The sequence below is a fragment of the Oryx dammah genome, unplaced genomic scaffold (assembly GCF_014754425.2).
Source record: "Oryx dammah isolate SB20612 unplaced genomic scaffold, SCBI_Odam_1.1 HiC_scaffold_16, whole genome shotgun sequence".
Lineage (NCBI taxonomy): Eukaryota > Metazoa > Chordata > Mammalia > Artiodactyla > Bovidae > Oryx > Oryx dammah.
In genome coordinates, this window is record NW_024070200.1 from 20,372,129 (window position 1) to 20,426,196 (window position 54,068).

The 54,068-nt window shown below is 37.7% G+C and overlaps 3 protein-coding genes across 3 annotated transcripts; 1 reads left to right on the plus strand and 2 right to left on the minus strand.

The window, feature by feature from the left end:
• Window positions 1–6,527: 6,527 nt before the first annotated feature.
• Window positions 6,528–16,151, minus strand: PNN (pinin, desmosome associated protein). The gene is made up of 9 exons (XM_040256724.1): window positions 15,557–16,151; window positions 14,824–14,895; window positions 14,377–14,445; window positions 13,517–13,589; window positions 13,311–13,405; window positions 13,066–13,141; window positions 11,910–12,065; window positions 11,695–11,833; window positions 6,528–10,953 (listed from the first exon to the last, which is right to left on the minus strand). Exons 1-9 carry the CDS (start codon window positions 15,667–15,669, stop codon window positions 9,587–9,589), a joined length of 2,160 nt encoding a protein of 719 aa, XP_040112658.1. The 5' UTR covers window positions 15,670–16,151; the 3' UTR covers window positions 6,528–9,586.
• A 2,741-nt stretch (window positions 16,152–18,892) lies between these two features.
• TRAPPC6B (trafficking protein particle complex subunit 6B) lies at window positions 18,893–30,120 on the plus strand. Its single transcript, XM_040256726.1, has 6 exons — window positions 18,893–19,517; window positions 24,379–24,446; window positions 25,375–25,492; window positions 26,448–26,531; window positions 28,195–28,288; window positions 28,987–30,120. The coding sequence occupies exons 1-6, from the start codon at window positions 19,437–19,439 to the stop codon at window positions 29,016–29,018; spliced, it is 477 nt and encodes a 158-aa protein (XP_040112660.1). The 5' UTR covers window positions 18,893–19,436; the 3' UTR covers window positions 29,019–30,120.
• Window positions 30,121–32,054: 1,934 nt separating this feature from the next.
• On the minus strand, window positions 32,055–50,433 carry GEMIN2 (gem nuclear organelle associated protein 2). Its single transcript, XM_040256725.1, has 10 exons — window positions 50,225–50,433; window positions 49,766–49,850; window positions 48,302–48,391; window positions 47,976–48,035; window positions 44,956–45,069; window positions 43,357–43,401; window positions 41,830–41,898; window positions 40,440–40,550; window positions 39,037–39,095; window positions 32,055–34,746 (listed from the first exon to the last, which is right to left on the minus strand). The coding sequence occupies exons 1-10, from the start codon at window positions 50,392–50,394 to the stop codon at window positions 34,707–34,709; spliced, it is 843 nt and encodes a 280-aa protein (XP_040112659.1). The 5' UTR covers window positions 50,395–50,433; the 3' UTR covers window positions 32,055–34,706.
• Window positions 50,434–54,068: the final 3,635 nt, after the last annotated feature.

Here is a 54,068-nt window from a genome sequence, read left to right on the forward strand (position 1 = left end):
GAAGGTCTGTATTTTGGGCAGATGACTATTCAGTGCACTGAATGATGGAGCATCCTACCAGATAATTAAATCTGGGAAATGATCAAAATTTTAAGTACAGTTTCTACTGAATACCATATACTGCTTTCATACCATGGTAAAGTAAAAAAATAATAAAATCAAAAAATCATTAAGTTGAACCTAATAAGTCAAGGACTGCCTATATAGACATATGTGGTGTGTGTTTTTGGTATGTGTCTTGGTATGTGGATTAGTTTTTGAAATTTGTGTCAATGGGATCACATAATATGTATTCCTCCCTGATTTCTTTCGCTCAGTATTGCAGTTGTAGGAGGTACCATGTTGATGATGTAGTTGTGGTTGATTTACTTGAATTGCTGAACAGCATTCCATCGTATGATTATGCCACAATTTATTCATCTCATTGTTGAGGGAATTTGGATTTTTACAGATTGGGCCATCTATAAACAAGGCTGCTAAAGATACTATGTACATATCTTGGTGAAGACTGCATACTTTCCTATTGGATTTACCAGTTCAGTTCAGTCACTCAGTCATGTCCAACTCTTTGCAACCCCATGGACTGCAGCTGCAGCAGACCAGGCTTCCCTGTCCATCACCATCTCCTGGAGCTTGCTCAAACTCCTGTCCATCGAGTTGATGATGCCATCCAACCATCTCATCTTCTGTAGTCCCCTTCTCCTCCTGCCTTCAATCTTTCCCAGCATCAGGGTCTTTTCCAATGAGTCAGTGGCCAAAGTATTGGAGGAGTTTCAGTGTCAGCATCAGTCCTTCCAAAGAATATTCAGGACTGATTTCCTTTAGGATTGACTGGTTTGATCTCCCTGCAGTCCAAGGGACTGTCTATGTCCAGTTCTAACAGTTGCTTCTTGACCTGCATACAGACTTCTCAGGAGGCAGGTCAGGTGGTCTGGTATTCCCATCTCTTTCAGAATTTTCCACAGTTTGTTGTGACCCACACAGTCAAAGGCTTTGGCATAGTCAATAAAGCAGAAGTAGATGTTATTCTGGAATTCTCTTGCTTTTTCTATGATCCAACAGATGTTAGAAATTTGATCTCTGGTTCCTCTGCCTTTCTAAATCCAGCTTGAACATCTGGAAGTTCATGGTTCACACACTGCTGAAGCCTGGCTTGGAGAATTTTGAGCATTACTTTGCTAGCATGTGAGATGAGTGCAATTGAGCAGTAGTTTGAACATTCTTTGGTATTGCCCTTCTTTGGGATTGGAATGAAAACTGACCTTTTCCAGTCCTGTGGCCACTGCTGAGTTTTCCAAATTTGCTGGCATATTGAGTGCAGCACTTTAATATCATCTTTTAGGATTTGAAGTAGCTCAACTGGAATTCCATCATCTCCACTAGCTTTGTTTGTAGTGATGCTTCCTAAGGCCTGCTTAACTTCGCATTCCAGGATGTCTGGCTCTATGTGAGTGATCACACCACTGTGGTTATCTGGCTCATGAAGATCTTTTTTGTATAGTTCTTCTGTGTAAACTCACCACCTCTTCTTAATCTCTTCTGCTTCTGTTAGGTCCATACCATTTCTGTCCTTTATTGCACCCATCTTTGCATGAAATGTTCCCTTGGTATCTCTAATTTTCTTGAAGAGATCTCTAGTCTTTCCCATTCTGTTGCTTTCCTCTATTTCTTTGCAGTGATCACTGAGGAAGGCTTTCTTCTCTCTCCTTGCTATTCTTTGGAACTCTGCATTCAGATGGGTATATCTTTCCTTTCCTCCTTTGCCTTTAGTTTCTCTTTTCTCAGCTATTTGTAAGGTCTCCTCATATAACCATTTTGCCTTTTTGCATTTTTTTCTTGGGATGGTCTTGATCACTGCCTACTGTACAGTGTCACGAACCTCTGTCCATAAATCTTCAGGCACTCTATCAGACCTAATCCCTGGAATCTATTTGTCACTTCCACTGTGTAATCATAAGGGATTTGATTTAGGTCATATCTAAATGGTCTAGTGGTTTTCCCTGCTTTCTTCAATTTGTTTGAATTTGGCAATAAGGAGTTCATGATCTGAGCCACAGTCAGCTCCCAGTCTTATTTTTATTGGATTTATACCTACTCAGTGATAAAATTGCTGGGATATAGGATCTGCAGAGAAATGTACTTCAGCAGATATTGCCAGTTTTCTAAAGTGGTTATATAACTTACTTTTTCACCAGCATTTCTATGAGAGTTCTCTTTACTCCATACCTTACCAGTACATGGTATTGTCACTCCTTTTTTTTAGCTATCGTGGTGACCATCTATTTCTGGACTTTATTTCATTGGTCTGTTTGACTATACTTGCACCAATATCACAGTCTTAATTATTTTAGTTTATAAAAAGTCTTGATATCTGGTAGATATCCAGATATCCTTCTTCAAGGATTAGGTTCTTTACATTTTCTATTTTCATATACATTTTAGGGACCCCTGTCAATCCTTACACACCCCACCTCTCCTTTCCCCACACACTTGTGGAACCTATACTAGAATAACATTGAATTGATAGATCAACTTGATGGAAATTAACATTTTTATAATAATCTTAATGATTGAATCTGGTACATTCTTTTACTTAATTCTTCTAAAATTTCTCTCAATAATCTTTTAGATTTCTGTGTTTTCAATTTTTTTTCCTGTCCAATCTTCCTACCATCTATTTTTTCTTCTTGCCTTATTGCACTAGAATTGTCCAGTCAGTAAAATGTTGAATAAAGGTGGAGATAGTGAATATTCTTTTTTGTTCTTAATCTCAAGGATAAAGTGCTGAATATTTTACCACTGTGTATCATTTTTAACCATTGCTGGATTTGACCTTCTTATAGTTCAAGGTTTTACATTTATATTTGTGAGTGAATTGCACTGTAATTTTCCCTTTTGTCTAATATCCGTGTGTCATACTGCTATCAGTGTTATACAGGCCTCACAAAATGAGCTAAGAAGTGTTTCCTCTTCTTCTCTGCAAGGGTTTGTGCAAAACTGATAGAATTCAGTGATGAAATAACTGGGGCCTGGAATTTTTTCCTTTGCTGTTTCCCTCTCCCCTCAGAGGCAAGGTCTGGATTACCTTCAGAGGAGCAAAAATAAGGCCATCATTTGACTTCAACAGAAACAATGAATACAGAAGGCAATAAAACAAGCTGTTCAAAATACAGAAAGAAAATACCTCCCAACCTAGACTTCCATGTGGAGCAAATATATCCTGCAAAAATGTAGATGAAATAAGAGAATTTTAGGATAAATAAAAACAGAGACTACATCACCAGAAGACCCACATTGAAAGATATACTAAAGAATGTTCTTTAGGCAGAAGGAAAATGATCCCAGATCAAAGCTTGAAGGTGTAGGAAGGTATAAAAAGCAATGGAAGGTGTAAATGAATATGAAAGTATGAATCTATAACAATGTGTTATGAGGCTTAAAACATATATAGACAAATTATATGAAAAAACTAGCAAAATGTTCTAAGGGTACTGCCTCATGTATAGATACATATTGTAAATTCAAGGACTCTACCACTTGAAAAAGTGCAAGTATTAGTCGCTCAGTTGTGTCCGACTCTGCAACCCACGGACTGTAGCCTGCCAGGCTCCTTTGTTCATGGTATTCTCTAGGCAAGAATATTTTGGGTAGCTACTCCATTCTCCAGGGGACCTTCCTGACCCAGGGATCGAACCCAGGTTTCCTGCACTGCAGACGGACTCCTTACCTTTGAGTCACCAGGGAAACCCTTAAGAAACTTTAAAAGAATGTATCAAGTTAATAGAGCAGGAAAATAAAATATTAGTAATTACTCATTCAGTTCAAAAGAAGTCAAGAAATATAAAAAAACAGAATAGGAAAGAAAAATAATCGATTATTAAAATGGTAAGATTTACACCTAAATATGTCAATAATTAAAGTTAGGCAGACTATTCCAAATGAAAGAGAAAGGCTATCATATTGGTTTTTAGAAATATCTTGCTTATAAAACAAATCTTTAATACAAGGATTACAGAAACCCTGAAAGTAAAATGTGGAAAAGAAATTATGCCAACACTATCCCAAAGAAAGCTGCAGTAGCTATCAGAGTAGATTTTAAGAAAAAAAAAACATTGTTAGAGATAAACACATTTGAAAATTCTAAAAGGGTCAATTCACAAAGATGGTGAAGCTATTTTAAAATTTATATGCACTAAAACAGCCTCAAAAATACATAAAATAAAAAGGAGAAAGACAAATCCATGAACTTACTGGCAAGTTATAACACACCTCTTGGTAACTAAGTCAATAAAGAAATAAGGATATAAAAGATTTAAGCAATAAAAAGAATCTAATTGACATAAACTGCAAATAGCTACAGAATCACCATTTTGTTCAAGGCCACGTAATAGTTTTCAACTAAACATATGCAAGGTCTAACCTAATAGTAATTCTCAACAAAATTTAATCCATTGAAATTACATAGAATAAGCTCTTTAATGACAGTAGAATTAAACTATTAATCAATAATAAAAAGATACTAGAAAATTCCCATACATTTGGATTTGTATGTGGTTTTGAAAAGTTTTAACGATGGATGCTTAAGTGCTTTTTACTTATTCCACTTGAGGTTCAAGACTATGGCCTTATTGTTTCCTCAGTTGTGGAAGATCCTCAGCCACTATTCATTGACCGTCTCTGATCTATTGCTAAATTTAGCTACTGAACTCTTGATTTCAAAGTGTTTCTCAGTTCTAGAATTTCCATTTAGCTCTTTTTTAAAACTAATTTTCCATTCTGTTAAATTCTCCATCCTCCCTTAGTTCCTTGTATCTATTAAGCAGTTAAAGTCCAGGATTGATTACACCATTATCAGGATTCCCTTTAACCCTGTCACCTTTGTGTCTGTTCTTTTGACCAGGTCTTTATCTCTTTTTACTCCTGGTTATATTTGATCATGTACAAAAAATTGCACAAAAACTTGAAACACTGGTGATGCCATCTTCATACAAACCAACTTTGCTCCTCTGAATCTCAGATAACAATCCAGTAAGGTTCATTCAGCCCCTTTGAAAACTGGTCAATTAATACTTCTGGTTCAACCTATTCCTAGAGTATATAGTAACTTGGGGTTCCAATTCAAAGCCTGGGGCGTGGGTGGCAAGAGCGCTCCCTTTTTTGGTGACTATTGAACTCAAGGTTTTGTCTGCTTGGCACCTGATTCTGTACATCTGTTTTCAGCTTCTTGGAAGTCTCTTCCAGAATAGGTCCTGGGGGAAAAGTAACCCCAAACACCAAGCACCTTTGTTTTTCTTCCTTTCTCAGATTTTGGCCCTATAATTCTTTAGTACCTTAGTGGTTCTCTGAAGGCTTTAGATGGTAATATCTATACTTCTCTCTAGAGAGAGACATACACATACATATGTCTATGTATCAATCACAGATTTTCTAGTTCTCAGTGGGGAGATAGGTAGCCCCAATGTAACTACCTTAACTGGAAATGATAAATTTCTTTTCCATCATGCTCTTACCCCATCACTCTCCTGAAAAATTTATTCAAATACTTTTAATCTTTGCTGTACAGCAAAATGACTGTTATATATTTTTTATATTCTTTTCTATCACAGGATATTGACTATAGTTTCACTGTGCTATATACATAGTAGGGCGTTTTATGAAACTGTCCTTCTGAAGTTCACTAGTGACCTGTTGCTAAATTCAAGGGTTCTTACTCTTCATTAACTTATTTGCATCACTTGGCACATTATACTACTTCCTGCTGCAAAGGCTTCCTTCCCTGACCTTCAAAAACGCCACTCCACTCTACTTCCCTATTTTTCTGGTTTCTCCTTAGCTCCCCGTTCTCTTAAAAGCTAAAATGCCCAGGAGTCTCATTACAACTCTTCTATTCTTACCCTTGGTGATCTTACCATGGATACACTCAGAACTCTCAAATTTGTATTTCCAGTGAAGCATCCCCTGAATCAACTTTCACTTCCAGTAAAATGTCTTGCTTCTTTTACTGCATATTGTCACTTGGATATGCAACAGGAAAGTTCCTGACCAACTCACCTTCACTATCCTCAAACCTGTTTATTCATCTGCTCTTTCCCATTTCAGTTAATAGCAATCCAGTTCAGGTAAAGCCTTTAATCACCCCTGACTTCTCACAACATACAGTCCACTGGAAAGGACCATCTTAAAAATATATCCAGAACCTGGCAACAACTTCTACTGCTACCACCCCCAAGTCACTACATTGTGCCTAATTAGAGTAGCTCCTTAACCATTTGTCACTGGCCTTGGTTCCATTTAGTCTTTACTTAGCACAGTAGCCAGAGTAATTCTATTAAATCCCATCATTTAACCTCTTTGTTCAAATGGCATGCCATAAATAAAAGCTAAAGAACTTAAGCCAGAAATGTCTCCTTGGGTCCAGCTACAATGGCTGGTACATTTGAAACAGTTCACTGTTTCAAAGAAGCATATTTTAATGTGATAGGAGAGGCAACATAAACTGGAAAGAAAAAGATCAAATCGCACAAACATTAATTACCCATCATAATTTATTCATGATATTGCCTATAATAAACAAGGTCATATCCAAGGTATCTGAATTACAGCAATGGGATTAAAAAAATCACTCATGGAGTTTAAATTCTAACAGGACATATACAATATATCAAAGTACAATATAACTACAAAATACTAAGTATTATGGAAAAAAATAAAGAAAAGAGGATAGTAAGGGTGTTATAAAGTTAAATAAGGTCCTGAAATGGCAATGGAAGTATGCTAGGTGAGACAGAGTAGTGTTTTAAGAGATTTTCAGCTACCTCAGGTTTGCCAAACTGCAATCCTCCCCATTGATTTCTTACAGAAGCCAAGTCCAAACACGTAGACAGGCAACAGGTTTGCTGGGCTAAGTGCTTTAATGGCAGTATCTCAAGGGAAACTGATTTCACTTTTATTCAAGGATTTTTAAAAAATGATCTAAAAAACTGTTAAGAAACGGAACCCCCAAATATGCTGCTGCTAAGTTGCTTCAGTCATGTCCGACTCTGTGCGACCCCATAGATGGCAGCCTACCAGGCTCCCCTGTCCCTGGGATTCTCCAGGCAAAAAACTGGAGTGGGTTGCCATTTCCTTCTCCAATGCATGAAAGTGAAGTCTCTCAGTCGTGTCGGACTCCTAGCAACCCCATGGACTGCAGGCTACCAGGTTCCTCTGTCCATGGGATTTTCCAGGCAAGAGTACTGGAGTGGGGTGCCATTGCCTTCTCTGCCCAAACATGCTAGTGGCTTGCTATTCTGAGGACACTGGCCTACATTACTATCCCATGTAATCATCTGTCAATCCAGTAGCCTATGAACTCACTCAATTGGTGCATTAGTGCTTGGCCCTAATGACTAGAGTATACATGTGTATAATTACCAGAGTTCTAGATGGTGCAAGGACAAGCCCTAGGCTGGATACAGCTTATCGAAGATGATACTATTTTCTAATTTCCGTGGCCATACCTAACCTTGGACTCTTAGAGCAAAGCGTTTTCTTAAGAGCCTCTTAGATGTCTCTAATTAAGAGATCCAAATTAGTTGCAGTCCTTGGTCAGTAAATGTACCCCTTTTAAGCGTCTACATTTTCCCATAAAAATAATTTCTAATAGGATTCCTGTATGTCTTTTTCCCCTAAGAAATTGTCACTACTTTTACTAACATTTCTTGTATCTTTGTAAGGAACCAATTACACAATTCTCTGAACATGAATTCCTTAAAATATTCACAAGGATAAAGCAAAACCCAATTTTAAAAATGAAACTTTCTAATTTATAAATGCATACCACTAAAAAGCTAACAAAGTTATTAGAATTTTCTTTATATACGTCATCAGTACAGCTTAACCAAAATAAAATTGTTCTGCATATTCCAAAGATCTTTTCCTTTTTTCTCCTCATGCATTATAATCCCAAAATAATCTTCTGTATAAGCACCATGACAACAGTTCAAATTTTCTGGATAAAAATGAGTGAACATTTAATTTGTATAAGATCTTAATACATGTAAGTATTTTAGATTCATCAAACAAGGATGCTTTAAGAAAAGAATCAGGTTGTCCTATGGTTATCCCTTTTAAGTGTTTACCAACCTTCTCCCCATAATGGCTCACAAGAAAATAAAGCTTATACAATTCCTAGGTAAAAGTGACTCCTGGTAGAAACAACTGGCCCAGGGATGCAGGTATCTAGCTTTGCAGCTTGAGATCTACACGTTAACTATTTAATAACTGCTCCAAGAAAGGATTTTTTAAAGAGATCTTTCTTTTACCACGTTAACTTTTATATAATGCAGTAAATGTGTTGACATTTTAACTCTTACCGTTTTCTTGTCAAGAGAAGGCATAATGAATATTCAAAATTAAGCCTAAAGCTACAGTCACAACATAAATTATGAACTCAAAAAAAGACCATCTGCAATTTAAGTGCTCTCTTGTATAAAGCATCAAAAAGTTAATACAAGTACTAGTCTTAAGCAGTCACACAATCTAAGCCACATTTATTTGCACATGTATAGTAATGGGCAACAGATACTCCAAATTCATACAAATTTATAAAACAAACAATCATTTGGTACCACTTGCGTGTTATCTTGCTTACAGATTCAAGTGTAGATGAAGTTCCTTCATTTTGTAAACTTTCACACAAATACTTAAACAAAAATTCTTGAAAACACATATTGGCATGTTTCAGATAGGGCCAACACAAAAGTTAGGACAAGACCACAAACTTAAAATCCAAGTTTAGAAAATTTTACCTCCTTCCCCTAGAAAGTGATTATTTTCTTTAACAGATGTATATGCTGTATCACAGAAGTAACCATGGGAGACGAAAGATGCTCCCATAATCATAAAGAAAATGCCAGCCATACTGTTTTATCTACCAAATATATGGTTTAAATATGAGAAAACAGGAAAGATGGGGAAATGCTTAGATTAAAATAACAAGGGAGATTAGAAAAATGTGCTAAGTGATTTTGAAGGAGAACAAACTGTTCCCATCAAAGCTGGAAAGATCTGACTTTGACAACTCAAAATAATTGTCTAAGGCAAATAAAAGTGATGACACCTTCAAAAACATTCTAATCACGTTTAGTATCTAGTGATAAAAGCTGAAATTGTTATCAAGAGGGTATTTATTATACAAGCGTCAACAAGGACATCCCAAAGCTAATGAAACAAATGCACATTTATTTCTACAAAAGCAATGTATGATACAGAAGGGAACAGACTTAAAGATTTACCTATTAAAATATACAGATTCTTACTGAAGAGTATAGGATATTTAAAAAAGATGACAAGGGATGTTAATCTTTTTTTATTATTATTGTTTTTACATATTTTGGAACCTCACATAATTTTGATAAATAACTCTTACAAAATTATGCAAAAGTACAAGAATGTCTGGTAAACAAACAGTCTGTATTTTCCAAAAAATTTTTTACAACATGCAATTCTTAAGGCAGCATTCTCCTTACAAGGAAAGGTAATCCTTTTAACTCATCAAGAAATCTTCTGCTGCAAAGAATAGGCTAAGAAAGCCTGGCTTCTTCCATTAACGCCTCTTGTCTTTCCTGTCTGATTTTCGGTCTCTTTCACTTCTTGAAGATCTTTTGCCTGATCGACTACTCTCTGATATAGACCTCTTTCTGTCAGACCGGGAATTCTTATCCTTTGATCCTTTTGCATCTCTACTACTACCTCCTTTTGAAGACTTGTGACTTCTCTCTAGTCCTGCAGCATCCCTTCGCTTCCGGTCCACGCTCCTCCTGTGCTTTCTATCTCTGTTATGCCCCCGGCCCCGACTCCGACTTCTACTCTCACTGCTGCTGGTCGTGCTGCTGCTACTGTCTCTACTGCTGCTGCCACTCGTGCTGGAGCTGCTGCTGGAACTACTGCGGCTACTGCTGCTGCCACTGCTGGAGCTGCTGCCACTGCTGCTACTGGTCGAGCTGCTACTAGAACTGCTACTGCTACTGCTTCGACTCCTACTCTTGCTTGTCTTATTTCTAGCTCGACCTCTACTTCTGCTCCTAGTTTTCGTTTTGTTCTTGCTCTCTGAATGTACCGTCAGGACTGGCTCTGTCACCTCAGTGAGTTTTACAGATTCTACAAGAAACTCCTTCCTCTCAGGTGGTAAATGCCCTTGCTCCTGAATAACCTGAGGTGGTGGCTGTGAAACAGCTAACGGCAAAATCTCAGGCTGAGAGAGGGGCTGGGGCTGGAGTACTTGTGGGGGCTGAGACTGGGATTGAGACTGGGGCTGGGGCTGAGGCAGGGACTGAGGTTGAGCCATAGGCTCAGGTTGGGGCTCAGATTCTTTTTCTTCTTTTTCCTCAGGCTCATTTTCCATTTCTAGAGTACTAACATTCTCTTTTGCAGGAGAAACAGATTTACATTCTTTATCTGGCTCAACTTCAAATTCCATTTCTGGCTCCAATTCTTTGCTAGTTTCATTTTCTGAAGGTTCTATGCTTTCAACTTGATTGATTTCCATTACCTCCTGCTCAGCAATTACATTTTTGACACTCTCAACCATCTCTAGCACATCCATAACTTCTTCAGGCTGACTATCCTGCTGCTTCTCACCTTCCCTTACCTCAGTTTCCTCCTCCATCTTTACTTCCATTTCCTGTTTTTGTTCCTCCTCCTCCTGTTCCTTCTCTGCATCACTATGAACTATACCAATTTCCTTTTCCTCGTCCTCTCCTGCTTCCTCTATTTCTACATCATTGTGCTGATTACCTGTCTCCTCCAACTCTTCCTCTCGCTGAGCCACCTTACCCTCTTCTTGTTCCGACTTCTGTTCTTCATTACGCACCACCACCTGATGCTCTTTTTCCTTCATTGATTGTCTTCTAGGCCTAGCCTCCATTTTATTTATTTGTTCTGCAAATTCGATGCGTCTACCTTCAAATAAAGCTAAAGAATAAAAATTTACAAGTGTAAAATTTACTAAGATTTAAAAAATTCAAAGTCACAATTTGACATCTGGTCACAAAATGTCATTGGAGTTTTATCTAAATGTCTTTTTTGTAAAGAGATAACAAGACTAATTATGTCAAGTAAGCAATTCCAAACTGATACAAGATGACAAAAGCACACTGGAAACCTAAACACTTTAAGAAATCAATAGCAGACAAAACTACACATTATCTAACTGACGGAAAAACAGGACAATCTTTTGCTATTTTACTGCAGTCTAAATGAAAAAGAACAAAACTTCTTTTAAACAGTTTCATGGTATCATGAATTAATTTTTCTGATCCCAGAGAGACAAGTGAGCTGATCACAATCTTAGTAGTATCTACCCTTCCATGTATATATTTCCTCTATAGACTATGTCAATCTTCACCTTTTTTTTTGATTCATCAGCATTTGAACCTGGCTACTAAGAGTATCAAGCAAAAAAGGAAGTCAGCTCACACAAATGCTTTAGAAACAAACGTGCATTAAGCACCACTTAATGTTAAGTTTCCTATATCTAACATCTGTCATGAAACAAATGATCCTGTACTCTAAACACATCAGCACCTTAAGAATATCGTTCTAAAACATTAACGAATTCCAACTGCTACATGAAAGAAATAAACATGTATGTACGTATGAGTCTGTTACCTTACCCATTAAGGAAATTTCAAGGGACCTCTTCTTTACACTTACCATTCATTTTCCTCTGAGACTCCTCTATTAATTTCTGGGTGGCAGGACACATTCTTCCAGGAATATAGAACAAATGGGGCTTTGTTTTAGTTCTGATGTATTTAATTATCTTGGCATTATGTTCATTCCATTCTTCTTGCTAAAGAAAAGATAAAAGGTCAGTGCTTTTGTCAACATGAAGGATTACCAATCTTAGAATTCCAAAATATACTCACCAGCTGCGCAAGCTCAACCTTCTGTTCCAAAAGCCGCAGTTCTGTCTGTTTAGCACGTCTCTCTTCAAACAGTTCTCTCCTCTCATTTTCAACCTGTTTTCTTTCTTCTTCTGCCTGCACTTCAAGTTTTTGTTCAATTTCCTGGCGTCTCTTTTGCTAAGGATAAACAATAACCTTAAAAAGCTTATTATGCACCCTGATGTGAAACACTGCAATTTTACTGATGTCTACAAACATGTGTCACATCTGTAATTCAGGACACCAGCTAATTCAAACTTGGGATCTGAAGCAGACTGCAGTTTCCTTTTCAGGAAATGGGGACTGAAGTCTTTTCATGTAAAAAATCTAAATTTTAAAGCTGCTAGCTGTAATATCAGTTACTATGCCATTCCAACACAATATATGAAATAACTTAACCTAAAAGTTCACCTGAAGGAGAAGAGTACTGTCTTTATAGGTTTTCATGTACTCTTTCCAAAGCAAAAAATTGGAGACAAGTGATATCCTAGAACAGACAACTAGTTCACTCTCTGAAATAAAACTTTATTAACTTCCTATAACTGAATTGCTATCTCCCTTCTCCTCTGAGAAGCAGTAACTTGGTGTTCAACTCCAAGGACACAATTTTGTAGCTCTAGTAAAATAAAAACTTTCGCAAATAGGACAAATAAACTCTGGAGAGCAGGTAATATAATTTATGCTTCTGCTTCTAGAGTACCCGAGTGTGTTTTAGAAATTATAATTACTTAATAAATTACAATGATTAACAAGTTTAACTTGCTGTTTGAAAGAAAGTACTGTAAGGCCTGAAGACATGGAGAGACTTGCCCAAGACCTGAAAATGAGATTGCTATAGAGCTGAAACCTGAATCCAGGTTCTCCTGAGTCAAATTAGGCTCACTGTACAACAAATAAAAATTCACTAAGTTACTTAACAGCACCTCAGAAAGAACCAGTTAATAACAACTTGAGAAAGTTTTAAGTTTTTCCTTAGTTTCATTTTAGGCTGGCAATTAAATCTTTTTCCCTCCTTAGGAAATATCAGTTCACTTTGTGAATCCTGCAATTAAATCTTAAGATTTTTTTAAACATTTAACACATAATCAACTACTTTGACAGGTTAATAAAGGAAGCAAAAGAAAAACTGCATAAATACCCTTTCAGTAGCAACAGTGGATTCTTGTTTAAATTTCTGAAGAGTGCCCATCAACAAGCCAAATATTCGCCGATTCCTAAAGAAAAGAAAAACAAAATCCAGTTTCAAGATGTTCTACTTCATTTAAACCTGCCATGTCCTAAAAGAAGCACAGTATAGACACTTGAACAATTCCTAAAATTTTCTTAAAATTGCATTATTTAACAAGAATTGTTTTCCTCCAGAAAGATACTTAAGATACATACCTTTGCTTTCCCTTTTCATCCATGTTTTGATCCTGGATAAGGTCTCTCCGTGTGCGCTCTTTGGAGGTAGCTACAACTGAAGACTGCAAAGCTGGCTGCAGGAGAAAAGAAATCTCAGTAATTAACATACGGGTAGCCCTCTACTAAATGTAGTAAGGTGAAAATACTATATTCACCCTCTATGAAGTTCTTTTAATTTCCATTACCTTCTTAACATCATCGTCCTCTGGGTCGCTTTCTTGGCGTGATTCTCGTCGAGTCCGACGCTCCCCTCCCAGCCTGACATAGGAAAGGGAATTTTAAAAGGCCAATTCAAACTTTGATCTCCTATAGCTCTCAACCTGGGAGAAGGCAACGGCAGCCCACTCCAGCACTCTTGCCTGGAAAATCCCATGGGCGGAGGAGCCTGGTAGGCTGCAGTCTATGGGGTCGCTAAGAGTCAGACACATCTAAGCGGCTTCATTTTCACTTTTGCATTGGAGAAGGAAATGGCAACCCACTCCAGTGTTCTTGCCTGGAGAATCCCAGGGACGGGGGAGCCTGGTGGGCTGCCGTCTATGGGGCTGCACAGAGCCAGACACGACTGAAGTGACTTAGCAGCAGCTCTCAACCCAGTTAAGCTTTTGTAGCGTAAGACAGGAAAGTAACACAGACAATCTCCTCCATCTTATCTTTCTCCTGACCTTTACTGTGCTTTCTTTTTTTAGTTCTACCAGTTTATTGCTATCAACCCATCTCCCTCCAATCTCTATCGTGCATGTGTGCTCAGTCATGTAACCCCATGAACTGCAGCCTGCCAGGCTCCTCTGTCCATGGACTTTTCCAGGCAAGAATACTGGAGTGGACTGCCATTTCCTTCTCCATGTGCTAAGATTTCTGTTACTGCCATGAAGAACTGAGTTTTGAGGGATACTGGCTGTCTCAGTTCAGTCAAATACCAAGTGAAAAGACTCAAAGTAAATGATATACTACTCAATTCTAATACAACTCAATTCAACAATATTAAATATTTATATTCTACCTCATAAAATAAAGTATGCTTCCAGAATCTTTTCCTCCAACATACCTACTGACTGCCCCTTCAAGGTCTCTCTGTTTGGCTGGGGGTCCTCCTCCACTATCTGAGAATCCACGCCTGCAATAAAAATGTCCAACATAAAGCACATGAAAATTACGAAAAATGGTTATTTCTATTTAAGAAGATAATTTAGTTGCTGTTATTAAAAACTCCTCTTCCAAATAAAGTAACCTCAAATGGACATTTACTTCAAGATGGATGTTCTTATAGCATTTCTTTTAGATCTATGAGAATATATTAAGTTTGCACATAACTGATATAGTTACTATATTCTTCAATCTCTAGCTGTAAATGTAAATTAACTATACAGAAAACTACAGCTAATCACAGCTTCAAACCAAACTTTTCTTAACACTGGCTCTAGCAAGAAATTTGTTTAAACCGATTCATTAATTTAGTACAGTACCAATGGATTAAATTTTAAGGAAATCTTACCTCAGCAATAAACTACCACGTCCTCTACCTCCACCAGGACCAGAAAGGGCGAGCAATCTGGCTTGGATGGGCCTACAAAATAATTTACAAATCAGTCCAACAATCGTTTCTAACAGCACCAAACACTTCAACGGGTGCAGTTCACCATCAAGAGAAAATAAACAGAAAAGTTTTAAGATGACGGTTTCAAACCCAAGTGTTTGAAACACGGCAAGAAGCACTCTACTAACTTCCTCGTTTTCCCAAGACCAGTTTCACAGAATTGTATTTATCTCAACACCACTACAGTTAACAGGCCTGAGTCTGGTTCAAATTTCACCAACCCAGAGAAAGCTGCACGTGGGCAAGAGCCGGAGGGTGAGGCAGCGGACCGCGTCCCCGGAAGGTCCCAGGGCCAGCCCTGAATCGGGTGGCCCGCCAAGGAGGAAGGCTTTGTGCTGCAGTTCCGGGCCTGCGGGGCCGAGGGCGGGAACCGGCAGTCCCGGCCTTCCCACAGGACGGGAGGCCATCCCGGCGCACCCAGGCTCCGCTCTCCTTCCTCACGCACCCAAGACCCAGGACCTAACGCTGAAGGCCTTGGAAATTCCCACCTCACCGAGGACAGGGTCCCACGGCTGCCCGCGAACAGGCCTCGATGTTCCAGTCTCCTCAGGGCTGACCGCCCTCCCCGCCCCCAATTCACCCCGGCTTCACGGCCGCCTCTGAGAGCCAGCATTTCCCATCCACTCCTTACCTCACGTCATTCGGATCCCGCCCGGTGAGCTTGCGAATATTCTCATCCACATTCTTTAGGCTCTCTTTGGCCTTTTCTAGCTGCTCCTGCAAAGTTCTCACTGCGACCGCCATCTTCTCCCTGCAGCAGGCTTCGAGACTGCTCTATAGGCCGCGCCTGCCTGTGTCGCGCCGCAGGACGCCAGAAGACTGACAGCTGGGTTCAGCCAATGGCAAAAGGAGTTGTATTTCGGCCTCAACCACTCAGCAACCGGAAGGGGGAGAAACTGCCGGCCTTTGTGACCCTGGGCCAATGAAAAGTGAGGCAGGGGTCCCCTCCCTCCCCAATTAGCTGCGGGTGGCTGGGCTCCGCTTCTAGCGCAGAGCCGGGGCGGGTTTGAGTACCTGGGTCCTCGGAGACGTGGGTTGGCGGCCCAGCTCTTCTGGTGAGGAGAGCGGGGGCCTTCCTGGCCCTTTTAACCTGTAGAGAACGTGCCTCTTATCATTTTACCACCTGATACCCTCAGAGTAGGGTTCAGGCGAGTCTATTTCCCCGTCTTTCCCCGGTAAATGATTTGATTAGGAAAGGGTGCGGCCATTCCGTTGGTGCGCATGCTCAGAGAGGCGGTGGGAGGGGCGCAGACTTCTCTTGGTTAGGTTAAACCTTAAAAGAGCGGAGGGAAGAGAGTGAAGGAAAAATCATTCCTCCTAATAGCTAACAATTATTTTGTACTCTGTGAAACACTTTACGTACATTATCCCCCACAAGCCAAAGGCTTGAATAAACTTGTTATTCAGGCTTGTTATTACTGATAAGGAAATTGAGTCTGGAGATAATGTAACTGTCCTAAATCACGCCGGTCCAGAATCATCCTATGATCAGACCAGTGCCAGACTGTACTACAAAAATAATGATCAGATCATGTGCAGGGCTGTACTAAAGAAAAACAGCGACGATAACGGGTATTAGCCTCTACAGCTAGGCTGCAGCTGGTTGGTTTAAAATGGGTTCTGAAGAACAATGTTATGGATAATCTTTGTGTTCTCATCCTTCACTCGTTAGCCAGGCATCCTTGCACTAAGCTTAGCGGGCCAGCAGTATTTAATCCGAGTTACTATTCATACAACAATCCTTAAAAGTTCTTGATCTGTTAACTTGGACTCTGGAAAAATCCTGGAACCAGATAGCTGTGGTTTCTGCTTCCACGAAGTTTGTACGCTTCTCAGGGAGCAAAGATGCTTCCTGTACTTATGCATTCAATAGATATTTATGAAATGCCTACTATGTGCCATGCACTTGGATAGTCACTGTACAATACAGAACTGTACAATACAGATATCTGCCCACAAGGAGTTTGGCGATGCGAAAAATGAGACAGATAAAAGCATAAGTAAATTATAAAACATGGTAGAAATGGGTTAAGTGCTATACAAAAAAAAGAAAACGTAAAGCTGGGTAAAGCTGGGTAAAAAGGATGTGTGTGTGTGCTCATTCATGCCTTTGCAACTCTATGGCCTATAGCCTCAGGACCCTCTGTCCATGGGAATCTCCAGGCAAGAATACTGGAGTGGATTGCCGGTCCCTCCTCCAGGGAGTCTTCCTGATCCAGGGATCTCCTGCAGGAGGATCTCCTGGCAGGCAGGTTCTTTACCACTAGCACCACCTGGGAGGCCAAAAAGGATGAGTCTTGATAAAATAACTAAATGATTCTGGGACTTCTTTGGTGGTGCAGTGGTTAAGACTCCTAAACTTCCACTGCAGGGGGCTCGGGTTTGATCCCTGGTTGGAGAACTAAACTGCTTGGCAGCTGTGGTATGAAAAAAAAAATTACATGGTTCTGATTGTGAGCAATCACTGTAGATGGTGACTGCAGCCATGAAATTAAAAGACTCCTTGGAAGAAAAGTTATGACCAACCTAGACAGCATGTTAAAAAGCAGAGACACTACTTTCCCAACAAAGGTCCATCTAGGGAAAGCTACGGTTTTTCCAGTAGTCATGTATGGATGTGAGAGTTGGACTATAAAGAAAACTGAGCCTGGAAGAATTGATGCTTTTGACCTGTGGTGTTGGAGAAGACTCTTGAGAGTCCCTTGGACTGCAAGGAAATCCAACTAGTCCATCCTAAAGGAAATCAGTCCTGAATATTCATTGGAAGGACTGATGCTGAAACTCCAATACTATGGCCACCTGATGTAAAGAACTGACTCATTTGAAAAGACCCTGATGTAGTACTGCCTACTACTTGGAATGTGGGTGTGGTAATAGTGCCACTAAGTGTAACAGTGTTTCCATGGGAAGATGCTTTTAGAGTCAGCCAAAAAGGTAGGATCTAGTCCTACTTCCTTAGAATCTATTACTATCATCCTGGGGAAATTTAAGTCTCATTTACGGGGGTTAATCAGTAGAATGCCACGTCCAACATTTAGTAATGCTCAATAAGTATGTTTCCCCTCTAGGCTCCAAAGTATCCGAAGACACCGTTATTGTGGTTTGAGAAACTGACCTTAGTAAGACACCAATTTTTTGCCTAATCTTTGACCTTGCTGGTGGTGATGAGGGAGAATACAATTGGACATAAAGGACCTGATTTCACAAATGGGAAATTTTAGTGCTGGAAAAATCAAGATTAAGATTACAAAATACTCTTCAAAATTAGTCTATTTTCAAAGGGTTTGTTGAAGCATATGCTTGTTTTTGTGGTGGTTGAAAAAAACTGATTGAAACGTTAGAAGGGACATGTTTAAAAACAAACCCACCTCAATTCCAGTTTTGGCACACGGTCTTAAATTTTATGAAAGGATATGAAGAGTTGAAAGGTTAACAATTTGAGAAACTCAGCATTACTTTTGAGGGAAGCAATGAATTCATTGGGCAAAAAATCTTTGTAAGTTACCAAGAAAAGAACTAATCGTAGGCGCAGCAACACGTTTAAGCCAGTTTGCCAAATTTGAAATGTGCATATGGTCTAACATTTGTATTTGCACGTGTGCAGCAGTTGTCCCACATCCACCATAGATTCTTATATGAACTCCATCCCACAGTGACGTCGCATTTCTGAAGTCTTTTATTTGCATTTTCTGATTAAAATTTCCCTGTTCTTTTCTTACTCCATCCACCCTGTCCCTTACTCCCAGTAAACTTCCTGGCAGCCAAAACGGCTCTAAATCTTACGCCTAGGCTTATCCAAAATGGATTGGGATAATTTCTCAATATACCTAAAATTTATCAGTTTAGTTCAGTCCTCAGTCTGACTCTACGACCCCAAGCACTGCAGCACGTCAGGCTTCCCTGTCCATCACCAACCTAAAATTTATAGCCTGAAAACTTACGATTTATTCACTCCTTACAACTTTTCATATTTAGGAACATATAGCAGAAGTGGAAGCTTTTAATGAAACTATTAGACAATGTTGTCAGTTCTAAGAAAACAAATTAACAGAGATGGCAGCAGGAGCTCGTCTCTTATCTTACAAACTTCGCCACCTAGCACACGAAAAATCCTTCCTCCTATCAGCGCCAGTGGTTCACCTCCGGCAAGCAACTCTGCGACCATAGAGCTGGCGGAATGCCGGGGTAGAGGGGACCGGATGTTGTTTTTTTCACCTCCTCGCCCAGGGCCCGGATCGGGTCTCCACCGGCTGGGTTTGGTTCCCGTTGCTGTCAGACTCTCTCGTTCAGCCGTAGGGCTGAGTGGCCCTGGGGTGAGCTCGCCCCGGGACCAGACTCGCTCCTTTACCAGCCTTCAGGAAGCTGCGTGGATTCCTGGTCTCCTAGCAACGAGGGCCTGGCCTTGGACTGAGCCGGCCGCGTAGCGTCCAAGCAGTTGGGGCGCTATCCAGAATCCCCAAGCCGGACCCGAACGGGAGCCGAAACCTCGCGCTTGGAAGAATAAGCAGGAAATGGCGGACGAGGCGTTGTTTTTGCTTCTGCATAACGAGATGGTGTCTGGAGTGTACAAGTCCGCGGAGCAGGGGGAGGTGGTGAGTGCTGCCACACGCCCCGACACTCCTTGTTTCCACTCAGTTCTTTCCTTCAACCCCTGTCCCGTCGCGTGCCACGCGTCGCCTCCCGAAGTGTAGACAGATTGGTCCACCTTCAGGTATCCTAAGTCTTAGAACCTGTCAGCTGTCCAGTCTTGCATTCTTGTCTCTTTCGTATTCTCTACTCTATGCCACCTTTTTGTCCAGTCCCGTATCTGTGTCTGGCAGGCCACAGACTTTCTTAGTTTTGTCCCTTCCATGTGTTGCCCCTGCCCTGATTTGCGGCAGAGTTAACTGCTGATGTTGGCAGCCCTGCTTAATTCCAGTCACTTCCAGCACTGCCCAGCTGTCCACTGGACAGACCTCTCCTAGCCTGAGAATCATGTCCCTCCCTCCACATCCCTAACCCTCACTAACACTCCAGGAAACTCAGAGAAAGAAGGTTAATGGGATTTGAGGTCGAAGCAAAGGAAACTTTGCGTGTGTTACTACGATTAGGAAACACAATGTAAAAAAATTTAGTGTGCATTATATGTCAGAGCTGGTCGCTGGGGATATAGTAATGAAGGAAACAATGGCCCCATCCTCCTGGAGGTTACTTCTAATGTATGTGAGTCTTCATTCACACTAATTGATTCATTTAGAAAATATGTTAAGTGTATTGTGGGCCTGACACTGTTAGATTAATAAGATGAAGTCCCTGCCTCATTGGGGAATGTGGGTTCAATAAATAATTAACAGTATTGGGTGGTGTGAAATAATGGAGTTGTAGGATTTCATATATAAAGTATTCTAAAGTCATGCTTAGGTCAGAAGCTCTAGTTTCTATAATGCTGTTGATAAAGAGGGGTAGAAAGTAAGGGCAGGACAAGCATCCTAGGCAAACGTAAAGTCATAGTGGAATGAAAGGTGTAGAGTATTTAAATATGTCTACATATTTATGAGTATTATAGTATGCCTACATATTTATGAGTGAATATGAGCATTCACTGTGACTAGATTGAATAGGTGGAGAGTGAAAAGTATTGAAAGCTAAAGCTAGAAAGAACCTCGTTATGATTAAAAACATGGACCTTCTCAGTTGAGGATTTTTAAAAAGAATGATACAGTCTATTTGCATTTCAGAAAGATAAAAGTAGTCTTTGGACTGGAGAGGGAAGCTCTTGTAGTGAGCAGCTCCATTATTGTAGGAGTCCAGGCAGGAGATGAAGAAGATCTGGATAAAGAGGAGAAGAGAGGACGGTTTGAGAGAGGAGGCTGAATCTCTAGGATTTGATTAGGTATAGGAATGAGAATTGAAAATTATCCCCAGGTGTTTAGCTTGAGCCACTGGGTCGGATGGAGAAGGAATAGAGAAGAGGTGAAGATACTGAATTATTTTGGACTGGTTGAATTTGTGGCACCTTAGGACATCCAGGAAGAGGTACTGTCAGTTTGTGAACTATAAGCAGGATACTGTCTGTTTCAGGGGGCTGTAACAAAGATGCCAAAGTGATTTATAAACAACAGAAATTCATTTCTCACAGTTTTGAAGGCTGGGAAGTACAGTCAAAGCACCAGAAAATTCAGTGTCTGGTGAAAGCCTCCTCCTGGTTTATAGATAGGTGTGTTTTGGCTGTGTCCTCACATGGTGAAAGGGGACTAGCTAGCTCTCTGGGATATCTTTTATAAGGACATTAATGCTTTTCTTGAGGGTTCCACCCTCAAGACAGAATCATCTCCCAAGGCCCCTACTTCCTAATACCGTCTGGGGGTTAGGATTTCAACATACGAATTTTGGGGAGATACATTCCGTCTTTGGTATTAATTATGCATTAGAGATATTAATAGGAAGACATCAGGAAGAGTATTGGAAATAAAGCAAATTTTATCCTTTTTTTTTTTTTTTTTGGCCACACCTTGCATGCAGGATCTTAGTTCCCAGACTGAACTCACATCCTCGGCAGTGAGTCCTAACCAAAGAACCACCAGGGAATCTCACAAAGTCTATTATTCAGATCCATCAGTAATAAGAGATTTTTTCCAAATTACAAACTTTTGACTTTAACATCATTAACAACCAGTAGTTAATGTTTAGCATCTGTGCTAAGTGCTAGTGCTTAATAGCAGACATTTGTGTTTGTGTTGAGTTAGCGTTCCTTAAATCCTTTTCCCCAGAGAATAATTAGTAACACACCTCTTTTACTCTTTTATCATAAAATCCTTGCTCCCTGCCCCATCACATATGCATCAGCTTGCTTCATTCTACTCTCTCCTACTTTCTTTCCCTCTTTCAGCTCTTGTCCAGGAAAACCTTTTTTAAAAATCCCTTTCCCCCCCTCAATGGGTTAGCCAAACTAAAACAAAACCAGTTGTTCTAATCATGACTGATAATTTTGAGAGATGTGCTAGTCCTGTAAGAGAAAGGAAATCCAAAAGTTTTGAATCATTAAAAATAACTTTCTTTTCCTATTGCAGTTTGTGTATGGTAAGTGCATATAAGCAAAAAATATCTTTAAAAAGTTATGTAGTAGGCTTGATGATTAGAATCCATACTAGCATCTTGGTGTATGAGGGTTTGTTAACGTCTCTACTTTGAGTGGGCCTCCAGTTTTTCATAATAAAAAAATGTAAACGAAAGACACAATTCTGTCATCCAGAGATGGTCTTTATGTATCTTTTTAGACATGAAGTCATAAGTGTAAATGAAATCAAGGAAAAGACTAATGTTCTCACACTTCAAATCAATAATTTTCCAACTGCGCCAAAGAGGTATTAAATCTAATAATTGAATAACTGGACATTTAGCAATTTATTTGGAATGTTTTTTTTTTACATTAATGGATAAAATAGTCCTCAGTTTTTCTTAAAAATTTGGTACTTACTAGTGAGCACTCACAGATACCAAAGTGAATGAACAGGTAGCAACATCAGAAGGTTTTCCTAGGGCTTAATTCAAAAGTTCATGTGATTCATAGTTAAGATTTGAGAATGTCTGCATATAAGCATATTTCCTGCTTATCAATATATTCCTGGGTGATTCTACAAAGAGTAGATTGTTTCACAAAGAGCATCATGATTTACAGGTCATTCTACCTGAGCATGTTTGGAAACGGGTGTGGAAATTAACAGCGTGGTGCTGTATGGTCCAGTGGAGAAACAACACGATTTGGGTTTTAGAAAGTCTATAGCTTAAATACAGAAAATAAATCAAAGGAGAAAAAACTAGAGACAAGGAGATCAGTTGGAAGGCTCTAACTGAAGACCAGGAGAGAAAGGTTAAGAGCTAATTTAAGCAGTCAGGAGAGATGATGGATTTGGAAAAGCACGTACCTGATAGGCCCCACAGGACTGCAGTGTGTGTGTAGGCTTGGCAGCACAGAGGTGAAGGAAATGGAAGTTGTCTGGTTGTATTAACTAGATAGATGGTGGTGCCATTAATGAGGTTAAAGAATTTTGGAGGCAGAGCAAGCTGAGGACACTAAGATAATATCATTTTGAACATGCTGTATTTAAGGGGCCTGTGGGACCTCAGGGCTTCCCAGGTGGCGCTAGTGGTAAAGAACCCACCTGCAACCCAAGAGACGCAGGAGACATGGCTTTGATCTCTGGTTCGGGAAGATCCCCTGGAGGAGGGCATGGCAGCCCACTCCAGTATCCTTGCCTGGAGAATCCCAGACAGAGGAGCCTGATGAGCAACAGTCAATGGGGTCGCAAAGAGTTGGACACAACTGAGCACGCACACAGTGGGACCACTAGGTGATTGTGTCTGCTAAAATCTGTACTAAAGATTTAGTAGTTAGCCCTGTTAGTGGAGTACTTAGAAGAAGGTTCAGCAGATAATGAGGCCTGTGGTGTTAATGGAAGACAAAGGCTTCAAAATACATAAAATTTCTTGCCCTCTGGTTGCTGTATTCTAGTAGGTGGGGATGGAGGAACGTGAACAGTATAAAAGTAGTAAAATGTATATTAGGTTAAATGCTGAAGTTCCTTGGAGACAAATTAGGCAGAGAAATGAGAGCATCAGAATCACTTTTGGAGGGCTTCCTGATCCATACCTGCAGCTCCTGACTCACTGATTTGGGGCTGGGCTTACAGAATTTGTAGTTTTACAAGTTCCCATGTGATGCTGAGATTGCTAGTCTTGGGACACACTTTGAGAATCATTAGGTAGTTTCTGAAGTGGAATGATTCTGTTGTTTTAAAAGACTGAAATTAGCCTCATTGAGATGACGACATGTGAGTGAAGACCTAAAGCCAGTGAGGTGGTCATGTGAGTTTCTAGATGGAGAGCTGCCTAGAGCCTGCCTGGCATGTTTAAGGACAGCAAGGAAATCAGTGAAGCTGGATGGAGTGAGTGCAGAAGAGGAGGTGAGGTTAGAGAGGCACAGAAGTCTGGATTATATAGGGCGAGTCTTTGACATAGGTGTTATTTAAAGCCTTAAGAGTGGATGAGATTGTCAAAGGAAGAGTGAAGCAATTGCATGATTTCCAGAAATAGGATGGTGGGGTCACCAACTAAGATACACTAGGAAATAGAAAGCTTGGCTGACTCTAAGAAACATTTTGAAGCAGAACTGAGAACTTGGTGACAGCACGATGGGAATGACAGAAAAAAGTCAAAAGCAATACCTTGACCTCAGTTTTATATCGGAAGGAATAGTTGAAAATGGAAAAAGCCAGGGAAAGCAGGAAAAGTAATTGGGAAGAACTTTGGCATTTCTGAAAAGCAGTAACAGTTCTCTGTTTATCTTATTGCCTTATGAAAATGATTAAGAAAATTCAAATATGACCTGTAATTCACTTTTTCTCACAATGTTTCAGTGAAATATTTACATTCTGGCATTCTAAAATTATTCAAAACTATTATTTTTTTAAATAGGAAAATGGACGCTGTATAACTAAACTGGAAAACATGGGGTTTCGAGTGGGACAAGGATTGATAGAAAGGTGAGCAGTATGGATTTGAAAATTTTCTTCCAGGTAGGTTATGAACAAAGATGATCCATTTCAAAAGATTGCATAAAACTTGAGATACTTTCATTTTAATTCCTAAATTTTATTTATTCTCTGTTCTTTATTCACAGATTGAAATTTCCTTTTAGGTCTGATGCTATTTTAAGTCAGTTATCCAACTTTCATGTTTCAAACTTTGAAGAAAATATGTATTTGTTTTAAATTTTTTTCCTCAAAACTTTGGTGTACTGAAACAACTATCTAAAATCTTGTTGCATTTCCTACTTAAGCTAGTAGGTTCTTTATCCTAAATGGAATATGGTTTAAATGCGAACCTTAGTCTCTGTTTATGCATGTGATCATCTTCAAACTCACAGGTCAATTTCTTTTAGTATTCCTTTCTATCTGAAATAACTGAACTCTTATATTTTCCTGATCTTCCTTCGCGGCTCAGGTGGTAAGGAATCCACCTGCAATGAAGGAGACCTGGGTTCAATCCCTGGATTGGGAAGATCCCCTGGAGAAGGAAATGGCAACCCACTCCAGTATTCTTGCCTGGAAAATCCCATGGACAGAGGAGTCTGGCAGGCTACAGTCCATGGGCCACAAGGAGTCGGACACGACTGAGCGACCTCTCTTTCTTTCATATTTTATATAACAGTACCATGATCATGCTCAGCTTTTTAAAAAAAAAATGTTGGCTGTACCTAAAATTGCTTACTGTTAGACTAATTTTAGCCCCATCATTATATAACAGAATGTGAATTCATTGAAGTGGGAACTACTTTGCTTGGTGCTTATCACTTTATGACTGTCAGTAAATGTTCAGTGCTATTGTGGCATTTGGAAATTAGTGAATAATTTGCCCCTCCTGCTTTCTCTGGATGAAAAGTACTGTATTACTTCTAGTTGATCTTTTTAGGTTTACAAAAGATACTGCAAGGTTCAAGGATGAGTTAGATATCATGAAGTTCATTTGTAAAGATTTCTGGACTACAGTATTCAAGAAACAAATCGACAATCTAAGGACAAATCATCAGGTATTTAGATAAATTAAGGCCTAGTTTTTAAAGTCCTTTATCTTAATATAAATGTTCTATTTTAGTGATTTACTTGTTATATAAAACTTAATTTCTCAGAAACTTAGGAATGTTTCTATGTTATTAAAACATCATTTTTTTTTTCTCTAATAGGGTATAGTGAATAAAGACAAGGGCAGTTATCTATAATGACAGCTGTCCCTTTCTCTCAATAAAATTTTAAGTTTTAAAAAGTAGCAAATATCAGAATGATAACAGTTTTAGGACTTGGTTCTTTCATTATTATTACTTAGTGGTGATAATATGCAGAACCACAGATACATCACATTTCTGTCTTTCAAGTAATTCCTGAAGTCTCATTGTAATTCTTGCCTGTTTAGTTGCCATTGTATTTTTTATTCTTAAAATATTTTGTTAATATAAAAGTTAATAGGTTGCCTGAGAGATTATGCAAAAATTGACTTATTTTGTAAAATTCTAGGAGATATTTAGAATATATTTGGCATTTACTGAAGTATAAAAAATGAAAATAATGTTATCTCTTAGCTATCAGTAAAATTCATTTTTTCAGATAACATCAGCCTTAGCCTGGAAGTACTTGAAATGCTTATAGGGAAAAGTGACTCTGATTATTGGCTTTCTAGGTATGAGTTAATTATATATAGCTGCTAATTTCACCTAGAATGTATTTTTCTTTCACACTAGACTGAATTCTTTAAGGATAGGAACTGTTTTATGTATCTTTGTATCTTCAGTATCTTTAAAGCATTCAGTAAATATTAGTGTTATAAATGATGAACAACTCTTCAACTTGAACACTGCAACACTTCTTTGTATAAAGAAAATTTGACCAATGGAAGGGAGAGTTTTAATAACTTCTAAAAATTCTTAAATTGTTTTGAAGGAAAGAGTACAGATTACATTGACTTTGGATGTTTTTCTATTTTTGGGACAGGGCATCTATGTACTTCAGGACAACAAATTTCGCTTGCTTACTCAGATGTCTGCAGGAAAACAATATTTAGAACATGCATCAAAGGTATTTAATGGAATAAAAGATTGGTTTTTTTATTATGAAACAAGTAGAAATGTAGGGAAAAGTACAATGCTAATCACAGACTTGAATTCAAAATGTTTTTAAATTGTTCCTTTTGCCTAAATACTTCTCTATGAAATAGATATTTATCATATTGAAATAGTTTAACTTGTAACTAAGTAGGCTTATGATGACCAATTCAAGAAACACTATAGTTTAAATGCCATTAAAAATGTAGATGATAAGATTCTCAAATATAGTACGGATACATCAGAAAAGATACTCAAGCTTAAAAAACTGGTATTAGCTATATAAAATTATTCACCTCAGAGTTCATATTTATCCATCAGTAAGTTAAAAACTTTTTCAGTATAGTTAATATTTGTTTCTAAGAATATGTTTTGTATTAAGCATATCTGCATTTCAGGGTTTCCTATATATTTTTTTCAGTCTCAAGTAGGAATCAATAAATAGGCCAGATGTATTACAGAAAAGCTGACAAGTTTTAATATAAGGGTTCCTTTGAAATGATTAAAATACATTGGGCAGTATGTAAAAGCTGCTTTTTATCTGTAAAATTTGTCCACACCTAAATTATCTAACACAAAGGCAGTTTAGTGTAGTGGAAAGAGTATGAACTTGGGACCAAATAAATCTAGATTTTAAGCTAACTCCACAACTTACAGATCCCCTCTGGACCTTAGTTTCCTTATTAATAAAACTGATTGTAACAATATATTATAAACAATCTCTTAAGTTCTCCCCCAGTTTATAATATAATGATTCCATATCTGATTACCTATCAGTACCCATTATGTATATTTATAAAATAATTTATTATTCATACATATTGTTGAATATCATGCAATACAAAAATCTAGAGAATAAAATACCTTGGACTATTTGCTTTTTGGTTCTCATTTTTGTGCTGTCTCTGCTATGGCTTAGTCCCATTTCCTTGTTTCCTTAGCAGAGTTTGTCAACATTGGCACTTTGATCCTTTAAACTGGATAAGTCTTTGTTGTGGCAGGCTATATGTCTTGAACAAGTCAAGATTCTTGGTTGTAGAAAGCAGAAACCAATCTTGATTGAATGGAATCATATTAGTTAGCTTACAGAATTGATGGGAAGGCTCAGAAAGGCAAGAACCATGGTTAGGGGAATCTCCTGGTGGTTTAGTAGTTAGGATTTGCTGTGGCCCAGGTTCAGTCCCTGGTCAGGGAACTGTGATCCCACAAGCGGTCAACATGGTGTGGCAAAAATTAAAGAGGGAAAAAAGACACGATGGGAAGTTAAAGCAGCCAGGTCACTCCACAAGGAGAGTCTAGTTAGAATCCTTCAAGCAGCACTGACGGTAGACACAAAACACCTTTGCTATCTCTAGAACTAATTCTAACCTGTTTCCAGCTTGTTTTTGTCACTCGTAGATTCAGGGTCATGGACTAGACCAGTGAGTTGACTGAACTTAAGTCATGTGTTCATGTTTAGTTGCCAAGGAGCTGGGAAATCTAATAATAAGAATTTTTAATAATTTGAAAAATTATTATATTTAGCTTTTCCAAATAAATGACTTATTAACATCAAGGTTTAACTAAATGTCATATTTATCAATACCTTTACTGTCTTAGTAAATCCTTAATACTTTTTATACTTTTGTTCCTTTTAGTATTTAGCATTTACATGTGGCTTAATCAGAGGTGGCTTATCAAACTTGGGGATAAAAAGTATTGTAACAGCTGAAGTATCTTCAATGCCTGCCTGTAAGTTGACTTCATATTTCTTAACAAATGTTTTTAGCAGTTATTTATCAGGTCTGGTGGTGTTTGTTTCTTGTTTTTGTTACTTAGAGGACATATACAGTGTTAAAACCATTTCATTTTACTTTTGTCAGTTTTAACACAATGTAGTAATATGTAGCATACTTATATTTATAGTCAATGATTTTTAAATTCATAATAGACAGTGATTTAAGAAAATGTGCTAAGGAAATGTAAATTTATAAGACAACTTAAATGGTGACTCTTAATTTTTAAAGGAAAATTTTAAGATAGCAAATTTCCTTATAATGTTGGAAGATTTTTAAAATTTTCTCAAATACATCTATTATTTTAAACTTGATAAAGCCAACTAGTCATCACTAAACTTCTTTTCAAAAATCTCTTCACCACAGCTACTAACCAAGAATAAAATTGGCTTGAGCATCACTGTATTTCCTTTCTATTCATAGTAATTAGAAATGAAATACATAAAATATAGAAATCAGAGAAACAAAGGCACTCATTCACAAACCAGATAATCATGATAAAAATGAAACTGACTTTACCAAATACTGCGAAAAGTCATTTGATATAGCAAGTTTCTTGATTGAAACAACTTATTAAATAGAGCAGAAAATGGATGTTTAGACATGTTTACCTTTTACCTGAAATCAAAACGATTTTCATGTTTTCCTTTTTAGGTAAATTTCAAGTGATGATACAGAAGCTATAGAACCTACTGAAATGCAAGGCTTTACTAGTGTAAAGAGATAAATTATTCCTGTATAAAGTATTTCAGATGGCAATGATTTAATTACATTGTTGGACATTTGTACTGATATAAGCTATTTGCTAACTTGTATAATGAAAGATGCACTCTTAAGCAGGAGGAAGGTTGTATTTTATCAACTTAAGACAGACCTTAAAGCAGGTAGAGACATTCTACTATAACATATACTTTACTGAAACTATTCAGAATGAAAACCTAATTTCAAATAACTAAACACCAATGCAGGACCCTTATTTAAACATTTTTATTTGCTTAGAGTGATACATATTTAACCAGAAATGGAGAAGGAAAACTCAGGGTTTGGTAAATTAGTGTAATGAAAAGTATGCACCAATCAGAATCATTTGTGTAAAAATGAACAAATTTTGGTTTATGAATTTGTTATTAAAAAAGCAAATAGTACACTAAATATTAAACTTTATTGTCTTATTGGTTATAATTTATTACTGAGTTTTTATGCATGTATAAGGATTTCATTATATACATTGTGTTGTGTGTGTGATATATTTAACTGCCTAAATTGCTTTAAAACTTTATTTTACTTTCATATAATTCAGTTCTTGAAAGCTCCATTAATGTAATAAAGTAAAATATAATCTAGATAAAGTGGGATACAGATGTGAATTCAGTGACACCAGAGCCAAAGAATAATAGGTATTTGAGGAATTGTTATACTTACTCCTGTTACAGCCTTGACTTTCCGTTTCTCTCTCCATATGTGGAAGTGCTGGTGAAGATTCTAATATCTGTATTTTTTCCCCTTACTTTTAGTCTTCCCCAAGGGCAGAAGGGTGGATGAATCGATAGTCACACCAGTATTCATGGGCCCATAAGCTTCTGTGGGTTGAGGTCAGTGCTTATCTAGTGTATATCTTATCTCTTCTTTCATCTGATGATCATGAAAGGACAAGCATGGAGATGAAAGCTATCATATTGAGGATAGCAGGTGCAGATAGAAAGCTCCTGAATTGTGCTCTTGAACTAACCAATCCTGGAACTACTATACCTTTGGACTTTTATAATAAATTCCTTGTATTGTTCAGTCTCCCTTTTGTGTGTTTTATTGTGTGTGCGCTCAGTTGTGTCTGACTCTTTGCGACCCCATGGACTGTAGCCCACCAGGGTCCTCTGTCTATAGAATTCTCCAGGCAAGAATATTGGAGTTGGGTGCCATTTCCTTCTCCAGTGGATCTTCCCAATCCACGGATTGAACCTGCATCTCTTGTGTTTCCTGCATTGGCAAGCAGATTCTTTACCGTTAGTGCCACCACTTGTAGCCAAAAAATAAGCCTGTCTTGGTAGAGGTGAGGCAAAAGTTAGGTTATACAAGAAACAGTATGGGAATATTGAATTTTCTCTTTTCTGTAGGGGGAGGGGAAGATAAAGGGTTACATTTAAAACAATAAAACCATGAGGTGCTAAAGACAATATGAGGTTTTATGATCTTGTAGTAGAGAAGGCCCTTTCAAGACTTGTAGAAAATCAAATAAAGCAAAATAGTAGAAAAAATTAATAGCATATCTTCAAGAAACAGTACTGGGAAACCTGAATACACATCCCCATGTAAAAGAATAGAAATGGACCCTTATACCATACACAGGTATATGAAGATGCCAAGTATCCTGACTAATGAGGGAAATGCATATCAAAACCACCATTAGTTACTACCCCACACCAGTTAGGATGGCCATTAAAAAAAGCCCAAACCAGAAAATAAGTGTTGGCAAGGATATGAAGAAATTGGAACCCTTGTGCACTCTCAGTGGGAATGTTAAAATGATACAGCCACTGTGGAAGAGAGTATAAAGATTACACAACAATTTAAAAGTAGAACTACTATATATTCCAGCAATCCCACTTGAGAGTATTTATTACAAATAATTTAAATCAGGATGTTGAAGAGTTACTTGCACTCCCATGTCCACTGCAGCGTTATTAACAATAGCCCAGAAGTGGAACCAACCTGCATGTTCATTGTATGTATAAGGATTTTCACTATTTCATTATATTCATTGATGGCACTTGATTTGTACTGGCAAACAAGGATGTGCAGCCAGTAAAAAGGATGAAACAGAGCTGTATGTAGTCCATGGAATGATGTTAATTGGTCTTAAGAGAGAAAGTTTTTGTTTTCTTACAGGATACCACACATGCAATATATAAAATATATATTATAAATATACATGACTATGAGTGTATCCAAAAGACTTGAAAGTTATAAGTAAATTGTACAGTAGATTAAAGTAATCCCACAATAAAGATTTTTTGGGGGTTATCTTTCTGTACAACTTTATATTTTAATTATAGTCATCAACAGCCCCAAGTGAACAGTAAACTTGTGTTGAAGAGCAGATGTATGTTTCAAAAGTAAATATACTGTATGAATGACAAACTGTGAGGTAGCTTTATAAACTTTTTTATAAACTATAGTCAGTGGCCTATACTAACCATGATGACAGTTGAACCCTTGTCTATTAGCCAAACCTACCTCTATAAAAGGAACTTAAGCCTGGAGATGTCATCAGAACCTGTCTTATTCCATTTGGGCTGCTTGTCTACTATATACTGCTATACTCATCTTTCTCAGTTTCTAACGCATTTTTATTATTTTTGTCCCCAGATGGTAAAACTGGTAACTTGAACCACTTTTCATCTAGTTCAGTCTCTAATTGACTTATTCTGCTAACAGACACAGATGAAATAATCTTATCTTAAAAAAAATGCGTACAATAAAAGTACAAACACAATTTAATGAATGCATAATGTCCTGACCAAAAGAAGTAATGAATCTTTATGTGAAAAAAAAATAGGTGCAATCCAATTTATCTGGTCCATACCCCCACAGACCTGATTAAACAACTGTATGGTAGCTATTATTTTCAAAATAATTACCTCTAAATTCTGTATTTAAAATGTGTAACTTCTCAATGAACTTGAAACACTTCTGTGTCAAAGAGTTGGAAAATTTTTCCTCTTCAATTTCTCATTAACATCAGAAGACACTTTTATTTGTTAAAGACTTGATAAACCCTTCAGCTATATTGGTAGTCTGCCTAAATGTATTTGTGACTTAAAATATCTTGTTTCTATATTCCTGAAAAATATCCTTATGCCAAGTTATTACAAAAATAAGTTTTCCGTTAAATATTAGAGACCTACAACTTGCTGGAAAACAAAGGTATAACAGCATTAAAATAATTTCATATACCACTTGTCTTCTGTACATGCAAAGTTGCCTTTTTTGTTTCTAGTCCTCAGGAATGTTAATTCTGTGTGAGTGAAGTCGCTCACTCGTGTCTGACTGTTTGCAACCCCATGGACTGTAGCCTACCAGGCTCCTCTGTCCATGGGATTTTCCAGGCAATAGTACTGGAGTGGATTGCCATTTCCTTCTCCAGGAGATCTTCCCGACCCAGGGATCGAACCCAGGTCTCCCACGTTGTAGACAGACGCTTTACTGTCTGAGCCACTAGAGTAGTGACCGTAAATACATGCTCAGCCACCAGCCATGGAAAAGTTACCCATTAGTTACAACAATAACTGCCACTTTAGACCTTTACAATTAATAAATCAGTCCCTAGCCTTACCCAGTAAAGATCAAATAGCAAAGAACACGAGTCTTATTACAAGGCTACTTGTGGTTACTGGTTGGAAATCTAAACTCTTCATGGTAGACACTGCTGGCTGCCTACTCAACAGCCCCTCTCCCTTGTCTAACAACCATTTTTGGTAGGAGTGACAATGTGCTCACCAATAATTACATTTCCCAGCCTTCATTCTAAGTAGAAAATATCGTAATTCTGGCAAATAATGTGTAAGTTGAGGACTTCTTGTAATACTTTCCTCCCCTGATATGACATCAAGAAGTGTGATACCTTTTTATCCTCCCTGGAATGTAGATTCAAAGAGATAAAACAACCATATCATGACTAAAAAGATGAGAACTATCCTCTAAGATTGATGAGAGAGAAATCTGGATGTAGCCTAGGATATTTAAGATATTGTTACAGCCAGCTGCTATACCAGCCCTGAACTTCTCAAACCAGAATTAATGAGAGAAAAAAAATTCTTAATTTTTAAAACCTCAGTTAAGTCAAGTTGCAAAAGCAATACTTAACTGTTGGAATCTCATGACTTTCAATCCTACTCTTGGGAACATCTGGTCAAAGAAAGGAAAAAGTTGTACATAAAAGATATTTTCTATATTGGATTAGCACTGAAAACATTAAATATCCAACGAGAGAATGTTTAAATTCTGGTAAAACACAACTTAAGACTACTAGGCTACCATTTAAAACTCAGTTTTTTGAGGGAATTTCCTGGCAGTCCAGTGGTTTGGACTCCTTGCTTTGATTGCTGAGGGTCCGGGGTTCAATCCCTGGTTGGGGAACTAAGATCCCACAAGCCATTGGGTGCGACCCCCCTCCCCCACTGCCAAAACCAACTTTTGGAAGACAACGTGGTAGAAAAGATTAAAATACAAAATTATATCTGCTCCATTTATAACTAGTGGCAAAACTATTGGTTGCCCAATCCACGTTTATTCTCAATCCTCTTTTCCTTTTCCATTTCCCATTAGAAAGATTGGAAAAGCTTACAGTTTCATTTCCCCATTCTTCTTGGAGCTAAAGGTAATGATTTTATACATTCAAGGCCAACAGATGAACACAAGTCTGCTGTGGATTTCTGGAGAAGGTTTTGCTTTTATGAAAAAAGGATCAGATATGGGAGGCTCTGCCTCCTTCCCCAACTTTTCTATCTTGAATACAGACACACTGCTCTGCACTGCAGTGGCCACCTTACTGTGAAGGAAAAACTAAGAGACTTTCAAACTCCTTGGTAAAGTGGAGTCACTGAACGAATGCCAGCTCCTCTAGGTTTCTTGTTATATGAGAAAGATAAATCCCTATTTGAAAAACCATTGCTACTTGGATCTTTTGTCACTTAAAGTATGAAACACTCCTGCCTGATAGAGAAGTGGAAAAATTGTAAATGATAAAAGATGTGGCATAAAAGTTAAAAGAGTTGACCTTTTATCGTATTACAGAAAATGATTTGTAAAGAAAAAATTGCGTTTATGTAAGAAAGCTTTTAAAAATAAAAGTACTGAGCTTAAAGAGAAAACATCAGACTAATTTTGTTGCTAACTATGAATACACATGCCATATAAACTAGATTATCCTAATTCTAATACTAAGGACATTAGTCTGTTGTCTTTTGTTTTGTTAAAGAGTCAAACAAAATTTAGTAACCAAAACATTTTCAATAAAATTTTATATGTGTACATGTAAATAAACAACAAAACAGCACCAAAGACCTCTGTACAATTTCACCATACAGTTTCTGTGTAGGATGCTTCATCAGTAAATCTTTCACTTTTGCTTTAAAAGCATGTGATTACAGAAAACTGCTTATTCATTAAAAACTGGGTAAGATCTTTCACAGATACCTCAGATATTCAAAATAATACAATCTATCTTCTGAAGATCAACCTGAGTTGCACAGGTTAAGTTGAAGACTCTTCACACGGTGCTGAAAATGTGAGGCAATCTGCACTTAACCGGCACTGCACTTCTCAGACTCAGGCTGTCTTCATCACAAGTATCTTCTGTCTCTGAGAGATCAGCTTCATCAGGATGGCTCATCAGCTAAGTCACGCTGATCAAAATACCTGGTGAAAAAAGAATTTGCACAGCGAAGGAAAGCATAAAATGAAAAGGGAACCTATGAACTGGGAGAAAATATTTGCAAACAGTGTGATCCATGAGGGTATAATTTCCAAAATAAAAAAAGCAGCTCATGCAACTCAATAACCAAAAAACCCAATAAAAAAAATGAGCAGAAAACCTATACAGACATTTCCTCAAAGAAGATATACAGCTGGCCAATAGGCATATGAAAAGATGCTCAATATCACTAACTTTTTGAGAAATGCAAATCGAAACTACAATGAGGTATCACCTCATGCCAATCAGAATGGCCATCATCAAATGATGGAAAGGGTATGGAGAAAAGGGAACTCTCCTACACTGTTGGTGGGAATGGAAATTGGTGCAGCCACTATGGAAAAACTACGGAGGTTCCTAAAAAGAATTAAAAATAGAGTTACCATATGATCTAGCAATCCCACTCCTGGGCATATATCTGGAGAAAACGCTAAAAAGGTCTGTGTATACACATATATAAGGAATATTACAAAGCTATAAAAAATAATGAAATAACGCTATTTGCAGCAACATGGATGGACCTAAAGACTATCACACAAGGTGCAGTAGGTCAGACAAAGATAAACACCATATGATGTCACTCTTACGTGGAATCTAAACAATGATACAAATGAACAAAATGATACCAAACAGACACAGACCCACAGGCATAGAAAACAAGTTTATGGTAACTGAAGGAGAAAGGTGAGGGCCAGGGCAGGGGAGAATGAATTAGGAGTTCCCAATAAGCAGATACAAACTACTACATACAAAATAAGCAAGGTCCTACTGTACAGCACAGTGAATATATTCAAAATCTTGTAATAAACTATAATGGGGAAAAAATCTGAAAAAGAATAGAATATGTATATATATAAATATATATTATATATGCATAACTGAACATAACTGAATCACTTTGCCATACACCAGAAACTAATACAACATTGTAAATCAACTATACTTCAATTAAAAAATATAATGTATAGTTAAAAATATTAAATGCAGCATTCAAAAAGATACATCTATATACATATATAAGGAATATTACTCAGCTATAAAAAATAATGTTTTTGTAATAGCAGAAGACCACAAATGACCCAAATATCCATGAATAAAGCGACTGGCTGAATAAATTACAGTACATCTACACGGTGAAAGATTACAAAGCTTTTCTAAAAAAGGAATGAGGGAAATATCTACACTGCCACCATGTGATTCCCAGGATTCAGTAAGTGAAAAAACGAAGCACAGAATGGAAAGATAAGTATGCTATGTTTTGTAAGCATGTGCAGGGTATACATACATTTGCTTATATTTTTCAAAAAGAAACAGTGAATGGGAGGATAAATCAAAAATTAACAATAAAACAGATAACTACAGAAGGGAGAAAAGAGACTACAAAGGATAAAGGTGGATTCTAAAATGCTCCAATACAAATTATAATTTTAACTTTGGAACAATTTAAGCATTTTATGAAATTATAAAACAAGTTTAAGTAAAAATAAAATCACTAACCAGACTCCACTAAATGAATCTTCTCCTATATTAGGTTGGTGGCATAAACCAAACAGGAGAATAATTCCAAGTCATCTTAAACATGATGTTCTGATATATGTAACTAGAAAGATATACCATGGACAAAAAGAACTGCAAAGAATTCTTAAACGGACTTCAACAGTTTTACAACTGGCCATATTGTTAGTATGGTTATTCTGAAACTACCATGTGCATATTGTAAGATAAAGTCAATAATTATGTTAAGAAAAATCAAGTAATCTTAAATTAGAACTGAAATATCAACTTGGAACTATGATTTTATTTTTCTTTCTAAAAAATACATACTTCACAGCTGTTCAGTGAAAAGGCCTAAATACAATGACCAACCCCAAAACACCTAGCTTCCCTAATGTTCAAATTGTAGACTCTAGATACCATTTTCTACTTTGAAAGAGGAACCAGCACTCCCAGGAGAAGAGACTAATTCCGATCTGGAGCCAGAAGTGCCTAAGATATAACTGAGTCATTTTGGCAGAGCAGAAAGTAAGAAAGCTTTTGATAGCTTTCTTTTGATAGACCACTGAGGTTATAGACCAAAAAGCATAGGAACTGATCTGAAGGGCTCCCACTATCCAAAGATAGAACAATTTGAGCATCAAAAAGAATGACTGCTATATCCCTTTACCTGAACGTGAAGATCAACCTCACACCACTCTACCAGAGACAACTGGACACTGTATGCTTCCTGATGTGACACAAGAGCACACAGTTTTGTAAACAAACACACAAACAAACACTATTAGATATAATCAAACCTCTAGACCTACCTACCGGTTTACAGAAAACATGCAGGATAAATGAACCATTAAACACCACCATGCAGTTAGCTGTCAAAACCAAAATACGGGAAATTTTACAAGTAAAGGATCCAGTTTTTTCAACAAATAAATAACAAAGAAAAAAACCAAAAGGGCTGGTGGGGGTACTTAAGAGACATACCAGACAAATGCAACGAGTGCACCCTACTTGGATCCTGGTTTGAACAATTCAAACATAAAAAGTCATTTTTGGGACAATTAGGGAATATGAAACACAACTGGGCATCAGATGATACTGAGTTATCACTAAATTTACTGGAAAGCCCTTTATCAGTCAGATACACTGAAACGGGAGAAATAATATGTCCAATATTTGTTTAAAATATATTAGCAAAACAGATAAATGAAACATCCTGGTGTAGAGTTAGTAACTGGAACCTGGGTGGTAGATTGGTCTGGGGGGGGTATTTTACTATATTTTTATGTGTTTAAAAACCTCTATAATAAGGAGCATAAAAAATAATTATGATTGGTAAAATAATTAAGGTGCCTAACAGTTACTGGGGGGCTTTCCCAGTGGCTCAGTAGTGAAGAATCTGCCTGCAATGCAGAAGACCTGGGTTAGATCCCTGGGTTGGGAACATCCCCTGGAGGAGGGCATGGCAACCCACTCCACAACTGTTACCTAGAGAATCCCACAGACAGAGGAGCTTGGTGGGCTACAGTCTATAGGGTCACAAAGAGTCAGACACAACAGTGAAGCAACTATGCCCGCACAACAGTTATTGGATCCTGTTTGAATGGGATTCTACTCATCTGATAGGGTATTTCTATGAATTAGCAGCTATTGCCTTAAAGCTATCAAAAGAAAACCAACAACAAAAAAACACAGAAGACTTATAACCATGTAAGTTACTTACACTGAAGCTGTTACAATAGAGTCAAGGCCTATGTTATCTGGTTTTCAAACCTGCTATAACCTATAGGTTTTCCTAAGTGAAGTCTATAGCCTCAGAAACTTCTGCCCTACCTTCTAAGGATTAAATGAGTTCCTATTTTGAAGCACTAAGAAAAATGCCTGGCACAAATTGACCAGTAAGTATTAATTATCATTATTAGCATAATTATTATAGATCAAGAAACTACATGCTGAACATGTTTATATTTTGAAAAAGTATATTGCTTGGCAATGGGAAAAATGAACACAGTAGTACTTAATATCCCAGTATTTAAATATATTATAAAGCATTAAAGTTATTAGTGTTGGAATAAAAACACAGACCAATGAACAAAAATAGCAAGTCCAGAAAGAGACCTAAAATAAATATGTGTGTGTATGTATACACATATTCACATTCAAGAATTTAGAATATGAAGACATTTTCATGTAAATTCCAGGTGGAATTTTAATGTAAGAAATGAAATAAAAAAATATACTAAATAACTGAAAATGAACAAAGGACATGAGCAATTGAAAAAGACTGCAATAAAATGAAACATATTCTATCCTTATGGATAACCATACAAAGCAAATAAAATTAATCTGCATCTTTTTATTACTAGAATGGAAATATTTACATCAACTGAAAACGCTCAGTGTTGAATAACAGGAGATGGGCACTCTCACCAACATTTTAGTCGGAACCCAGGGTGGTATGATCTTTCTAGAAGGCAAATGTAATAAATATCTCAGTTTTACAAGTACATGCAAGCCCTTTAATTTATTTCCAGGAATCTCCCCTTAGGCAATAAATAGAGCTATATGTATAAGAATCTTCAATGCAGCATTATTTATAGAGAAACACTAGAAATAAAGGGAATTGTGATACATATAATACTGTTTCCTTATGCCTCAACTTCCTCACTGTAAAATGGAAACAATACTTTCTACCACCATTAATAATGCTATTATAAAGCAAGAAGTCAAGGATTACTTACCTGCTAACCAAGCAGATTAATAAATTCAAAGCAGGAACCCTTTCATCATCTTTGCTATCCTAAAAAGTAAAAAGAAAAAGAAGAAAGCTTGAAATGTAGTCTGTTATCTCCTAATTTTTCCTTCTTTTATTGTGGCCTCGCAGCATATGGGATCTTAGTTCCCTGACCAGAGGTCAAACCCATGCTCCCTGTGAGCCACTGGATTGCCAGCAAAGTCCCAACCACCTGTTATTTTTGAAGGAAGTTTCCTTCCAAGGTGCAAAACATGAACATTTTATTAGATGACAATAATAATCACATGGATATAGAAAATGTCAAAGAAAACAGAGAAACTGTAGAGTTAATGATTCCTTGAGAAACATCTAAGATCTTCTTTTAAAGAAAGCTCCTGAATAGATCCTAGAAAGGAATAAGAGTTGAGGGCTCTAAGGAGGATAACTTGGGAGAGATACTTTTCCTGATTCCAAGTATAAGACTGAAAAAAGCCTGTGTCCTAACTGGATACTAATGGAAAAAACATATATAAACATATTTTAAAGAAAATATTTCAATCAGGGTTCTCAATGATGAAGGAAGTTGTTCCTGAACTATACATTTCCTAAAATTCACTTTAAATATATAGTGAGTAATAAGTTCCATTTTGCTCAGAGTACAGGCCATTTAAATTAGTCTGTGCCATCTCATGGAAGTTTAATGAAACTATTTTGGAGTAGTCAGTGGAGAACAGTTTTATGTTTTGTGCAGGTGAAAGGAGGAATGAAAAAAAAATCAGCTTAGTCTGGCATTGAATTAATTTATATCGTAATGCTGCAGGCATGAGTTAGAGGAAGGGTCTAAATGGAAAAATTCAAAACCATTATTATGCCAGAGACTGTTAGTTGACCACTGTGGCTTCTTGATTCCCCATATTATGTAGCAAATGAAGCTCATTTTCAGATGGATACACTGTCACCCAACTAAAATAAACATTTCCTATAGTTCCTTATGGTCATGTGACCAAATTCTGGCCAATGAGCTGTTTTGGCCAGATGTGCTTGTAAGACGCTCTGGGAAGGCTCTTTAGAGGGGAGAACCTTCTCTTCTTCCCAGCTTTCTTTAGTGAAACATATTGGCGGAACCTGGATTATGAAGTGAGCTTGGGGAGGGAAACCACAAGTGGCAGAACTCGAAGGCCTGGGTTACTGCCACCTTAGATCTAATCTGCCTACCTTCATACTTCCTTTGTCTGAGAAAAACACTTCCATTTTATTTAAGATAATGTTATTTTGGACTCTTCTACTACATGGCTAAATCTAATCTTGACTAACAACATAGTCCACCTTTTGTTACTTCACTGAAATCGTTCTTTACCACCACAGAAGCTGCTGAGTGCTTCTGATGTGGAATAGTGAGTCTGAACTTACCACCAGAAGCCTCACTTCAGAGCACCTTCTTGCAAGCTGCCGAATCAGTGAATGAGCCTCCGGTAATAAAGGTTTTTCAAGACAAGCCAATAAAGCATAAAGCCATCTTCCCTATACAGGATTTAAGAAAGTAATAAGTAGGCAAACTACACCATAAGTTTAATTTATAATCACTTAGCTGTACCTCAGAAAGGCCATTATCAAGTTATATTCCACCAGCAGTACGCATGACCGAGTTTATTTGGAGTAACACATCACTCCAGGGACTACTCAAGAGTATTAGAACAAAGTTTAAATAGCAATTTGTGCAACACACTAAGTTAGCTTCCTTAAGCAACCCCAAGTCAATGGCTTTTTTTCCCATTTAAAAAAAAAATGGTTTCGCTCTATTCAAGCTTTATTTCAATGACTTTTTCTTGAACAAAAAGATTCACACCCAGGTTTCTTTCACAAAGAGTGAGTGGGATTCTCTTCTATGTGAAAAGAGCAAGTATACATTTAAATTTGACCAGAAGCTTCTGGATGGCAAAGATTATATCTTGTGTTTTGACTGGGAGCCTTGAAGCTTCAGATACACTTTTTTTGCAAATATCCTCAATGGTGAAAAATACTTGTTTTAAAAATCAAATCTAACTGCAAAGGATGATAAAATTTCTTATTAGGGGATTAAGTGGGCAATTCATTTACATAACATCTATCAAATTTACCCGATTTTGAAGGTGAAAAATTTTGAAGCTGTGAGTGTAAAGCAATACAACAGAAGGGCAGTACAGTAGAGTTGGTCAGAGTATAGCCAAACTGCCCCAGCATGAGTCTCAGTTCTGCCAGTTATAATCTGTGTGCCCTCAGGCCAGTTACTGAATCCCTATGTGCTCCAGTTTCCTCATCTGTAAAATGGAAATAACAGCTCATAGGTTATTCAAGGATTCGAGGAGTTATTATACATAAAATCCTTAGAATGAAGCCCGGCACATATATTTGCTATTATTCCTATTTCTGATATTCTTTCATGGACTGGATTTCAAAGCCATTTTAGAAAATGCATTTCAAACTTCTCTAAGCCAGGACTATTTGAAATAGGGTCTGCAGACTGGTAGCCATTCTGTTTGTTACTGATCTGTGAAAAGATAAGCAGCTTCTCCCAGGATATAAACCAACTATTTGGTTGATGTTTTTTCTCCCCAATGCAAGATTCTCAATGAAGGAAGTACTATGTTGATTAACATTCTATTTTAAGTTCCTCATTTTACTGCAAACAAGCATTGTCTGCATTATACATATAGATGAATAACACATACATATATATAAATAATACAGAACCATAGCTTACATATAAGGTAAGTATATATAATTTTGTCTGCATTATGAAAAGAAAAAGATGCAGTACTACCAATTCCGGAGTAAAGTCTCTTTCCCCAAACCAATTATTCAGATATTCCAAGACACTAGTTACTGTTGCCTAAAAAAAGGGGGAGGGGGAAGAGATGGAAGAACAGTATTAATAATAAAACACTGACAAGTTCAAGCTGAGTTACATTAAGTTCAATGCTGAGTCACATTAAGTTCAGTGAGAAAACAACTCTGCTTAAAATGGACTTCTTTAGACTTAGAGAGAAACCTTTGACTCTATTTAGTAATTTGATTAGATGGAACACTCAGTGAGATAAGGCTTTTTTGACAAATATTTTTATATATTTTCAATTATCAACACGGTTTAAATCCTAGGGTTTAGTGAGTTACTACTAATTTAGTTCAGAACTATTTCTTTTTATATTCCACACTCTCTTTAAAAAAAGTGCATAAATTCAGCTTATTTTCATTAAATCAAAGTACAAACCTAAATACAAAGTTAGCTAGAGAAAGATTAATTTTAAAGCTATATAGATATAATCTACCAAATTCTCTAGCTTATTCTAGTATAGATGCTGCTGCTGCTGTTGCTAAGTCACTTCAGTTGTGTCCGACTCTGTGCAACCCCATAGATGGCAGCCCACCAGGCTCCCCCGTCCCTGGGATTCTCCAGGCAAGAACACTGGAGTGGGTTGCCATTTCCTTCTTCAATGCATGAAAGTGAAAAGTGAAAGTGAAGTCGCTCAGTTGTCTCCGACTCTTAGCGACCCCATGGACTGCAGCCCACCAGGCTCTTCCGTCCATGGGATTTTCCACGCCAGAGTACTGGAGTGGGGTGCCATTGCCTTCTCTGTAATATAGATGGGACACTTACAAAAGTCATTCTCATTGAATTTAGTATAATTATTAGAGTATCTTAATGTAAATGATCAAGTAAGTGAAACTGTAGGCCAGTATATTATTTACAACAGAGTATGACTTGTTAAAAAAATTTATCTTCCAAGAGTATCCAATATATGTGAATACAAAACAATCAAAGTTTTATTTGCTCTTTAAGTGGGCAACAGAGTTCCTAGTGCTGAGAGACCGAACAACTAAAATTCATATTGCTTCCCTTTTGACCCAAGAAATTCAAATTTCATTCTTAATGAAGTGTGCCCAACATCTGGAACTAGAAATAGCAATCTAACCTTAGTATTTTTTTCAAACCCCATAATCTAAGACTTATAACTGGAACATAAACGTATGAATAGTTTAGCACCATGATAAAGAGCATGAGTTCTGAAGTGAGATCAACTTGGGACTGAATTCCAGTGCTGCCATTAAAACTTGCTAATAAACCACCTACAAGTGACTTAATCGCCAACCATTTCCTCATTTATTAAAAAAAAAGTATATTAATAATAATTTCCCATATAAGGTTGTAGTGAGGATTAAATAAGAATTTTAAAGAGTTTAGGACAGGGTCTTACATACTGTAAACATTAAATAAATGTATTCAAATATCTTAACACACACTGCAAACAGAAGAATGCATATATTCTTATTATTATTAGATATATTTTACCTGATTCATTCTGCTAACAATACTAAGCAAGGGAGGAAAACCAATCTGAAAGAAAAATGAGACTGAAGTTTACTAAGTGGTATTACAAAGCGGGGTGGAGGGAGGGCTTCATTTTTTTTTTAATTGGTGAATTTCTCAACATGCTATTTTATGAAAACAAAAAAATAGATAAAATTCCTTCATTATATATTACAATAAAACATTCCATGAACTATTATGCTAATAATGCCCAAGAAAACAATGTCTTGACATTTGAATACATAAATGTAAAAATATAGACTGATTTGAGTAATAAAGATATTAAAATAAAGCATGTAATAAAAAACAGTATGATATTAATAAGTTGTGCATACTCTCTCAAAAATCTTTAGCTAAGGAAACATACTGGGGAAGTAAGGGTACTTGAATGAGTTCTTTCAAACCTAATCTGCTTTCAATAAAAAAAGTTATTTTGGACTTTAATGTTGGGAGCTTTGATTATGAAAACAGTACTGACTTACGAGAAACTTAAGTGGACATGCATTAAAGTGTATTTTGCAACAACAAACTGAATAAATATATATTCTTTGCCAAATTAAAAAATTTTGAAAAGTTAACATACATTAGGGATATAATCCAATAGAAGAAATGCTGTATAAGAAACAGCATCAAATTAGCTCTCAGAGATCTGAATCTGTCTACACTCCCACCACCACGCATTAAGACTGCCTGTTTTCCCAGCCCTTACTAACAGTGTGTCAAACTTGTTTTACCAATGTTAACTGAAAAATGCCAGCTCAGTGGAGATGTAAGTAATGTTTTTATTTTAAGAGAGTTTGGGCATCTTCTCATATAAGGACAATTTGCATTTCCTTCCTGTGAAATGTCTCTTTACATCTTTTGCTTGTTTTTGTTTTTTAAATTGAGGTCTTGGTCTTTTTTAGTGATTTTCGGAGCTTTTACACTTAGGGGATAAACTAATTTTAAATGAGAAAAACAAAACGTGGCACCAAAGAGAAAACAATAAATACCTATTCAACGGAACAGACAACATGGTATAGGGAGTTACCAGTAATGCAGATGTATGAACATCTGCAAGCTTGGGGGCAGGTGAATCCTGAAGGACAAGAAGCAGCTGGCCACATACTTTATTATTAAAGTCATATGAAATATAAATAATCTTTATATTTATAAAATATAAATTTAATATAGCCTCAACATTTCACCACCAGAATATGCAATTTATTAAGCATTTTTAAGCACCTGAGTCATGTTTTCCTTTGTTTCTCTGACTACTCAGAACTCACTGTTTGACCCTTGCCTAATCATTAAAAAAAAAAAAAAGTCCTATCTAGCTCAAAAAATTATTAAACAGCTAAAGCACACACTGTTTTAGAAAATAGGCTGTTATACATCAGTCATATATTAGTTGCTTTTAAAATTTTTTTTACAACCTTGGAAAACAAAAAAGCTCTTATGCTTCTATGTTTAGCAAATGGGCTTACAAAAATAGTCAGGAGACTGGATTTGGCCTAAACTATATTCTGCTAAGTCTCCATACTAAATCTTGCACCAAAACTATGACCTGTTTTTTGTTTGTTTAGTCACAGTATCACTTACTTGTACATAATCGATTCCAGGACTTTCACTTGCAGCTGGTCCAATAGCCCCTTCAGCACATAACCTTTCACCTAGACAAAATTTTTTCCAGCCTTCTTCATCTTCAGATTTTGGCTAAAAGAAAAAAAAAAAAAAGAATTTACTTATGTATTTTCTTTAATGCTGAACAATGAAAAAACAAGTGAGGATTCCTTCATATTCCCACCACCTCATACAAACATCCAGTGCTTGTAATGGAGTGAACTGTGTCCCCTCAAAATTTGTGTGTTGAAACCCTCACCTCCAGCACGTGCTGGTTAGGAGACTCCTAATCCAATCTGACTGACATTCTTGTGGGAAAGAGGAAATTCGGATAAAAAGACATTAGGAATGTGTATGCACACAGAAGGCCACGTGGGGACCCAGCTAGAAGATGGCCATCTGCAAGCCAGAGAGTGGCCTTGAGAGAAACCTGCTGACACCTCGATCTTAACCCTTTAACCCACAAAGCTGTGAGAAAATACCTTACTGTTTGGTAAGCCGCTCCATCTGTGGTGGTTTGTTATAGCAGTCCTAGCAAACCAGTACAGGACCCAGGTGGTCACACCATATGTGGGACATTTTTAGTCTGGATCATACTTTAATGAACACTAACAAGCAAGTACGTGCTCAAAAGAGGGTGATAAAGACGTAAAATTGATATAAAAAAAACACTAAGAATGCTTACAAGAATGAAGCCTATTTATCCCAAGGAAGGAGACATAATTACATACTTCACATAAAAGGAGACATAATTACATACTTCACAATCAAAGAGGGAATAGATTTATTCTACATTGTCAGATGAAAAAAGCATGACCTTTCAGCTCAACCTTAACAGAACCTAAAATTTTTTATTTATTTAGTTGATTTATAATATTGAGTTAGTTTCAGGCGTAGAGCAAAGAGATTCAGTTAATAGAACAATTTTTATTTGGGCACATCACCTCACAAATCATTTTACATACATATGAAGTTTTCCCCCCGAGGATAAAGAGCTTTCATTAGATCCTCAGAAGGAGAACAAAACCCCTAAAAGGTAAAAAAGCCTACTGTCCTGGAACAATGTTTTCCCATTACTCCATTAGGTCAGAGACTGTTTCTGCTTCAGGTAGCACTGAAAATCCTAATTATTACATATGGTTGGTTTTTTAACAAATGATTAGATCAATCAATCAATCAATGTTCATATTTACATAGTTGCCTTCAGAGGCTGCTTTAAAAATTCTTCATTTTATTATTTACATGTTTCACATCTGCCATGATGAATACATATGTTACTGCTATGTAATATTCCACTGTTTTGATGAAGGATCTTCATTTATTAAATCAATTAATTATGTTGTCATTTCTCTTTTGACAAAATTACATCATCATCCTGTTACTGGTGCAGCTTCTTTTTGAATTATATAGGTACCCAAAAGTCCTTACCTTAAGCAGGGCAAAAATGTATCTACCTACCTACTGCCCTCTTCCTCTTCTTACCAGGAGACCTCACCGGACAGTGAAAGGCTTTTGAATCAGACAAAGTTTGGTCTCTATCTCAGCTATACTTTGTATGAGTTAAATGATCTTGGGCAAGTGATGTTAGTGTCTTTCACACTTTTCCTAGGGCAGAGCTTCCAACAAGTATACAGAAGCATATAGAAAGGTTATACTGAATCTCTCAGATTTCAGCTGGCAGCCTTAGGCCATGAGAACAGCTTCCTCCATTTACCCCAAAGTGACATCATTTAAAAGATGTTAGGAAGCACTGCCTAGAAGCTTCTAAAATCTGAAAGCTAGGGGGAATTTCCTGGTGGGCCAATGGTTAGGACTCTGTGCTTACACTGCATGGGTTTGATCCCTGGTCAGGGAACCAAGATCCCACGGAGAGCACAGCATGGCCAAAAGAACCCCCTGAAATCTACGAACCACCTGAAACAATGAGCAAAATGGTATGAATAGGTGTGTTTCCCCCTCTCTGAAAATAAACAGCTTTCCTTCGATTCTCCAGAAGAATATGAGACTCCCTAAGAGGTTAAAGAGGTTCCCTGGTTGCTCAGTGGTAAAGAACTGGCCTGCCAATGCAGGAGTCTCGGCTTCAATCCCTGGGTTGGAAAGATCCCCTGGAGAAGGAAATGGCAACCCACTCCAGTATTCTTCCCTGGGAAATCCCATGGACAGAGGAGTCTGGTGGGCTACAGGCCATAGGGTTGCAAAGAGTCAGACAGGATTGAGTGACAAACACTTTCACTTTTTCAATGGAGATACAGACATTGGGTACAGACTTGTGGACACAGCGTGAGAAACAGAAGGTGGGAAGAATTGGGAGAGCAGCAAGGAACATATAAATTACCATGTAAAATAGATAGCCAGTAGAAATTTGCTGGATGAGACAAGGAGCTCCAATCAGGTGCTCTGTGACAACCTAGAGGGGCTGGATGGGGTGGGAGGTGCGAATGAGGTTCAAGAGGGCGGGGACATACGTAGACCATTCATGCTGATGTAGGGCAGAAACCAACACAATACTGTAAAACAGTTATCTTCCAATTACAAATTTTAAAAAATTAGTCTAAGCTGATAAAACATCAAATAGTACTTTCCAGTAAGCATGACAAACTTTACTAAAAAGTCAGTCACTGGTACTGGCACCATCACCTCATCAGGAAAATCCAAGGAGCCTTTATTCAATCTTTTTGTAAATACTGAAAATGTATTTACTTTCTTGAAAACCAAATGTCTAGAAGAACCTTTACAGACTTGTAGAGACTGATCCAAAGTCTCTCAAGATGTGGATTAAGGGTGTCATAAACATAACTTGCATTACTTATTCTATCCTTTCCAGGTGAAAAGACAATGGAACTGTTACTATTAATAGTAGATGGGAGAGAACGAAAATAATATGGATTAAACAAGAGAATCTTTAGGAACTGGAAGTAAATACGGAGTATTTCAAATAGCTGTAACAGTTACAATCAATAGTTATAATAGTTACGATCTAAAGAGAGAAACTTACATACCATGGTCACATTACTATCCAACTGTTGTGATTTCCAGTGACTTCTATGTCTGTTCACACTCTAAAGGAAGAGAAATCAGACAAATGATCTTCATAGAATGAATAACTCAAAAGAAATCAATTGCTGCACAACATTCTAACAATCTTAAAGCCTGGAAAATGTTTCAAATTGTACCATGTCAAGTGATTATAATAATTTGGTAATTGATTCATGAATATTCTTATCATTACATATTTAGCAACCCCAATTTTTCCAACTACAGTCTAAGAACAGAAATAAATCTGAAGAAAGGCTTTAATTTGATTAAATGATTAAAGTACAGCTACCTGCCGAACAGTTGAAAATTGTGCCACTTGTTGCTGTTGCCACTGAAGAGTGGGGGAGTATCCTTCTGGGGCAGGCTGGCATCCTGAAAGCTAGAGATCAGTTCATAAATTTTAGAATCAATGTTAAGTGTTACCACTAGAATCTCAAGCCTCTGCAAAGTAAAAGCAGAATCAAGAGGAAAAATGAGTAATAAAGCAAGTAAGACTACACAAGAAAGGAAGTACTTTTTGCAGATGTAAAAAAGGATGCAATTCATTTATGTCTGAGTTTAAAACATCAAGAAAAGATCCTTATATAGTTGCTTTAGTAAAAGCAATCTGGAACAGTTTATAGTTGGAGTTTCTACAAAATCCAAATATGAGACCTAAAGATATAACCCAGTACTACCTTTCTATAATAGCAAAACTATTTGAAGCAAAAAGACATAATGCAAATAAAACATTCTGGTATGAGAAGAATGCAAATAATTAAAAGCATCTGACTTTACAAGGGCTACTTCTGTTTCTTAAAACAGCACATAGGTCACAACTGATCACATATTGCCTTGAAATAAAACTGAGTATGGTAACATTTCAAAAGTCAGGTATACAAGATATCATGTCATCAACTAAAAATTTCTGTAAAGGAATTATATGAAACATTATAGTGTCTGAGTTAAAATCTCCTGATAATAAACATCAGCTAAACAAATTACTTAGAACACAAAAGGAAAAGGAACTGTGGTAATTTAAAAACTGCTGCTCTCCTTCCACCATAGGTTAAACGCATCAAGTGGACCTTCTGTGGCTACTCCATCCAGACTAGTTCTCCCTGTTACTTACTGGTCATTATATGTTAACTTTCTTCACAGCAGTAGAAATAATATATAACTTTGTTTTTTTAATGTCTTCCTCAGGAGAAAGGGCAAATTCTACAAGGGTAGGGACTCTCTGTCTCATCCTCTGTTGTATTCCCAGTGCCTGGCACATACAGCTGCTTAGTTAAAAAATGTGCTGGATAAATAAATGAATGAAAAGGTTCACAGTGGGCAAGTAGGTAGAAAAGTGTGATACTTGGGTTTCTATTTTTAAAAAACAAAACCTAGTCAAATTCAAAACAAACAAACTACTCTAAGTAAGATTAAACGCCAGCACAATAATAATTGTGAACTGGTAAAAGGTACCTTAAAAATAAAGGCTAGCATAAATAACCTATTTAAAGACTCCGTGAAGATCGGATCATGCTCCTAAAGTGTTATGAGCTCCAGGAATGTCAGGGTTACTGAAAGCCTCTCTGGAGGTAGTAAACGCCAGCTGTCCTTTTGGGGGAAAAAGTACAAGCAATTGTCTAACTGAACATACAGCAATCACATCTTACATTTTAACTGATCCTGTCCGATACTTTCTGACACTATAGGGTGAGCCTCCGTCTTTTAATTTGCAGGGAGGAAAAAAAAAAATCCCCTGATGCGTAATAACACTCACAGAAATATTCACACTTTGCTTCCTTTTCAACTTCTTTGGGTCAATCTGAGCTACCACAACATCTGGACATTGAGCTGCTTCGATCCTACAAACAAGTAATAAATGCAAAAAAACGTGATTACTATTGTTCACGTGTAGTATAACAAGCGATCCAACTTCTACAGTTCAACATAAAATTACAAACTTCAGAATTGCAATGGAAGCTCTAAACAATTTCTGAAATTATCTGGACTGAAAGCAATCTAAGAGCATGTATCTTGTCACGAGTAATCAGGTTTAATAAAATGAAGTTCACAGAAACTCGCTCACACAAAGATGTAATCAAGGGATTGTTCTGACCGAGTATGGGGACAGAACAGAAGTGGGGCTTTATCGCACTTTGGGGTCGAGTTGGGGTACGGGCGCTGTGCCCAAGGGCGTAAGGACAACCGGCCCACCCGCACAGGGTCCGACACTCACTGGACCCGCCTCAGGTATTCCTGGGGAGTCCTCGGAGGTACGCTGGGATCGAAACTTTCCGTCAAGTCGCAGGGCTCCACCGGCAAAAGCCGTGGCATCAACTCCTCTACCGCGGACTCCGCAGGTGCCCACGCCATAGTTTTCAATGAAGAGCGTCCCACCCAGCGCATGCGCCAGAGCTGGGGTCACAACGCAGGCGCACGTAGAGGCGCGTTAGGCGCGGAGTTGAGCAAGAGGCCGGGCTTAGGGGGCGTAACTGCGCATGAGCAAACCTGAAGCTTGTCCCAGAGTTTAAGGGTCCGGTGCTATAATGAAGACTGCGAAGTTAGTTCCTTGTAGAAGTGGTTCTGAAGTTTTTCTGGGTTTTATTCTTATACCTTTCTAAGACTGAGGGTTATTAACTTTTATGCATCGTTAGTACTGAGGGAACTGTAAGTACTTTTTAGGTTAATGAGCAGTTACTGTAACGATCATTTCTTGAGCTTTAAATTCACATCACCTGCATTTCCTCATTTAATTTTTACTGTCTTTTAAAGTAAGTGGTATTATGAAAAGTTTGTGCGGACGGAAATCGACTGAAAGAGGGGTTAAGGACAATTGTAACTTTCTTCTAAGGAAGACCTATTGGAAAAGACCCTGCCGCTGGGAAGGATTGATAGCAGGAGGAGACGGGAGTGACAGATGATGAGATGGTTGGATGGCATCACCAACTCCAGGGACATGAATTTCAGCAAACTCTGGGCGATGGTGAAGGATAGGGAAGCCTGGCGTGTTTCAGTCTATGGGATCGCAGTGTCAGACACCACTGAACAAGAACAACAAAAGAGAAGAGCCGATTCCAACCCAGATTTATCTGATGCCAAATGAATGTAAAATTAGTTTCCCAGAGGAATTTTTTTTACTTGGCTGTGCCAAAGATCAGTTTATATTTATCCAAAATTATCTAGTAATAATAGAGTTCAGTTCAGTCGCTCAGTCGTGTCCGACTCTTTGGGACCCCATGAATCATAGCACGCCAGGCCTTCCTGTCCATCATCACCAACTCCCGGAATTCACTCAGACTCACGTCCATCGAGTCCGTGATGCCATCCAGCCATCTCATCCTCTGTCGTCCCCTTCTCTCCTCCTGTCCCCAATCCCTCCCAGCATCAGAGTCTTTTCCAATGAGTCAACTCTTCGCATGAGGTGGCCAAAGTACTGGAGTTTCAGCTTTAGCATCATTCCTTCCAAAGAAATCCCAGGGCTGATCTCCTTCAGAATGGACTGGTTGGATCTCCTTGCAGTCCAAGGGACTCTCAAGAGTCTTCTCCAACACCACAGTTCAAACGCATCAATTCTTTGGCGCTCAGCCTTCTTCACAGTCCAACTCTCACATCCATACGTGAACACAGGAAAAACCATAGTCTTGACTAGACGGACCTTAGTCGGCATGTCTTAGTAATGTCTCTGCTTTTGAATATGCTATCTAGGTTAGTCATAACTTTTCGTCCAAGGAGTAAGTGTCTTTTAATTTCATGGCTGCAGGAACTATCTGCAGTGATTTTGGAGCCACCCAAAATAAAGTCTGACACTGTTTCCACTGTTTCCCCATCTATTTCCCATGAAGTGATGGGACCAGATGCCATGATCTTTGTTTTCCGACTGTTGAGCTTTAAGCCAACTTTTTCACTCTTCTCTTTCACTTTCATCAAGAGGCTTTTTAGTTTCTCTTCACTTTCTGCCATAAGAGTGGTGTCATCTGCATATCTGAGGTTATTGATATTTCTCCCAGCAATCTTGATTCCAGCTTGTGTTTCTTCTAGCCCAGCATTTCTCATGATGTACTCTGCATAGAAGTTAAATAAGCAGGGTGACAATATACAGCCTTGACGTACTCCTTTTCCTATTTGGAACCAGTCTGTTGTTCCATGTCCAGTTCTAACTGTTGCTTCCTGACCTGCATATAGGTTTCTCAAGAGGCAGGTCAGGTGGTCTGGTATTCCCATCTCTTTCAGAATTTTCCACACTTTATTGTGATCCACACAGTCAAAGGCTTTGGCATAGTCAATAAAGCAGAAACAGATGTTTTTCTGGAACTCTCTTGCTTTTTCCATGATCCAGTGGATGTTGGCAATTTGATCTCTGGTTCCTCTGCCTTTTCTAAAGCCAGCTTGAACATCAGAAAGTTCACGGTTCACGTATTGCTGAAGCCTGGCTTGGAGAATTTTGAGCATTACTTTACTAGCATGTGAGATGAGTGCAACTGTGCCATAGTTTGAGCATTCTTTGGCATTGCCTTTCTTTGGGATTGGAATGAAAACTGACCTTTTCCAGTCCTGTGGCCACTGCTGAGTTTTCCAAATGTGCTGGCATGTTGAGTGCAGCACTTTCACAGCATCATCTTTCAGGATTTGAAGTAGCTCAACAGGAATTCCATCACCTCCACTAGCTTTGTTCGTAGTGATGCTTTCTAAGGTCCACTTGACTTCACATTCCAGGATGTCTGGCTCTAGATTAGTGATCACACCATCGTGATTATCTGGGTTGTGAAGATCTTTTTTGTACAGTACTTATGTGTATTCTTGCCACCTCTTCTTAATATATTCTGCTTCTGTTAGGTCCAGACCATTTCTGTCCTTTATTGAGCCCATCTTTGCATGAAATGTTCCCTTGGTATCTCTAATTTTCTTGAAGAGATCTCTAGTCTTTCCCATTCTGTTGTTTTCCTCTATTTCTTTGCACTGATTGCTGAAGAAGTCTTTCTTATCTCTTCTTGCTATTCTTTGGAACTTTGCATTCAGATGTTTATATCTTTCCTTTCCTCCTTTGCTTTTCACTTCTCTTCTTTTCACAGCTATTTGTAAGGCCTCCCTAGACAGCCATTTTGCTTTTTTGCATTTCTTTTCTATGGGGATGATCTTGATCCCTGTCTCCTGTACAATGTCATGAACCTCATTCCGTAGTTCATCAGGTACTCTATCTATCAGATCTAGGCCTTTAAATCTATTTCTCACTTCCACTGTATAAGGGATTTGATTGAGGTCATACCTGAATGGTCTAGCGGTTTTCCCTACTTTCTTCAATTTAAGTCTGAGATTGGTAATAAGGAGTTCATGATCTGAGCCACAGTCAGCTCCTGGTCTTGTTTTTGTTGACTGTATAATAGAGTAGCCATCCCTTTTTCTTTTTAAGAGAGATTTCTTAAATAGTGCAAAGAACAAAGTTAATGCCAACACCCAGAAGTTATCATTATTAATCTCAGGGGCAATCTTGTGAAGAGGTCCTATTATTTCCACTTTACAAGTGAGTAAACAAGGCAGAAATGGATTAAGTTACCTTATGCTAGGTCACAACTTGCAAGAAACAATGAAAGTACTATGTCTCGGTCTTTTCTAAACAAGCTCCGAGTGAATACAATTGTTTTCTAAGGTCTGTTTAATTTCAGGCTTTTTTTGTTTGTTTGTTCTTAAATCAGTCTTTAGATTGAACGCAATTAATTTTAAAACCAGAATGTAACTTTCTAAACTGGAGATAAAGTAAGGACAATCTTTCGGTTAAGCACTTAAGAATTTGTGCTTATAAATACTAACTAAACAATTGGGAGACATGGAAAGAAACTGCCTGGCTGCAAACTAAAAAGTTATTTGGTTAAAAAATCTTGCTGGTTTTAGAAGAAACAAACTTATAAGAGATGCGGAGAAACACTCCTGTCACCGAACATTTTGGTGATGATGAAGAATAAATTAGAAATCATAATGTGTCATTTCTGGATTTTCTTACACATACTTTTTTCTTTGGAAACTAGCTTATTAGCAATTTCCCTCCATTTTTCTGTAGAAAAGAACCTACTAGATCAACCACAAGG

Bases quoted from the DNA above. Each gene is read 5' to 3' on its own strand.
- PNN (XM_040256724.1), bottom strand. From the start codon at position 15,669: ATGGCGGTCGCAGTGAGAACTTTGCAGGAGCAGCTAGAAAAGGCCAAA. The intron at 14,896-15,556 runs GTAAGGAGTGGA...ATTATTTTGTAG, and splicing joins CGGGATCCGAATGACGTGAG to GCCCATCCAAGCCAGATTGC. The intron at 11,834-11,909 runs GTGAGTATATTT...TCTTTTCTTTAG, and splicing joins AGGTTGAGCTTGCGCAGCTG to CAAGAAGAATGGAATGAACA.
- TRAPPC6B (XM_040256726.1), top strand. From the start codon at position 19,437: ATGGCGGACGAGGCGTTGTTTTTGCTTCTGCATAACGAGATGGTGTCT. The intron at 26,532-28,194 runs GTATTTAATGGA...TGTTCCTTTTAG, and splicing joins ATTTAGAACATGCATCAAAG to TATTTAGCATTTACATGTGG. The intron at 28,289-28,986 runs GTAAGTTGACTT...TTTCCTTTTTAG, and splicing joins AGTATCTTCAATGCCTGCCT to GTAAATTTCAAGTGATGATA.
- GEMIN2 (XM_040256725.1), bottom strand. From the start codon at position 50,394: ATGCGCTGGGTGGGACGCTCTTCATTGAAAACTATGGCGTGGGCACCT. The intron at 48,392-49,765 runs GTGAGTGTTATT...ACTGATCTCTAG, and splicing joins AGCAAAGTGTGAATATTTCT to CTTTCAGGATGCCAGCCTGC. The intron at 48,036-48,301 runs GTAGCTGTACTT...CTCTTCCTTTAG, and splicing joins AATTTTCAACTGTTCGGCAG to AGTGTGAACAGACATAGAAG.